We start from the raw sequence: 51,923 nt of genomic DNA on the forward strand, positions 1-51,923 counted from the left end.
TAGTGCAATACAATATTGGATGAGAAAACTTTATGATGTCCTCTCTCCCTGTTTCCCGGAATGCTGAAACGTGATAACGTCAGTACAACGCATGGGCTACGAATGGTTCACTTCTCACTAAAGTATTAATACAACAAAGAAAACGGACGAAAAAATATACTCTGTGGTTTTTGAAAAGCGTTTGTCGTCTTTTTCAAATTAATACCGACAGAATGTCAGTGGATTATCATAATAATTTTACATCATATTCTACATCTTCGTTTTAGATCATATCGAATTTCGATGTATTTATTTATTCATTTATTTATTAATTTACTTGATTGGTGTTTTTCAAGAATATTTCACTTATACGAAGACGACCAACATTATGGTGGGAGAAAAACCGGACAACTCTCAAATACCCAGAAACCTCAAATCCTGGAAATGTATCGATACCTTATGCAAATCTCTGGACACTTAATGTATTCTGCTATTGCAGCGGATTGTTCTGTTAAATATAACACACATAATTTAACATAAAGATTCCTACAGTATAACGGTATCTTCCACCAGTATGGTGTACATTTGTGTACGTCACATGTGGGAAAGTTCATCCGCAGTTTACACGCGACACTCTGGTTCCTTCCGACTACAAAACTATAAGAATTCTTGAGCATGGCGTTAAGCACAGGCGAACAAATAAATAGATTTAATCAGAAAGGATTCCTCATCGACAGTTATGGTAATTCCGCGCTTGGCAGTGAACATACCTGTAATGCAGTAGTTAAAGTAATGGATGGTAATGTGTCTTGATGGAGCATCACACCTGGTGTGATCGACATAGCGTTCCACTGAGGTAGTAGTAGCCGGCTCAAAGTTCCAGTGAGGTAGAAGTAGCCGACTTTGTGTTCCAAGGAGGCAGCCGTAGCCGACATAGTGTTCCAGTAAGACAGAAGTAGCCGGCATAGTCTTCCAATGAGACAGCACTAGCCGGCATAGCCTTCCAGTGAGGCAGCAGTAGCCGACACATCGTTACAATGAAGCAGCAGTAGCCGAAAAAGTGTTCCAATGAGGCAGAGGTAGCCGGCATGGTCTTACAGTGAAGCAGCAGTAGCTGGCATAGCATTCCAGTAAGGCAACAGTAGCCGGCATAGTAGTCCAATGAGGTAGCAGTCGCCGGAGTAGTCTTTCAATGAGACAGCAGTGGCCGGCATGGTGTTCCTGTGAGGCAGCAGTAGCCGGCATATCGTTCCAGTGAGGCAGCAGTAACCGGTATTTTGTTCCAATGAGGAAGCAGTGGCCGGCATAGTGTTTCAATGAGGTAGCAATAGCAGGCATATCATTCCAATGTGGCAGCAGTAGCCGACATCGTGTTCCAGTGAGGCAGCAATGGCCGGCATAGTGTTCCAGTGAGGTAGAAATAGCAGGCATATCATTCAAGTGTGGCAGCACTGGCCAACAAAGTGTTCCAGTGAATCAGCAGTAGCCGGTACAGCATGCCAATGAGGCAGCTGTCGCCGGCATTGTCTTCCGGTGTGGCAGCAGTAGCCGGCAAAGTATTCCAATGTGGCAGCAGTAGCCGATATAGCATCCAGTGAGGCAGCAGAAGTCGGCATAGTGTTCTAATGAGGCAACAGTAACCAGCATAGTGTCCCAATGAGGCATGTCATGGCTGAGTATTCAAAATGTGACCTAATAGACAGAGACAACCGTCAGGTAGGCCAGTGTAGGAAATAGTATTAAACACCACAAAGGAATACCAGCATACATTAAAGTCGCTCACTTCCGTCTACTTTTAACATGTTTACCGCTAGCACCAACCGATGATAAAGGCGGCTCTTGGATATTAAGCAGGATGTATAACCCAGTTACATCTGCATTGCAGTAGACCCTCGAATGGAATTCCCGGCAGTTACCGGCCAGACGGCACAGGTCGATAACATCGATCGTCTCTATGACACGTGTCCCAAAATACACATTGTCTGTCTAACCTATCAATAGACGTAAACACCAGATATGAGTGGTCGGTCTATCCGAGGAGTAAATATATGTATACAGTAGATATGGGCCACACAAATACACAGGGTCGGTGTAACCGTAGAACAAATAGACGTAAACAGTAGGTATGGACGACATAAATACACAGGGTCGGACTAACCGTAGAATGAATAGACGTAAACAGTAGGTCTGGGCCACATAAATACACAGGGTCGGTCTAACCGTAGGACAAATAGACGTAAACAGTAGATATGGACTACATAAATACACAGGGTCGGTCTAACCGTAGAACAAATAGACACAAACAGTAGATATGGACTACATAAATACACAGGGTCGGTCTAACAGTAGAACAAATAGACGTAAACAGTAGGTATGGACCACATAAATACACAGAGTCGGTCTAACCGTAGAACAAATAGACGTAAACAGTACAGATGGGCCTATTCAAGGTTGGACTAACCATAGAAATAGACGTAAACAGCAGATATGGGTGATGGGAATATGCGAGGTTGGTCTAACTGTACAATAAATAGGCCTATACAGTTGATAGGAGCCACACAAATTGACAAGGTCAGTCTAACCGTAAAACTAGGCGTAAACTGTAGATATGGGTGACTGAAATATGCGAAATAGATCTAACAGGAAAAATAGACGTAAACAGTGCCGAAGGGCCACACAGATTCACAGGGTAGGTCTAACAGTAGAAATACGAAATGTTTGGGGCTGAGCTACCGCGCAAAACGTTAACACTGTCGCTTAAGGAAAATTAATGGGGGGTCTGTTGCCAAACAGACGTAACCAGTAGACATGGGATTGTAGCTAACGTAGACCACAGATTGGCACCAGTTTCTGGTCATGCAGTTGGCATCTATATATTCTTTCGACATGGGCATTTTTGTGCACACTGAAGGATGTAATTGCATATGCACATACCAAACATCTGGAATTTTGTATGTGTGCCTAATTCAGGAAATCTAGATGATGCAAACTTATTGTGAAGTCGACTGTATATTGCCCTGAAATCCCCACAGTATGGCTGTAATGTTGACGAAGTCACAATCATTCATTCATAATCAATCACTTAGCCTATAGTCGTAAAATAAGTAAGCCTAAGGTTGTTGACAGAATGTTGTTATTATGTTGTATATCATAATTGAGCTAATACTGCTTTGGAAGAGTTAACAGCTACTATTTGTACCCAGTCCAAATGTGACCATTTTGTGTGGTCTGAGGGCCAGGTATGGCAATGAAATGTGTTACTAATATATTTTATTTTCTCCTCACAGGGTTACTCTCCTTTTCCATTGGTCGAGAGACGGTCACAAGATATTCTGCAAAACATGACTTACAATGATCACGCGCTCAAGGAATGCAACGTCACACTCACAAAGTAATATCCCAGGTTCACGAGGCAATATCCGACGATCTCGTGCTAATATCCAACGATCACGTGCGTTTATTCCACGACAGTTTTCCCCCTTTGTTGTCTGCCCGGCGTCTGTGTGTTTGTACAGTGGCCATTTCCAACGGTTTACAGTTATAGCTCCGTTATCGATGTACAAATCCAGCAATTTAAACACAACCCAAAAAGGTACAATGTTTTTTCGGTATAATAAAACATATGGTACATGATGTGGGATATGATATGAGGAATTGTCAGCTCTCGACACGTGATATTCAACTTGGACTTCGCCCTTACTGAATATCACTTCTTGCTGGCTGACAATTCCTCATATCCCATCCCACAGTACGCACCATTTGTATAATATTGCAACCTTACGTCATGCATGCTAATAGTGTGAACCACACTTGGAGATCTTAAAATACAGAACTTAAAGCGTACATGAAACGCTTGTTTTTTTTTTAATATGGTGTATATTATATGGCTGAAGATATAGAAGTACAAAAATTAATTCTTGGGGCGTAAAAATGCCTCAGCGGTCAGTTCGGAAATTAAGTAGCGTCAACGATGATAGCTGTCAAAACAACTTTGCTGGGGCGGGGGGGGGGGGGTGGGGGGTGGGGGGCGGAGCCTGAAGTGGGGGTACTACACTGGTCACGCGTTCTCAGTATGTTCATCGATGTTGTCATTTCCGACCATTGACGAAAAATATGCATACCTCAAGGTACAGAATGGATTGTTAATTATATGAATAAAATTTGATGAAGGTGTTTTCTGAGCATTATTTTTCATGATTTCATTAAATTAGTTTCATGAGCAACTCGATTCGATTTGTTCGATTTGCTTTTCAGTTGAAAAATGCATGCAACAGATGTGATTTTCCCACATCGGTCAAGAATGGCTACCGTGAGTATTCGTTCCTTTCACGCAAAAAAGTGGTGACCACCCTCACAGCTATGATACACCTTATTGTAATCAACTATATATGTTGTATAATCTCAAAAACGTGTTTGCTGATCATTATTTTGATATTTATTGATTTGTCTGGGATCATTCGCCTTTATTGTCAGCATTTAGCCATTTACTTACACAAAATGTAGAAGAACTCCTCAGTTAAAACCACAGACTCCACACATGTCACATAAATGAGAAACCAAACACTACATCTTTTACTCTGATACAACTAGATGGACTAGTAGAACAATTTATATGTGATATTTATTTGTTTGATTGGTGTTTTACGCCGTACTCAAGAATATTTCACTTATACGACGGCGGCCAATATTATGGTGGACGGAAACCGGGCGGAGCCCGGAAGAAAGGCACGATCATCTGCAGGTTGCTGTAAGACCTTCCTACGAACGGCCGGAGGGGAAGCCAACATGAGCTGGACTTGAACACACAGCGAGCGCATTGGTGAAAGGATCCTGGGCCATAGCGCCGTACTGGCGTGCTATCCCCATCTGCCACGCAGACCTCTTTAGTGTGATGCAGCTGTCTTTCTAACACATTGATGGACTAGTAGAACAATAGAGTCAGGCCAAAAAAAATTTGTGGGGGTAGATTTGCAGGCCACGTACAAGTGTGTACGATACAATGTAAAGCGTGACACGGACAATAAATGTCCAGTGGTCAGTCGAGGGCAGATTACAACAACAAAAATGGATATTGAAGTTATCTACAAACAATCTACAGATAACCGCATTTTAATCCTCCTTTAATCTTTTTTTAAGGTGATGTCTTTGCTTTTAGAACATACACATCGTGGGTCCAACATTGTAGTAGTCGTCTGAACCACTCTACCTCCAGGCGTTTAATCAACGAGGTCGTGAATTCTTTCCCAAATGTTGTCGTTTAGGATTTGTCCTAGTGTTAAGAGGTGTAACCGGTATCTGAAAAAAGGCGATGTATTCCTCCGGTTACCTCCAGCAACACACTTCCCCGCCGTTATGTAAGGAAAGTATCCTTGGGCAGGACGCTATATAAGCCCCAATTAAGTATGTAAATATAAAAAACAATAAGCACTGGAGTCATAGAAGATTGCACCATAGGGAGTAAAACCAGAACAGTGACTACAGTGGCATTGTTGGTAAATGGTCACACGATCCAGTGATTGACATGAACCGTAAGACACACCTTATGTACACAGCCTATTCTTGTGGAAATGGCGAAAGGACATGACTACACAGTTACACAAAAGTTAGGTTTTCTCTAGGTTGTAGGGAATCAAACTTCATCAACATTATTGTTTTCGTAATTTGTAATTAATAGTTTATAAGCATAGCGATAAAAATAGATCCTAGTACCTGTTCATCACTGACTGGGCTCATTTTGATGGATCGCGCTGCAAGCATATTTATTAGATTGATGTTTTACGCCGTGCTCATGAATATTTCACTGATACGACGGCGAACAGCATCATGGTGGGAGGAAACTGTGGACAGAGATCCTGGGAAACCCACGACCATCTGCAGGTATCTGGCAGATTGTTCCACGTACGACCGGACAGGAAGCCATCATAAGCTGGAGTTGAGCTCATAGCAACCGCATTTGTGAGAGGCTTCTCAGCTATTTTGCTGCGCTAGCACGCTAACAACTAGGCCAGGAAAGCGCCCAGGCTTCCATTGAATGGAATGGAATGGCCCTAGGTTGGTGTGCTGGTCGGGATTGGCTTGTTTTCTTTAATTCCGATTCCTTGTCAACAACGTCTCTTGATTTAGTCTTTCTTGATTATCGTCTTTCCATATCATTTCTATACCATTCTAATTTCTTTGATTCAAAGGCCACTCCCAGTTTGAGTCACATGATATGTCTGACTCACGTGGCTAGTATCACGTGACCGCTGATCATCCAGCACCACGGTCGTCTCGATATTTTTCTACTGCGTAAATTGTTCTGATATCCATAAGGGCAGAAAAATAAGCTGTGGTCAACTACGGGTCATCGGTTACCAAGACAACCGCGGGATATTTTTACGCAAAAGCTACGATAAAGATTAATTCACCGTGTATGATGAGGGGTTTGACCATCTCCGTTTAATAAGTTACTGGTCGGGAAAAGAAACCTCTCTAAGCAGTTTGGTATGCTTGCTAGAGCCGACAGATTTAACCATTGTCATGTTGATCACTTGTCTGAAGAGCAAATTCAGTTCAGACAACCATTTATAGGTCTAGTGAAGATTCAGTCATTGAGTTTACTTACATGCAAAACTGCCATTTTCGAAAATGTATTTGCCTGTCATGTTTGGTATATCATTATTGATGTAAAATGTATTTGCCTGTCAGGTTTGGTATAGCATTATTGATGTAAAATGTATTTGCCTGTCATGTTTGTTATAGCATTATTGATGTAAAATGTATTTGCCTGTCATGTTTGTTATAGCATTATTGATGTAAAATGTATTTGCGTGGACATCATGTTTGGTATAGCATTATTGATGTAAAATGTATTTGCCTGTCATGTTTGTTATAGCATTATTGATGTAAAATGTATTTGCCTGTCATGTTTGTTATAGCATTATTGATGTAAAATGTATTTGCCTGTCATGTTTGTTATAGCATTATTGATGTTAAATGTATTTGCGTGGACATCATGTTTGGTATAGCATTATTGATGTAAAATGTATTTGCGTGGACATCATGTTTGGTATAGCATTACTGATGTAAAATGTGACTTCATAAAGAAAAAATCATTCTCAAAATAAAAACTGTTTACTTTGGCAAAAAATTCGTTTTGAAATAAAATTGGGCGCTTTTGAAGTAATCCTGCTAACCACTTTTAGAATAAAAACTGACAATAATCGAGATGTTCCACTCTTGACTATAAGCTATGAAGAAACTGCATTTGTGATTTTCAAAATCGGTCAGAAGTTTTCAAAAGTATACAGTAAAATTAATTCAAAACTGGTGAAATATTTTTGTCACAAAACCAAAAGATTTTTTGGGTTTCCCTACATATGCACCAACTGTACACTCTTCAACTATTTGATATTTATTTATTTTTGGATTGGTGTTTTACGTCGTACTCGAGAATATTTCACTTATACATCTACTACGGCGGCCAGTATTATGGTGGGAGGAAACTGATCAGAGCCCAGGGGAAACCTACGATCATCCGTCGGTGTCAGACAGATCTTCCCACGTACGACCGGAGAGGAAGCCAGCGTAAGCTGAACTTGAACTCACTGCGCCCGTATTGGTGAGTAGCTCATTGCGCCGAGCTGGCACGCTAACCACCTCGGTCAAGGAGGCCCCCGCACTCTTCAACATTTACAGCAGCAGTTCATTTACAAAGAACATCCCCCAAAGAGTTTTTTAATAATAGTATATATTTGGACGTGTTCAAGGGCTAAGTCTTTTTGCTTTAAACGCATATGTTTTAAACTTCAAAACAACATTTTTCCCAACATGAAGTCGTCACTGCCATTGAATGTCGACGTTTGACCTACACCATTATAAGGTGTGTGTGACAGCCTTTGAAAGAACGGAAAATCCCTCTACAGAACTTGCCGAAATTTGTATTTTGTTTACATCGATGTTTCATTCGGCACAGTGATTGATGGCCTACTCAACTCAGTCATCTGTAAAACCTTCTCACGTCACAGGTCACATACATCTTGCTGGACATGTGATGTTCTTCTCATAGTTCGATTTTAATAAATGTGTTTTTGCTTTCAAGTTGTGTTATAAAACAATTCACACATAAAATGAAAATGTTTACACACTTGTTTTGTTTCCGTGTTATATCCGAGACGAATGTATCTAAAGGTATAAGATGTCCAAAAAATTATAAGCTGGAAACTGTGTTTTTGAGAACTGGAGAAAGGTGCGAGAGAGGAGAGGATAGGCGCAAACAGATATGGACATAACAAAGGAAGCATATGGTGCACTTTCAAATTACATTTCGTCTCTCTGAAAAAGTGGCATCATTGTGCTGAATATTACATAAAAACGGATTGCATGATAATGTCGCCTTGACCTGACCGTCGCTAGGTCCTTTATGTGTGTATTATGTAATCGGAAACCCCTTGGCACCCGACATGAGCTGTGTAGCTGCCTCATCAAATCGCGTGCTAATCACAGATAATCGGATGTCAGATTCCTGTTTGTTTCAAACTTTACAGACGCCTCGTCGTTAGGATGACATACATCAGCTGGTCGGCAGAGTGACAGATGCTAGCCTAGCTCATTCTTGACGGGGGTCGAAAGTGTACTGGCACAAAATGTCCAAACACATCGAGTGCCTCAACAGGATGGCCTTTGCATCATATTGTCGGTTTACCCGTCCAAGAATTGGATGTGTAAACTTTACATGAACCGATGGTTTAATCATGATAAGACCTTGACATTAATTACCCAGTAAAGCTATCGAAAGAATCTCTGCGACCGCTCCTTATTGACGTCGACAATATCATAGCCATATCGTAGCGGTGCGATTACAGAATTAATGGCAGCAGGCTATCACGAGCCTGTCTTACACTCTAAAATGTTTTCATATAAGAAAAAACCCAACATATGTCACATAAACCCAACATTTGATATACTACGCAGTTGATTTCCTGCTGGTCTCTTTTTAATGCTTGTTGTTCTGCGATAACGGGAAATGAGTAAGTGTGCTGCACTGCGTCACGTGGTTAATGATCTGTCATTACAACACGAGGTAACATCACGAGTTCATCGTCTCAGTCACATGCCATTTACAATCACGCGCCACAGCTAAAGCGAAAAAAAAAGACAAAAAAATGATACCAGGTATGACTGGACAAAGCGTACCACGTATGTCGCCTCCAACATCAATATTCACGATCTGTTTAAAACATGCTATATAGAACAATCATTTTCTGGTCGTGTACTTTTTTACCCACCGACGAAAGAAAAAAATCCATGGGACATTTTGATCCTTAGACAAAACGCCGGTTGGGAGGTGATAGTGTACAGTCTTGTCTTTTTATGTGGGGGGAGATTTGTGTTTTTATTAGACGTTTAAGCTTTACAACGGATGTCGTACTGGTAAGATGTACAGCAAACAAATATACAAAAATATAACAACATACAACATATAAAATACGCAATAAGTCTAAAATATTTTGCAGGGCCATATAGGCTGCGACCTTTGTGACCCCGAGAAGGTCGAGATCTTGATGTGCCCTTGTGGAACACGTGAATATCACGGAAGGCGTGGGGTTGCGAAGGTCGCTTTGAGAATTGGTCGATATCAGCCACCATAGTTCCTTGATGGTACATCATATGTAACCGTTGTTCTCAGCGTCAGCTGATTCATTACCTGTCCGAAGAGGTCGCGAGCTCGAATCCAATCCAGGACGATTACCTGTAAATTTAACTCATGAGGACTATTACGCAAGTTCCTGATGAAGGCTCCTGCTTTACTCTGAGCACTCCGATTTCCTCCATACCTGTAACATGACCCCTATTCCACAGGGAATAGTAAATTTCTCCTTCTTACTTTCACTGTCGTGTATCTACATGTTTATAGATAACGTCAATGAAAAGACCGACATCTACTGTTCATGCTGTCCAGGTAAGTTCCGAGTTCGAACTCTTCTGTCGTCGAAAGTCAAAAAAATTCATCGATTATCATGTGACTTGTGAAAAGTGTTAGGCAACCATTGTTGACATCAATTTACCCATCCCTTGCCTCACCGTGTTCGAGGGGCACAAATGACAACCTCTTTTCCTTTAGAAACTTACAAAGTTCACAGTTATCTCCATCGCCTTCTTTCTCTAAATCACCTTTTTGCGAAATTTTTTTCAGACGCCCATGTAATAATAAATGTTATCCAGGAATAGTTGCCTAACATTTTTGACAGGTCACATGTTACATCAGGACTTTTTTGACCCTTTAGCGTCCTCCTATGTCACAGTGGTGACCCAAGTGGAAATAAATGAAGTTGAAATTTGACAGGCAAACCGCTCTATAAGTTATTTATTTATTTATTTGATTGGTGTTTTAAGCCGTACTCAAGAATATTTTCACTTATACGACGGCGGCCAGCAATATGGTGGGTGGAAACCGGGCAGAGCCCGGGGGAAACCCACGACCATCCGCAGGTTGCTGAGGGACCTTCCCACGTACGGCCGGGAAGGAAGCCAGCAAGAGCTGGACTTGAACTCACAGCGACCGCATTGGTGCTGTTTAAGTTACTTTGTCTGCCTGTTAGTGTGTCTGTAGATCGGCCGGTCAAATTTTTGACGTTCTATCTTTTTACCTTACTAATAGGCAATTTACTCAGCGAGTACAGGAGAGTGCAAGACGAGACGAAAAACTAAGCAGTGCCCATTTTGTGTAGGTTGCCGTAGCGATTGCGAACTTGTACTTATATTATACCGTGGAGGTGTATATGAATTGATATATGATAATACATAAAGATTACATGATATACAAGTGTTTACAAGTGTTTTACAGCATAATCACAAGAAACTCTATAAGTATCTCACTGAGGACAAGGAGAATAAAATTGTGACATTAAAGGCTGAACGCAAAATAAGACTAAGTGCACGATCATGTATGTGGAAACGTCAACCAGGTCTGCTGGGCGCAGCGATGTGAGGGAAGCGGCCTGACTGGAGCGTATGCATCGGATAGTGCAACTGGGTACCACACAATCTCAGTAAGTCATGCAGCGGTAATGCTAGTTAGAAAAGAACACCTTAAGACACAGTGGCATTCTTCCGATAACTCCTACAGACAAGATTAGCAAAGAATATTCGCCACAAAATGGGCAACAAAAACCCGCCAAAAGAAGTTCACAATCCTGGGCTTCAAAGTTAGAAGGGGCCTCCGTGGCTCAGTCCGGTTAGCGCGCTAGCGCAGCGTAATGACCCAGGAGCCTCTCACCAATGCGGTCGCTGTGAGTTCAAGTCCAGCTCATGCTGGCTTCCTCTCCGGCCGTAAGTGGGAAGGTCTGACAGGCAACCTGCGGATGGTCGTGGGTTTCCCCCCGGGCTGTGCCCGGTTTCCACCCACCATAATGCTGGCCGCAGTCGTATAAGTGAAATATTCTTGAGTACGGCGTAAAACACCAATCAAAAAAAAAAAAAAAATCAAAGGTTAGAATTGCACGTGAAACAAAAGTGAACGATATATCAGCGAAGGAAAAGCAATGTGATTTATAAACAAGTGGTCCCAGCATGGCGGTTCCCAAAAGTTTGACAACGACAACATATCCGATTGTTAAATCACATGATATTTGCACGTGATACAGTGAGATTACCGGTTGACCTTTGAAGGAAGTCCAACAGAGACAGAAAGCGTAGTGTGTAACTTGGAGCGGGTATCTCACCATTGGTCTGACGAAGGAAGTAAGATTAGTTCTATTTTAGACTGCTTTAGAAAGAGAGGAAACGTGATTTGGAGAAAAGCTAAAGTCAAAATTATTATGAACACTCTCAATATTTTTTAAAATTTGTCACCTTTTACTAGTCTGTGTGTTTTCTGGTAATATTTATTTTCTGCAGTTTGTTACAGGCGATGCATTGAATTATTTGAATTAATTCTTTTAAGTAAAATCTATATGCTTGGACGACATGTATCATTTAATTTTTCCATAAGGGCTCCATTTTATATTTATGTATTCCTTTGATTGTTGTTTAACGTAATAACGCCATTTTAATGGAAAGTCCGGTTGACGGATTAAACCACCGAGCTTTGACAACGAATTTATAGATTCATACTGATGGAAGGCAAAACGCCAAAACTTCATGTAAGTCCACACGAGTCCACACGAGTGAGCACCCTTCGACCACGTATGTTCACACCAAGACTCCAAGACCGATATGGTCGTAAGTGCCAAGACCTGGTAACAACCTGTAGATTGTCATGGGTTTCCCTTGGACTCCGCCCAGTTTCGTCCGACCATAATGCTGCTCGCCGTCTTATAAGTGAAATATTCTTGAGTACGGTGTAAAAACAAATCAGACTAAATAAATCCAAGAATTTTCACAGTTCATAAAGAATCAGGATTTCACTATGTTCATTAGAGCAGAAATCTTTCATTGGATAATGAACTGAACTAGTGATAGGGTTAGACTGTCTGCATTACGCGCTGGAGGCACGGCGTTCAATCCTGAGTAATATCACGCCTTGACACCGCAAACACCGGTAGGTCCTGGGTTATACTGAGTGACTGAGTGGCTGAGTAGGGTAGAGTGTCATATCAGATTCTTGGGCGTGACGTTCTATGAGGCAGCACTATAAAGGGTTTGGCACCAGACTGCTGGAAAGCATCACTGTCACGAAACGGTTGAAATAATACAAAAAGCGATGTTCAAGCCCACACGATAGACGAATTAAAGGGAGGGTATTATGGAATACCATCCCCCGGCGAGGTTTTATTAATAATTCGCACAAGCAGATTGCACTCTTGCGCCATGAAAATCTTGTAGTGGAATGTGACCCGGTCGATTTGACCTGATTTTGTTTAGCAAACCGAAAGCTTGGCAGCTGTTCTGCATATTCAAATACATGGAATCCCTGCAGGATTACGCCTTTGACGCCGTGCATGACATCTCGACTGGAATTGTCATAAAGCACTGAGTCTGTTGACGTCTGCACAATCAATATCATTTAATGACAGCTTGGAGAAAAGTCGTAACGCTTCCCAGCAACGGATATGCGAAAAAACAGCTGAGACGTGGTCTAATAACGTATTAAATAGCGACCTTCGGACTAGGCCCCGGAACGTGGATGGGTATATTGGCCGGTATCAGTTCGGACAACATCGATAATTTCCGTAATAAATGAAAGTTTTGCGTCAACATTAACTCGTACATCAATCATATTCAGCTGGCTCGTTGATTTATTGGATGCCATGGATTTTTTAAGGATGGCAATAAATTTCCATGAGACGGGTTGTCTTTGAAACGAGCATACGGGTGATTTTCTGGTGAACTCTAATAAACCAGCTGTAATTAAGCAAACAATATTGTTGACGGCTAAAACCTCGTTTATAATTCTTGAATGAAAATGACCTCATCGTGCATCTGCATGATGTGCACGATCCTGTTTGAGATCGTGCTTGGGATCATGTGCACTATCGTGTTTCTGATCATGTGCACGATCATGTTTGTGATCATGTGCACGAGCATGTTTGTGATCATGTGCACGATCATGTGTATCTGATCATGGGCACGATCATGTGTTTGTTATCATGTGCACGATCATGTTTGTGATCATGTGCACGATCATGTTTGTGATCATGTGCACGAGCATGTGTTTGTTATCATGTGCACGATCATGTGTTTCTGATCAAGGGCATGATCATGTTTGTGATCATGTGTTTGTGATCATGTGCACGATCATGTTTGTGATCATATACACGATAATGTCCACGACTATGTAAACGATCAATCTTGCGATAATGTTTATGATGTGCTTGCTAATGTGTACGACCATGTATACAATCATGTGCGTGTCCTTGTGTACGATTACATGTACGTGTGCCATCATTTTCGTGATCGCACATACGATTATGTGTGCAATTATGTACATAATCATGTGTACCATCATCTGCACGATTATGTGTACCATCATGTGCACGTTCATCTTTATCATCACCTGCACGATCATGTATACCATCAAGTGCACGATCATGTGTACCGTCATGTGCACGTTCATCTTTATCATCACCTGCACGATCATGTATACCATCAAGTGCACGATCATGTGTACCGTCATGTGCACGTTCATCTTTATCATCACCTGCACGATCATGTATACCATCAAGTGCACGATCATGTGTACCGTCATGTGCACGACCACGTGTACACACATGTGTATGATCATGTGTACCATCATGAGCACGATCATGAGCGTGATTATGTGCACGACCATGTGTACCATCATCTGCACGATTATGAGTGCCATCATGTGTACCATCATGTGCACGACCATGTGCGTGTTCATATGCACAACCATGTGTACCATCATTTGCATGAACATGCGTACCATCATCTGCCCCATCATGTGTACCGCCATCTGCTCCATCATGTGTACCATCATGTGTACCGTCATGTGCACCATCATGTGTACCATCATGTGCACGACTATGTGTACCATCATGTGTACAATTATTTGTACATTCATGTGCGTAATCATGTGTACCATCATCTGCACGGTCATATGTACGATTGGACGTATTTGTGCGATCATTTTGGTGATCGCATATACGGCTATGTGCGTAATCATGTGTACCATTATGTGCACGATCACGTGTACCATTATGTGCACGATCAAGTGTACCATCAACTGCACGATGACGTGTACCATCATACGCACGATCGTATGTACCATCATGTGCACGATCAGGTGTACCATTATGTGCACCACCACATGTACCATCATGTTCACGATCACACTTCAGTTATTCTGTTGCTCTCATTCAGATTTAGCCTTTCTAATCATGTGGCTACATTTGACACGTGATTGCCTCTGGACTAAGGGCCGCATTGCCGACATTGCCAACATTGCCAACATTGTTCCCCTTTGTGTTTAAATTAAGACGTTACGGTGGAATTGTTCATTACGTAACACTGTACACCCTGGAGGTTAAACTTCACGCCTGCAAAATTTTTCATTTTTCATTATAATTATTATTATAATTTTTTTTTTGCCCTTCCTCAAATCTGGGCTAGTCAGTTACTTCTCCTCAGCTCAAGAAACCGTGTTACCGTTATTTATTATTTACATGTATATTTTGTGTGTATAGCGCAGGTTCTAGTGCGGAAAACCATTCCGGGTTTCGATCCAGTGAACTCAGCGTCAGGCTTCGAACAGATATCTCGACCTTTCGGTCAACATGCCTCCAACAAAAAATCTAGAAAAATTTAAGAATTTGGAATTTTGCCAAGTGTCGAGGAGAAGTATAAAACGATCCGAGCCTGAATTTTGTGAGGCGGTTTCAGTGTATGGCTTTACTCACACAGCATCCTACCCAACCCAAACAAAACATTCCATTAAGATGAACAATATCTATTTCCAGTCAGGACTGTTAAACACGCTCGCCATCGACTGCTCGTTATCGGCCGCCCGTCATTAGACAACTTAGTGCCGAGTCACGCCTTGACCGGAAGTGAGGGCGATATCAAATGACCAGGCTGGAATTTCGCCATCGAGGTACTTCCACTCAGTCTATTTATAGACCGTGCAGTGTGCAGACAATACACCGTATACATGTCTGGACTTGGCCATTTTTGACATCCAGACTGGTTGGGAGAAACTCTTTGATATGCCTGTTGTTTCGTCTGACAAGCCGAATAGTGATTTGGAGTTTACCTGCAATCAAATATAGTAGCTTCGAGGGACAATCTGATTGCATGATTAACGCCGTGCTCAAGAACATTCCATTTACATGTCGACACTCAGGATGCGTGTAGGGACCTATACAGATCAAATTCTTAGGCCTAACTAACAATTAACACTTTGAAGTCATCTATATAATGCAATTCAACCGCCTGCGACTGACAGATACTGTACATAAAGTCATTTAGCCGCCTACAACTGACAGTTCCTTTACATAATCCAATTTAACCGACTTTAACATACAGCAAAGTTGTTTAGTCGCCTCCATCTGACAGTTCCTGCATACAAAGCAATTGTAACCATTTCCAATTGACAACTCATGTATATAAAGCAATTTAACTGTCTACAGCTGACATCTCCTGTATATAAAAGTCGGCTGCAACCAACAGTTCTTGGACATTAAGCAATTTAGCCGCCTACAACTGACAGTTCCTGTATATACAGCAAATTAGCCGAATACGACTGATAGTTCCTGTATATAAACAAATTCAACCGCCTACGACTGAGAGATATTGTATACAAGGTTGTTTAGTCGGCTCCATCTGACAGTTTCTGTATATACTGCAATTTAACCGTCTACAACTGACAGTTTCTGGATATAAGACAGCTTTGTCGCCTACAACTAACAGTTCTTAGATATAAAGCAATTTAGCCGCCTACAACTGAAAATTTCTCTCTATTAACATCATTTTAGAATCCAGAAAAGTCGTATTTTCCGTTATGACGGAAAGGTACCACTACTTTATTTGAGAAGGAACTGGCTTTTTTTTCAAATAGCTCATTTAGAGCGTAGGTCGTTATTGAATTCGCCGAAATTGCCACTGTGGTTGTAGCGGTGTTTTGCTCCTCTACATGGACGTTATAGTATTAATTTCTTCAAATTCGATTTGTTCGCTGCAACAGTAACATTTTCTCTCGAGTGGAGAGATAGTGGATTGCACGTACAACATTTTTCTTTATAATGTCAAGCAATGAAGGAATTGCCTTCTTCCGTTCTGATCATCTTTACAAGCATGGGGAGGACATTTATTATATCTTTCACTTTTATGTTTGTCAGTTCGTATATGAACCCAAAAAGCAGTCCACACAGCCTCTTGTTTCAAACCAAATTTCAATAGTTTATCAGTGCATAGTTATGCAGCGCATCTTAACAACTCGCAACACATGACAATCCACAAATCGAGTTACATGCTAAGGAGCTTGGCCTATGGCAGACTTCGGCGCTTCAACGAGTTTCCTGCAGATCTGCAGAGAATGTCGTGGAATGTATTCCCCGAAACCTTGCTCTGTCAATCCCTGAGTGCATAACGCAATCCCTGGGCAGCCAAGTCAACCCCTTGGGGCACCACCTCGCAACCAAGTCAATCGATGTTGTTGCGTGGCCCAGATCTGTCGTAACAAGTCACGCCCCGGGGCAGATTATCAGTGTAGCCCTGCTGAGAGTTCTAAGGCATTCTACGCATGGGCATTCCATCCAGTCTTGATTCTGGTCGTCTACAATACAACACGATCCATGCCAAAACTGTGGTTTATCCATGTTGCTTTTGTATGGGTTGGGGTCCAGGCGAGAATATTTCTCTTTATAAGAGAAACCGGAGAGTGTCTGGAGTAAGCCAGCTGCATTGGGCAGTTAACTCACAGACGGATCTGTTCAACTTCCTTACTTGTATGACAGCTTATATGCTAACATGTGTCGGCTTATATGCCAAAAAGTGACAATTTATTTGATTATACGACGGCTTATATAATAACATGTGACGGCTTATATGCTTATACGACAGCTTATATGCTAACATGTGACCGCTTATATACTAACATGAGGGGCCTCCGTGGCTCAGTCGGTTAGCGCGCTAGCGCAGCGTAATGACCCAGGAGTCCCTCACCAATGGGTCGCTGTGAGTTCAAGTCCAGCTCATGCTGGCTTCCTCTCCGGCCGTACGTGGGAATGTCTCCCAGCAACCTGCGGATGGTCGTGGGTTTCCCCCGGGCTCTGCCCGGTTTCCCACCATATCCTTGAGTGCGGCGTAAAACACCAATCAAATAAATAAATATACTAACATGTGACGGCCGATATGCTAACATGTGACGGCTTACATGCTAATGTGACAGCTTATATGCTATCATATGTCGGCTTATATGCTAACATGTGACGACTTACATGCTAACATATGTCGGCTTATATGCTAACATGTGACGACTTATATGCTAACATGTGACGACTTATATGCTAACATGTGACGGTTTATATGCTAACATGTGACGGCTTATATGCTCACTTGTGACGGCATCCATTTTCATGGGTGAAAAAAACTGGACCAGTGCCCGAAGTATAAGCTATTAAAATAACGTTGGAGGACAAGCGTCGTATTAGATATAAGTGATGTTTTTGACGATGCTACAGTTCAGTCGTAGATTCAGATTTCTATATATTGTCAGAAGCTTAACTCCAATTCCACGTTGGCTTACTTGTCACACTCTCTGCAGATATACACATGTCGAATCCAAAGAGTTAATGCATGAGGTTTGCCAGATATCCGGAGAGAGACATGGTGTACCCTTGAGCTTGGTTCCTCAACCCATAAACCATTCCACCGTCGATAAAGCGATAAAAATTATATTAGAGCTCGTGGGTCATCCATCAATCAAATACATAAACCATATATAAAGGACCGGTGTAGCTAAAGCGAGGATTTTGACCATAACTGCTAAACTGCGAACATGATGCAAGTCACTTGTAGGATTGATAAGATTGGTTCATTTATCTATTATTTATTTATATTATTTACTTATTTATTTTGTTTACTTTGTTTATTTTATTTAATTATTTATTTTATTGTTTAACGCCACTCACGATGGCGATCATTTTATGGGTGAAGGAGATCAGAATGCCCCGGATAAACCATTAAGCTCTTGAAATTTACGGATCAACTTTCTCACGTGTGACGTACAGACTTGCGCACTGAATGGATTGATTGGATGCTCGACAGTGCTAACAGCTACAAAAGCAGCGTAGACCGCTTACTGTATCAAAGATCCCACGATTTATGAGGGAACCCTCAAATTCCCTACCAAAGACCGACACCACGAGCCCCATGTGTCAATCAATTACCAAATTATTTCCCCTGTCCAAAAATTCAAGAAAGGATATCACTGATAACGGAACATTTTTGGTTTGATATAACATTCGTTATTAGAGGCACATAATTAGGTCAAACACACATATTGGTGTTTTATCTGGATAAATGCCTTTGTTTAAATGACTTTGGACATAGCCTAGCTACTAGGGGCCTGGACTTTAATTATAACCGTATAATGAGAGAGATATCTGGAAGATTATGAGACATCATTATACGACAGTCCTGACTCAGTGATTTAGGATGTAATGGTTTTGCGATGCAATTACACGAACAATAATTTAAGACCCAGGCCATCTGTCACTAAGATCGATGTGTATTTCATGCCGAGGTTGAGAGTTGCGCCTCCAAAAAGTTCCTCTAATTTTGGCATAGCTTGTTTCGATAACAATCTTTGGTTAATTTTCCAACTCTTTTTTTTTAAAGTTTGTAATTTATATAACTGTCAAAATTGACACTGATTATTGTTTAACGTCGTACTGAAGAATTTTTCACGAGTACCACGGAAAATGACTGTACCATGCAATCAACCACCTGTGACGTCACAGGTCACGCGTACGACGGCAATGACTGTACCATGTAAACAACCACCTGTGACGTCACGGGTCTCAGGGGGATCGCCTTGGGCGAGAGACCTAGGCTTTTGTGGAAAGAACCAGCGAGGTTCCAAATAATGCTTGTCTTTGACCATGTGGGTTCAAATGTCGTCTTCCATTGTTTTTTTATAGCATTGAAAACTTTACATGAATTCGGTCAAATTTCTTAATATATGTACATATTTTTATATTACTTTAAAGTGTTTCTGAGGTTTATGTTGGAGCGATGTTTTGGAAACTGGTCTTGCATTCCTTGACCCGGAGCTTTCATTATGGTTGACGACTGATATACGAATGTCTTTAGTGCAACACTATGATCAAGGAGACTCACAACAATGCGATGCTTGTGAGTTCAAGTCCAGCTCCTGCTGGCTTCCGCTCCAGTCGTACGTGAGATCTTGCAGAAACCTGCATATGGTCGTGGGTTTCCCCCTGGCTCTTCCATGTTTCCTCCCACTGTAACGCTACCCACCGTCGAATAAGTGAACGGTGTAAAACTCCAATCAAATAGAAAATATAAAAAAAATTTGTTTGGATACCCAGAATCGTCATTCACAAGGGCAAAATATCAAATATTTGTACCTCATCGTTGATGAGGGACCTTGCAGAAACATTGTGTAGGCGCCTAATCTCTACGCATGTTGAAAACAAAATAGCCACATTCGCTGTTCTTCTGACCACCCCTTTCGCGATATGCCCCTGCAGCATTTTAAAGCATCTGTCCTTATCAAGCGTGATATGCAATAACAAACGTCATAAAAATACCAATTACTAGGGGGGGGGGGCTATTATTAACGAAAATATTATCTGCAGTCATTTGTCACTATAGCAGCTTTTATACAATGCTTCAGAAAGGGACCCTGATTTTATGTATGGTTTTGATGCCATTCTCCTCATGTCGAGATTCGCCAGTAATGAGATTTTCTTTAAAGTGCTACTCTTATTCACTAAGCAACCATGGCACTCAATGCAGGTCAGTGGATCGAATGTTTACGGCCACTGACCAATGACAAAGGTTAATAACGGCAAGTTTTATTAAACTCTTGAAATGAATAATCGTTCCATTCCATCCGATAATACATGTGCGTCAAACATGACATGTATGCTTTGCATCAGGCTTTCACTATAGACCGAGCTGTTCATCGAGTCCATGCATCAGATCGTCACCGTTTGCTAATACGTGTAGTGCCTGGTTTCATTGCCAATGGTTCAAAACTTTAACAAACCCCAAAAGAGGTTATCGAATTAAATAAAAAACATAAGGTCTGATTCATACCTGAAGCGAAAACCACAAAAAAGCCAAAAAAAGCCTACACACTCTACAAACTATAATTTGCCATATTGACAGAACACTATGTTTACTATACCAGTATGTGTTATGACAAAATAGATTATATTATTGCTACAAATTGTTATGTTATATTTAACATACTTGTTCTGTTAGTATAACAGAATATTTTCGTTGGTGTAATGGGATATCGTGTTGTCCATAACATAATGTTATATGTATTATCTCCGGAAGTGCTACGATCTATAACACTTTCGTTTAGCAATTTAAGGCCAGTGCACAATATTTCCGGTGATGATGGTATCACTCTCCAGCTTTAGTCTGGTAGTACTTGGCCACTTCAAATAGTGGTTCAGGTACAACCAGACTATGTCCAGCCTATCCTTTTGCTGTTTTTGGTAGCCTGATTTTCAAATGATTCTGTTCAAACCGCTAAATCCTTTAACCAGAACTGACTGGTTTCTTCTGATTCGTTCAACACCACAAATCCGTAAAAACCTGGATTTTTTTTTTATCGTGTGATAATATCCTCGATAATAGAAATAAGTATAGAGCCTAAATTTCATGGGAGGTTTGCATCGGGAAAACCATATGATGGAGTAAATGCTACTTTTATGAATGTCCCAACAAGCAGGGTTATTTTGTCATTCTGTTTCCAGTTATTTCTCTGGCAGACAATCCGGCAAAATATCCGGTCAGATTTTGGGCATACATGTATTGCAAGATACGGGAAGCACTTGGTTTTTATTTGTTAATTTCGCGTATACGATGTGGCCTAACCTATAAAAGTACAAAAGCAGCGTCTCAGTTTTCTTCTTGGAGAGTGAAAATGTCCGTGAAGTACAGTTTTCCTGAGGCCACAGGGGTCAATCCGGAAATTAAATAGCCTGCTGTGATGACGTCAGTGGTGATAGCTGTCAAAAGAATTTTGCTGGGGGAAGAGCCCAAATTAGTGCCTAGAAGCTGACGATGTCATTTCCGAATATTTCCGACCACTGAGAGAAAACATGCATAAAATAGAAGGTTTATTAAAAATGTGATTCTTTTGTCTTACATTTCTTCACTTTTCACTTAAAACCATACTCTTCGTTTTATAGAAACTTTACATGTATCCTTTAATACAGAGTAAACTACAGCATTTCAAAACGATGTCGTGGGTGATTTTCGACCAGCTTACTGTTTTCGCACGCGTGAGCTTAATTACAGTGTCCAACAGATAGACATCTGATGAGCGTAGGGAACATGGATGTCACCCAAGGAGTCAGGGAGTCCAGAAGTCATGTTTTCGTTGTCCGTGAATAATGTCCAGATCGAATACAAATGCAGGCGTCTCAGTCACGTGACTGTGCATAAAGGCATAAATAGGATTAGGCAGAATTAGACGGCACGGTTATGCCCACATTTACCAACAGGAGTGTTGTCACCAACTGATAAGGGGCCCTATTTCACCAGTTAAGAGTGATCTTTTTGCCGAGTGTCGAAGCTGTTCTAGTTTTACTCTCTACGCTGTTGTCTTCTATATTATACTCACTGAACAATTCAACAAAGTTTGAGTAAAGACGTGTGATAGAGTAGGCTGTACACGGTAGACTAGTTTTTAAGTCAATATAATTTATATGACGTTTACTCAAATCATCTCATTTTAGACAGTGCTTTACAAATGCTACAATACGCCTTACATTACTGTCCAAATAAATATAATGGTGCCGTCGAGGAATTTGAACCTTTCTCACGTTCAGTAAGGAGCACGTATTGCTGGACTGAAATCGACGCCAACGAGTTCCTCATCAAGGCCCTGGGCAAATAATGCATTCGGGGCGTTTCCAAAACTGTTCGTCTCTCTTTGCAGTGCTCTTGTTCCATGTCCGATAGGTATTTGTTGAATCGATTTCCTATGATGTTGACAGAGTGTGATCAAAGCCGAAATGCCACGGTGACACACTGTCACCTCCTTAATCAACCAAAGGCAAAACATTAACCTAACCTAATGTTTAACGTTGATTAAAGTCCCAGGATCTATAGCTGCACACCCTCGACACATAGGGCTGTCCAATATCACAATTTTATTAACGCCGTATTGAAGAATGTTTCTCTTATGGAAGACCTCGGGAGGAGAAAACCGGAATATTGAAGAATGCTTCACTTATAGAAGACCCCGGGTAGAGAAAACTGGAGTATTGAAGAATCCTTCACTTATAGAAGACCTCGGGAGGAGAAAACTGAAGTATTGCAGAATCCTTCACTTATAGAAGACCTCGGGTAGAGAAAACTGGAGAATTGAAGAATCCTTCACTTATAGAAGAGCTCGGGAGGAGAAAACCGGAGTATTGAAGAATCCTTCACTTATAGAAGAGCTCGGGAGGAGAAAACCGGAGTATTGAAGAATCTTTCACTTATAGAAGACCTCGGGAGGAGAAAACCGGAGTATTGAAGAATCCTTCACTTATAGAAGACCTCGGGAGGAGAAAACCGGAGTATTGAAGAATCCTTCACTTATAGAAGACCTCGAGTAGAGAAAACCGGAATATTGAAGAATCCTTCACTTATAGAAGAACTCAGGTGGAGAAAACCGGAATATTGAAGAATCCTTCACTCACAGAAGAGTGTGTATAAAAACAACTACACAGTATATAAGATTAAACCAGATTTAATCAGATTGCCCGATGCAGTGACGACAGTGTGACAACCGGTGAAATAAGGCCTCTTGTTAATTTACCTCAGTCAGGTCTTTATTCTTGCAGTTCTTGTAAACGCTTAAATAATTGCAAATTACACACATCCTAGCACTCCTATGTGTAAGCCGAGTTACGTGAAAAATGATAATGGCGTTAGTAGTGATAGATTATACATCAATGGTCCATATAACTGATCAAAATGCTGTATTGTCAGAACACTGATACTTTATCATTCACTTAAAAGCAAAGTAAAGGGACCAGAATTTGGGGGTGCTTAAACCCGGAGAAAACCACTGACGAACTCCCCCATGTGTGACGTGCAAATATTCTAACTGTACAGCGAGATCAATATGTACGTTATGTTGTTGGAAGTCAAGTGTAACCTCGAACGCCAGACAACTTAGAGGGCCACTTAAGAGCCGCCAACCACTCAGTCTCACTAGATTAACACCATTACATTACATCGGTAAATTTTGGGGATCTCCTGTGCGAATCTAAACGGAACCAATAGCTCTGACATAGACGTGCCTTAAAGCGATGCCAGTGTCTTCAAGTGAAGACTATATATAGTGGAAGTCTAGCTCGAACTGACATTTGATAACATGCCATAGGCGTGTTCAGGCTGTTCACAGGTATTTCAGTTTGGATAGTGACACAATGTTTGGCATCATACTCAAAAAAACGAACACAACATTATGATGGTTTGGAGACAGCATTGCCTTCAAAGATACAAAATCTTTGTTTGATTAATTATTTTATTCCATTACTGACAAACGCTGCACAAGTATGCTCAAGGGTTTTTCACTTTCACACCGGCGGTTAGGTTTACAAATGGAGGGAACCGGATATCCGCATCCGACGTAACTAGAACTGGATTCGAACCTGCAAACACCATTGACCTGGGGCCGATGGGCAAACGCAGAGAACATCAAGGAGGAAGTCAGTGATAAAATGAAAGTTATGAAAGCCTGCATGTATACACGGGCTTTCTCAGAAGGTCACGAGCAGATTCCTCCGCCAGGCAAATTTATCAATACCACTTAAAGTGCAAGTGAACACATCCTAAAAACTCCATTTCCAAAAAAACTCAACTGTTTCATTTACCCATCTTTCCAGATGAAGAGCATTTCCGTAAACTGATTAAGAAACTCTTGCTTGGCGCCGTCAAGATGGCCATCTGGATGCGAATGTCTAGAAGACGCTATAGATTTATGTGATTCTAATACTAATGGTACAGGAGTGAGAAAAAAAAAACGCTACAAGCAACAATATGCTTGTTTCCTGCGTCATTATCAGGGTCGGGCTGGATATCATTCCCGGGGCATCGGACCATGTGTAAGGTTAATTGATCATTACGTATAACGAATCCGTAATTAGAGTCGTCCTCTGAGTCAGATCCTGCCGGGACATCAAGACGAGAAATCCGTTATAACCCCTATAGTATCCAACCAGCGACGCGAGTCAACCATTCCTTACATCAATTTTACATCAAAAAAAAAAAAACGTTCCCGATTCCAGCCCCTTTCTCCCTCACCCCAACAAAGTCGTTAAATATGTCAACGAAACCTTCATCTCCGTTTTATTACAATCTCAATTTTACATTTGATCGATATTCATTTTAAAAAAGCGGCAAATGCCACTGGTATGATTGTGGATGCATGCACGTATGCCTCGCTGCAGCAAGCACATTGCCTCTCTCCACTCCTGACTTGAGTGGCTTTCGGGTTTGCCAACGCAGCGCGAATATCGAATTCCTGGGGAGCATTACACCGTGTAAGCTCGCAGAACGCATCATGTGTAACCCAACCGGAGCCTGATCATTTCCTAACGGCGAATACTGCCCGGAAAAACTCGGGAACTAACCCCGGTAATTTCAATAATTTAGACAGCAATACAGAGGCTTTCTGTCATTCGGTAAATAACTCAAGGAAACTCGAATCCTGGGCGAAGGAAAGGGCTAATAACCCTCCTTTCGGTGAACACCAGGCGTTGCGTATGTTTATTACCGCATATATTCAGCCATTCGTGGCAAATTGCATTACCTAATAGATCGCTAGTATATTCCCTCCCTCTCACTGCTCATAGAGCCTTAGCGATAAGTGGCTAACGACGCTCATGTGGTCGTTTGAGCATTCTGTAAACCTTCATTGAAGATCACTTGTCTTCCGCCAATGCGGTGGTTATATCTTTACTCATGAAGTATTAGTCACACGAGGGAAATTTCCTCAGTAATTTAACTCAGGTCTCGGCGTTTTAACCAGGGCATATAAGTGGAAGATTAATGAAGATGACGTTACAAAAACCAAATTCAATCTAACAAATACACCGGTGGACAGATATGAATGTGTGTAAACTCTGAACTAAAGCTGTCAGTACTGGCGGTCCATTATTCTTCTGATTAATGGACACATTTTTTAGATACTCCTGGAATATTGTCATTGTACTAACTGTCCAAGTAGAGTGCATTCGTTCTAACCACAAGATATGGATGATATACTTTGCCTGTTTTGTGACCAGGTTACCCAGTGAAAGGTGATTGACCAATGATGCCGCGTGGTTATGGCTTGACGGCCGGACCGTCAGTAAACACGTAACCGGCGAAGTGTGTCTGACCATTCAGGCCACGTGGATGTGGCTTGACTTCCGGTCCGATAATCCCACGTCACCAGGGAAATGTGTCTGGCCAATGTGTCTTGGCTGTGGGTTGACGTACCGGTAGGTTAGTAACACGTAACCGGCAAAATGTGACTGGCCATTGAGGCCGCTTGGCTGTGGCTTGATTTCGGGTCTGTCAGTTACACGTGCTTGGGCGAAATGTGCCTTATCAAGGAGGTGTCGTCGTGTACGTGCAATACTCTATGATATGATTCTATGAGATGGAATGAGTTAATTATTGTACCATAGCAATATCTGTACTTATGTACCTCATACATGTAATTGCCATTTGATTAACAACTGGAAGTGACAGTTTGGGATGTATAACAGCTCATCTCATTGAATGATTGATTGGTTTTCATCGCCGTGCTTAAGAATTTTCCACTTATATGACGGCGGTCCGGTTTATGGCTGTGGAGGAACTGATAGCCTGGAGTAGAGTGATTTGCCTGGCAACTAGTCAACTTCTTGGCGTAAACTCGCAGCTGAAACAGCGAGAACTGGATTCGAGCACGCGACCTCACTGTGATAGTCTATTCAGGCGACTGGGACGTGTACGGAGCTAGGGAAAAAAAAAAACTTTTCTTTATTAAGGTGTGGGGACCTGGCACAGGGTAATGACCCAGGAGTCTCTCACCAATGCAGTTATCAATTTATGACCTATAATTCGTTTGTATAACGTGTGTATGTTTGTTTCTTTGTCCTAAAAATCCAACCCTGGCCAAAATTCACATTTTTGAGACAAACAATTGTAATAATACAATATTTTCCATGCCTAAGTTAACTTCTCCACCAGCAGGTTATCGCCCTACCTTCCTGGCACCAAAAAAAAACCTTTCTCAAAATCAACTGAACTATCATAGTTCTTCAAAAAGGAAAAAAAAACCTGTCATGGACAAAATCTGGGTGCAAATACAGTAGTTGCTATGGTCGTTTTCATCAACCTAAGCTATACAAATGATTTCAAGTGTACATGAAGTTGATAATAATGTGTGGCTCAAAAGGTTACAGGGCTCAGATTAAAACTGATCGTCACACGTTTTCCTATCTGTACATACATGTAATCATAGCTTTCTCATGCTCAAAAAGACTGGAAACTGGACAGAAATCTAACTACCAGGGAAGGAATATATATATATATATATATATATATATATATATCTGTGTGTGTGTGTGTGTGTGTGTGTGTGTGTGTGTGTGTATGCATGTCTGACCTTCAAACCCTTAATCCGATTGACTTCACACTTGCTGAGTGAATTGCTGAAGGATCGAAATGTTGTGCGCAAATTAGGCAAAGGTGACACCACAAATCTTGCCAGCAGCCACTGCCGTTGAAACTCTGGGTCTGTACACAAATTTACTCTGTGACTAACTTAATATGCTATGTGCACTATGTAGCAGATATGAATAGTTTTCTACAGGCACTGAAACAGTCCATACAAAGCAACACATGGGGATCTCCTTGGGATATCATGTATTTTGTAACTCTTCATCCTCATGTTTCTGTTACAAATGTGAGCTACGTGAAATACATGTATTCAGAAACTGGAAAAGAAAACTGACATGTTCATTTACAACAAATAAATAATACTACAATATACAATTCACACAGAAATATTACCAAGGACAACTGGACATGTAGAGGGCGTCGATTTAAATGTAAGGCCATGTACAATATATACAGAAGATACGCCATATACTAACAAAATACAGGGCATATACTTTCTTACTACATTGTGTACTTGAAAGTATATGTACTTGAAAGTATATGTATTTGTAAACTAAAGAATATTCTCACCATGGGCCAATTTCACAAAACTTCTTACATATACATCAAACTTCTAGTAAAATATGGTATTTTGTAAGTAACCGCTGGGTTTTCACAATGCAGTTCAAAAAGGCAATGCAATTAATAAGAAATCCGATTGGTAAAGTGGGTTTAAATTTTGAAAAGAAAAAAAACTTAGCAGAAAAAAAAACAAACAGAACTGTGGAGATACAAGTGTGATGGAAATCATTTGTTCTAGTATGTGGAGAGATTAAAACGTTCAAAACTAAAAATCAACTTACATCATGGACAACATCTAGAAACTTTAATAATATTACAGGTAATGTACATTTTCAGCTCTCTGTAGAAAACATTGCACACCAAAATTATATTTGCATGGCAGATACACTCAGAACTCTGCTGTTTATTGGTTTATTTGATTTGTGTTTAAAGCCGTACTCAAGAAGATTTCACTTATGCGATGGCGGCTAGCATTAAAGTGGGAGGAACCGAGCAGAGCGCGGTGGGAACGCACAACAAATCGCAGGTTGCTGGCAGACTTTCCCACATACAGCTAGAGAGGAAGCCAGCATGCGCTGGACTTGAACTCATAGTGATCACCTCAGCTGTTTACATTGTTTCCTGTACATGTATGTGTACATAGTAAAGCACTAGAAGTGAAGAATTTACCACACACTGGGTACATCCACTAGTTAGCATATGAATACCATGGGTAATGTTCATATACAGTACACCAAAAACTTCAACTAAACGTTTTACATGTACCAGGTACCATGGACAAGGTTAAAATATAGGCGTTAAAGTATGATATAAAATGCTTACAGATAAAATGGGCTGTGGCCCTCCCACACCATAATCATAGGCTATGTAGATGGTAAATACCACAGGCACATAAATGTACATAAAAACAAGTCGGTCACTACCACAGTAGCAACATGCAGAATCAACTTGACCATGTTCAAATCTGTAGCCTATGGTTGTGGAATGGGGGCCCAGCAAAAGGAGCTGCTTTCCAAGACGTATACTGTATATGCAGATGAGATTGTACATGTGCATTTCAAACCCGTTCTCAAAACCACATCTATACCGTTCTTATTTGACATTTATCACTCTGATAATACACTCACAATATAATATACCAGTATTCAGAGATCTTTTTTTTTTTACAGTGTGTTCATGTACATCAGGGTTCCCACTCATGAAAGAAAACATTTTTCAAGGACATAATATCCTTTTCAAGGACATAAGTTACCATTTATCCTCTGATTTCAAGGACTATTCTAAAGTACCTTCAGGATCAACCTTCAGTAGCTTATTTGTTGGTTCATTTCAAATATAATGTAATGTTTTAAAACAATGGAAATTAAAGCAAAAAGTTATACTTTCAAGGACATATCCAAAATAATGCCCTTTTCAATTATTTTCAAGGTCAAATCAATTCAAATACTGTACAGCCAACTGACTGGGAACCCTGAAAGATGTATATATCCAGAAATGCCCAATAATTCACAGGAGTGTATGAGAGTATAACATGTATTGTTTGATGTACATGCAGGAATGGGACATTTCAGGCTGATATATTTATTTACTTCATGGGTGTTTTACGCCATACTCAAAAAATATTTCACTCATACATTGGCAGCCAGCATTGTGGTGAGAAGAAATTGGGCCCAGCCCAGGGGAAACATACATCTATCTGCAGGCTGCTGGCAGACCTTTCCACATACGACAGGAGTAGGCTGATTTAAATAAACATGCTGTAAGTGATGCAAAAAAAAATGCCTTAACCTTGCTTTATAAGTTGATGTATAAATGCAAGCATATTTCCATGTAGATGGCTGTGCATGTGAACGTACTGTTACCTCAGTCATTAGCATCAAAATATCTACAAACACAAATTTAGTTTCATGTGACTCCATTCCTGTAAGTCTGTTTCTCGATGCACAGAAGAAAAAAAAAAAAACAACATCTACTTTGCAGGATATATCCAAGTACATGCAAATCATCAAAAAGTAACAAAAATGTTTTACCGTTCACATCACCATAACTTTAGAACATCAACATCATCAGGATTTCAAATCTGTCTATGGCAATGCTGAGAAACATGTTCACGCGACTGTAACTGAGTTCAGAACTAGTAAGAAATGGACAGTGGAAAAAGCGAGGGAAGTCTAGTATCATTTTCCAGCTTGGACTCTGCACAGTGCTTATGTCGGTCCACATGTATACATGTACAAAAGTCAGGCTTGTCGGGAGCAGAAGACGTCTCTGAAATAATGGCAGGCAAAATGATTGGACACGAAGAAGAAAGTTATCATTGGTCCTCTGTATCGATTGGTCAGAAATAACAGGCTGGGTATTAAAAGTAATATGTATACATGTTCATGGGCTCCCTCCAGAATATCAGTGACCTGCTCCACCGTGTTCTGCTGACAACTTACTCCCATGAAGCTCCATAAGCGCCTGTTACAATCATCTGTGTGCGGGCTCTCACAAGGTTATTGCGATCTCAGTGGTTCCTCCTACATATCAGAACACATGTACTTGTCTTTCATGTACATCATAAAGATGTAGTAATCAACTACTTAGTTTGGAGTCAAGGAACCACACAAAGTTCTGAATATCTTTCCCTGCAAGTCACAGTACCAGACCTTATCTGACCTAAAATTTTGCCCCATAAAGGCAAATAAAGATCCTTCTGTCAGTGAAAATTACATTTTTGCAGTCGGTCACCATGCTGCATTTTAACCAAGAGCCTTTCTGTGATCAATAACACTCTCAGAGAATCAGGCAAAATGAGTTACTTGCTCATGGACAAAATTTCAGGTCAAATGCAGTACTTTTCAGGTCTAATGCAGTACTTTTGTACCTTTTAGTTCAATACCTCACTTTGACTAGTAATAGCAGTACATGTACATGTATAACCAAGGATTGGCAGGTGAGCACGATGATTTACCTTCAGGGCTGGTAGCTCAGTAGAAACGAACAAGCGGAGTACTCTTCAACGGAGCAGATTTATCCTTCTGGAACACACGCGCACACACACACACACACACACTGGGCAGAGGACGCCGCATTATCCCACGTAACAGTGTAGGTGACAATCCATCGCTGTCTACGTAGAGGGTAGAGCATTTCACCTGTCAGTATCACCCATATTAAAGACACCTGAGCCCTGTCCCAGCCCCTCCACAGCTCAGCACACCAGAGTAGTTAAGACTTCTGGGTAAGGATTGCTCCCAACGTTAACACTCCAATCGCTCCCGCCGCATAACCACATATCTGTTTTAATGATGGCCATGGAGACTCATTTATCCTTTCTGGTCCATTTTCGTAAAATTCCACAAACCCATCCTGCGAAGAAGAAGAAAAAGCAAAATTAGCACAATTTTTAACAAAGATTCTCAAGACATCTTAAATCTACATACAACTTGGGGTGTAATGTTTGCTCACAGAGTGCTAAGAGAAGCTTGTATGTGTTGGGTTTGTGTTAAAGACTGCTATGATAAGGGGAGACCCTTGGACGAGCTACACAGACAGTCCAAATGACAGTAGAACGCATCATTTCCTTCTGTCACGTGTGTGTAAGAAAATGACTTACTAACTAAAAAGCTAGTGAAGTGTATGATGAATTAACACTTGGGTTACTAACATAACATCATTCTTGTACTTAAACCATTAATGCCTTTCACTGCCATTTTCAATTTGAGTTGGCTGCACTCGGCATCGTCCGGAAACAGATACTCTCTTGGAATGATCTGAATGTTTTCTGAACCCAACTTGTACATCAACTGAAGGGCGACTGACAAATTGTTTGGGAGTCTTAACTTTAATTTATGTGTTAATAATGAACAAAAATGATGTATAATTGATTCTATTGTGAAAAAAAAAGTTGTTCTTAATATTGGGAAGAGCAGCCAAGTCCACCCTAGCCACTGAGTCATCTGAGTTGAAAATAGCGACTTGCGAAGTTCTGATGTTGTGCGAGTGTGTGCGTTGGTTACATTTGTGTTATTCGGTATATTATGGCCTCTATAGTGTCGGCACTTCCCAGACAGAACAGATGACAGGGCCAAGGTCCAGGTTAGTGAATATAAAGGCTCGGAATGGTTAATGTGGAAGCTAAGCTGGGAACGAGGCTAACCGATCTCAGAGCTACTCATAGGCGAATATGTTGGGAGAATCTAGGTCAAACTTTGGGAAGACATCTTGTCCAAAACACAGGACTTTGAACTGACCAGCAAAGATCCAGCATGGTGTTGGACCCATTAGACTTAAACCGCTGAATCAGTGAGCGGCTAGCCAGAGACTTAAAGACTTTGAACAGTTACAGTAACCTACAAATAGATGTCTTCACTTTTGTCATACAGGCATTTCACCTTGGGAGATCCATTCCAGTGAGTTCTATATACATGTACATTGGTGTATATTCATGCATGGAAGACATCACCGGCTCTGCCCAGTTTCCTCCAACCATAATGTTAGCTGCCGTCCAATAAGTGAAACATTATTCCATATGGCATAAAACACCAATCAAATGAGGAAATAAATGAATAAGGAAGCTACGTGCATGATGAAGATCAAACGTCAAACGAGTTGCCCTCATCATAACATGTACATGTGCTGGACAGGACAGTTAGTTCACTTTGAAAATGGACTTCCTAAACCCATTTGGATTTAGCCATGTTCGCCATTTAAATGCATATGTACATGTGCAGTGTATGAGATGTTGACTCAAAGCTGAGGTGCGTGGGCTCAGCGTGTACAAACAAAAATCCAGAAAAACGACCAGATTGCCAATAATGGGGCGAGTCATCCACGGAATTTATCTGCTGGAACGCTGCCAATCTTGATGGTGCCACTAGCATCATATGGCAGCACAAAATCAATGAGGACTGGTTGGTTTTATCTCACAGGTGGAGTGCTCAGCGCAGACCTGCCTTAACACTGGTTGTGCTCACCAGGTCTTCCCCAGAACCTCGGCTATATGTACACGAGCACAGCCAGTCTGGTGTGTGAATGAGAACAAGTATTTGGCCCTATGGATTGCTCCTAGGTCAATTTTCCAGAATATGACTATCATATGTACCCTAATTCTTCTAATTTTTGGGACACCTGGTCTGCTCTTTTCAGCCACTGCACATGTGCATGTAATTGTAGCAGGAATATTTAGTTTCTTTTCTGCATTATTGTTAGAACATCTAATGAACAAAATACATGTATTCATATATTTTTTGTTTTCAAAACAAAAAAAAAAAAATAACCTGAGAGGGAAATGTAATTCTTTGCTTTCAGCACTGCTCATATGTGTGCTACAAATTAGAGGAATTAGGGTATACACAATTCCGCAGTACAGACATGTGGGTGTACATGTACTTATGAACACGGAATCCAGTGCTAGTGTGGGGCATGACTAGATACTGAGCAAATTACATACAAGAATACTGAAGTCATAGGGTTGTGCCAGATGAGGTCATGTTGACCTACATGTGGTTTTTCCACAAATAGTGGTTAATTATGGACTATGGCTCCAACGTAACTTGTGGTATCAAAAAATTCCATTAGCCATAATTTGACAACAATCTGATACACGTCCATACACACATAGATCAGGCTTCCAACATGTGTTACCAGTGAATTAACAGTAAATTCCAGACAACCAACTGGAGTCTTATGGAAGGTGGGCAAAACCCAGGCCACATATATGTGTAATGTATATCCCTGGGTATTACACAATCAAAGGCAAGCTAATGACAGTCACACACACAGACACACACACACACACACATATATATATATATGTATATATATATATATAGTCATCTGGTGAAGTGACAGACCAGCCATTTCAGTGGCCTACATGTAATGGTCAAAGGGCTAACATCGCAGCTGGGAGATCCCGGGATCAAACCCAGGTCAGGTCATACTTAAGACTTCACAAATGGTACATGGACTTGTTTCTGCCTCGCTTAGCGCTCAGCACTGAGAGGTTAGAGGAAGGAAACAGGACTGGTTGGCGTGATGTCTGTATAATGTGACTGGGTGGGGTGTCATGTCTGGTGTCTTTGGCATGATACTTTAGTGGTGGCAGCACTCTGGCAGCATGGACTGGCCACAAGAATTAGACACAGTAAATATATACACACACAATGACTTCTCGTTGTTAGGCAACTCAAAAATTGTTAAGTACAGTTGTACGTCTTAAAAGTTAACCCCAAGCATGAATACATACATGTGTACACATGCACTGTAGATATAGCTCAGCCAATGACTGGACGGATGTCTGAATATCATTTCCCAAGCAATGGCAGCTCTGTTCCAAGCTGAAATGGCTGTTGTTAATTTGCAATGTCTGAGTTACAGGTTACAAGATTGCCTACGAAAACACCACTGCAATGGCTGGAAGGCACGACAGCACGAAACACCACTGCAATGGCTGGAATGAACGACAGCACGAAACACCACTGCAATGGCTGGAATGAACGACAGCACGAAACACCACTGCAATGGCTGGAATGAACGACAGCATGAAACACCACTGCAATGGCTGGAATGAATGACAGCACGAAACACCACTGCAATGGCTGGAATGAATGACAGACTTCAGGCTGTGGACTAAATTATTACAGGTGGGAAACACAAATCAAAACAAATAAAAAAACAAAAAAAATAAAAAAAAACAAGAACTATTTTCTCTTTTTAAAAACATGTATCAAAATTTAAAGTTTGCACAATTTGAAAACAATGTCATTCAATTTCAACACATGAATATATATTTGTTTATTTGACTGGTGTTTTGTGCTGGAATCAAGAATACTTGACTTATATGACGACAGGCAGCATTATGGTGGGAGGAAAATAGGCAGAGCCCCGGTCTATAACTGTTCATCATTTACAATTTTTCCTTATGTTGGAGACAGAGGTATACTATTTAACATGCACTTGCTCTTTAATATTAAACTGGTTATGTTTGGATAAGTCCTCATAGAGATGTAATATGTCGATGAAGAGACCTTATACATGTGCACGGAGGTGTAACTTGCCTTCCATGACGCCAGCATGTTTGTTTAAGTCAGACTCATTCTTAACTTTAAAACAGCTTATTGATCTAAAATTGTTACTTATCTTAGGAAATTTTGTTTTAATACTCAGAGCAGTCCTAGACTTTCACGATAAATTTGAAAATTAGTGCTTATTTTCAAAAGTAAGCTTAGGGATTATACCACAAGGTACATGTAAGACTAAGCTTGAAGTCTAAGGCAGCTTGGTGATCCTGGGGTCAGACCATTCAGCTATAAACATGTGCTGACAGGTCTCTACTTTTACCTTTATTCAGATGAATCTTTTTGTAAATAGACCAATAAAACCAATGTAGTTTGCTCTCCAAAATCAGATTAAAAACATGTGTAAATGGCACTAAAATTTGCTCTTTCATTTGCGAAAAGGTATGCAGAGATAGCATTGCCAGAGAGAGGCAGAGTCTTCACAGGAGCATACATTACACAGTCAGGCCTGAAAAATCAGGTCTCTCCAAAATCAGATTAAAAACATGTGTAAATGGCACTAAGATTTGCTCTTTCATTTGCAAAAAGGTATTCAGGCACAAAAATTGCTGAACACTATCAGTGAATGCAATTAGGCTGGAAAGTTTACACAAAACAGACCAGTACGTACAGAGCCTGATGGAAAATTTTCATATACACATTTCTTGTTATTAATTAAGAACAAGCATTTGAAACGTGCTAATCAATACTGTTGCAAACAGGTCAATGTCCTACACACTGGTTACAAATGTTCAACCTTTCTGCGATATCATGACATCGCCACATCTTACACCAACACTGAAATCAAAAATGATACTGTCACCAGAACAGGCAGTGCAATGATCCAGCCATTCATATTGCTTTAATTTTCACCAAAAGTTCTCGCCGATAGCAACAGGCTGAATGTATGGAGCCAAACAAGGGCTACATGTACCATCAAAAGGTATTACTTAATATCACAGCTATAAATACACCAGAGAGACTGAATCAATACCTGCTGAGGTTATTCACATCTACACAATGTGTACTATAAGTTTTCCCAGGCTACCTATTATCCTATATACATTGTGCACACAGAGCAGGCTTCATACTTGTACCTGTATAAAGTGTACATGGTCCACTCATGGTTTAAAATACATCTACATATTTATAAATTATTCCAGCCTTCACCTATTAAAAGTAAAGAAGAAAAAAACCAAAAAAAACCAAAAAAAACAAAAACTACATCCAACTGACATTATTTGTTATGTATTTACTTATTTTTTTAAATAAAGAAAATCCAGGTAAATGTTTGAATTTTACAGTATGGTGTTAATGATCATAGGCTTGAGTGTGGCTCTCATCTACTGAACGGAAATTTGAATGGCATTTAACCCGCAATTTGATCTATAATTAATCGTACAACATGAATGACAAAGTGAACATGCACACACGTCATCTAGTATTAAACATCATTTTTCCATTTTAAAAAAAGTGCATGCATAAAGAACTGAGGATTGGAGAGTATTGGGCACAGATACCGTTACCACAGAGAGGCTGAGTCTTCATGGGAGCATACATTACACAGTCAGGCCTGAGGAATAATGGGGGAGTATCGGGCAGAGACAACATTGCCTGAAAGAGGCAGAGTCTTCATGGGAGCATACATTACACGGTCAGGCCTGAGAAATAATGGAGAGTATCGGGCAGAGACAGCATTGCCAGAGAGAGGCAGAGTCATCACAGGAGCATACACTACACAGTCAGGCTTGAGGAATAATGGAGAGTAACGGGCACAGATAGCATTGCCAGATACAGGCAGAGTCTTCATGGGAGCACACATGTACATTACACAGTTAGGCCTGAGGAATAATTGTCATTCATTATTCAGTCCGTCAAATATCCCAAATTCCAGAAAAGCCAAAAAACAACGTTCTGTGCCCAGGTGACTACTAACGCACATGACAAAAGAACTCTCTGCATTAATATTTCATTAAACGTAGTGAAATGCCCAATCATACCGCTCCATCCATGCTTGCAAACTACACTGTACATGTACTGTAAGTTAGACTCTGATGTATCAGCTTATACCGCTCTATTCACACTTGCCAAATACACTGTACATGTACTGTAAGTTAGACTCTGATGTATCAGCTTATACCGCTCTATTCACACTTGCCAAATACACTGTACATGTACTGTAAGTTAGACTGTGATGTATCAGCTTACAGTATGCCACTCCATTCATGCTTGCCAAATACACTGTAGATGTACTGTAAGTTGGACTCTGATGTATCAACTTACAGCATATCACTCCATTCATGCTTGCCAAATGAGCTAAACTAGACAAATTGCTCGGGAATTATTAATTTATCTTAACTCAAAGACAATGAACATGTGTAAAATTATGCATTCTTTTGCCAGAGGAATTCAGCACATTTACAAGTCTAATGATGCCTCATTAAGTTTTAATGTTTTTTGGAGAGTCCTGACACACCAATGCCTTTCAGCAGCCCACCGACCCCCAAGACGATACTTGGGGCTCACATGTTCGTATACACGTACCTGTTCACAAATCAGTGTACAGTAGGTCAGTATCACAATAACCTTCGGCCAATTATGTCACTAGCATGAGATAAATATATGTAATTACCTTATATGATCATGACGAACTTCCTCAGTTTACCTTACGTAAAAAATGTAAGTATCAACACCAAAAATAATACTTTGTGACATTTTTTTACCTATAAAAATGCACTTATGTGGGCGAAATTTTAGGTCAACTAGGGTATACCCTAACCAACAAATTTGCTATGACACACTGAGCATGTATGTCACCGTACCACAACTAGTGAAAGTAAAACCACACAAATCAAGCCTGCCTACATTTTATACACGGAGCATATGAATATGAGAGTAAACCTTCTGACATTTGGCAACTTACTGCCATCTTTCCATCCCAAGTATAACACACATATCACACTGGCAGAAGGAAAACTTGTGGACTCCAGCAAATTTCATGCATGAACTGTTGACCACTTCTAATTATTGTCACAAAGACCTGACGAAGAAAGGCAGCCAAAAATTCTTCTTTCATAGAACCTTTAATGTAAGGTTACCATTATCAGTATCATAGTGAAATATTTTGCCTCATAAAGTCCTTGCTATTTCGTTCACTAAAGCTCGGATAAAATTTGCTACCTCAGTGTAGGACAGGGAAGAGCACCAGTTGGACTGCAACACAAAGCAAACGGCAAATTCACATTAACTGCTCTAAACTGATTCTCATAAATTCTTAAGGGATTTGATCACTAAGGGTGATCTCCACTTCACATGTACACCACAACTCGTACCCTTACTTTGTCCGAGTTAAGTTGGCAAAATTCCGACGGACATTTTATCAATAGTACGTGTACTTCTAACTCTTGGTCAGCCGTTCTCCAAAGCGTAACAGTTAGCATGCGTACTAACTACATGTAACTGTAATGGAGTCGACCAGGACCACCTGCAAATATTTCGAATAATCACATGTCAACGCCATTATTTCAATGGTTAGTTTTCTTGAGTTGTGTTACGCTAGGCCCAAATACAGTTACCGTTACGGCCAATTTAAGGCACTGGTTAGCTTGGGCTCCCAACGGCAGACAATAGTTTGACTAGAGATCAGGGAACCATGGCAACGGCAAATGTGACTAGTGGACTATGCGGTCAGCACTCGATATACAGTGCGGCCGGTAACACAAATCTTTCGATGTTCCACAGACGGAATTTAACAAAATAGTTTGTATTTATTTATCTTCACTTGTACATAATAAATCCTGGGCATTTTTTTTATTTTTTATTGTTTTTTTTGGGGGACACAAAAAGCACCTTGAGGGAAGGCAGCATCCGTTAATCAGATGATGAGAAGAGTTGGATTAGGCCCTGGTGTATTTCTTCTATAATATTAGGGTCTTACTTTGGGTCTTACCTTTATCTTCAAACAGTAGACCTTTGCCACTATAAACCCTCCCCCCACTCCACCCTTTCCCAGACTAACATGTTGTTCCAAAGCCATATACCAATGACAGGCTATCTGTGTGTAAAAATCAGGTCAGGTCAAAAACACATGTTGTAAATATTCTGCACATGTTCGACTGCCTTTGTTGTCAATCCGTCTGTAGATATATTCTGGTACCTGACATCAGTGACTACTGCACTCAACACAGTACAAATACAAACCATATGACAGGGGTACAGGAACCGTGACCGCACCACAGTGCAGGTTATAAGGTACCTCCCTCACGTCCATGTACACATGCATGACCATTATCTTGGTCACATGGGGATTCTTTCACAAAGCCATCATGGGCTTCAAAATATGAAGTTCAAAACTGTAATCTCGCTGATTAAAATTGGCTGACAATGTTGTACCGCAGCAAAGAATAAGCGGCCACACTTTTATCCATTTCATGGTTTGATTTTAATTAAAATTTTAGGCTAATGTTCAAAATCGCTTTGTGAAATGAGCCTAGGCTTGAAGATAATCGTCAGCTGTTACATGAGAACATGTGAGCAAACACATACATGTAAATGTAAAAAAAAATTAAATGAGAGTAAGTAAAGCAAAAAAGTAATATCGCTCACCCACATGTACATGTGATATCCCTCACCTACATGTACATGAGATATCCCTCACCTACATGTACATGTAATAACCCTCACGTACATGTACATGTAATATCCCTCACCTACATGTACATATAATATCCCTCACCCACATGTACATGTTATATCCCTCACCTACATGTACATGTAATAACCCTCACGTACATGTACATGTAATATCCCTCACCTACATGTACATATAATATCCCTCACCCACATGTACATGTAATATCCCTCACCTACATGTACATGTTATATCCCTCACCCACATGTACATGTAATAACCCTCATGTACATGTAATATCCCTCACCCACATGTACATGTAATAACCCTCACGTACATGTACATGTAATCTCACTCACTCACTCACTCACATGTACATGTAATACCACTCACCAACATGTACATGTAATACCCCTCACCAACATGTACATGCAGCTTTTTATACAAGTAAGGCTGCCTTTATACAATTTTATGCATATTGCTCTATTTATACAACAGACACTTTATATTATACACTGCACATGCTGAGATAAATGTCCATGTACATTAGTACTATGCTTGCAAAGTCCTAGAGGACTGCAGGCTGACACAACGGCCTAGGATTTCATTGCAAACAAAATGTTCATGAACAAAGTGAACAAAGCCCTGTGTGCATGTAAAATACATGTAAACAAAGCCTGGATGTGTCCTGCACATTGATCTAATTGTACTGCCGCCCTAGATTCCCATTTAACATGTAATCTACATGCCTTTGAGGTGTCAATTTACACCTTTTCTACTCTCGTTTCCAAGTTAATTACACCACTGCCAGGTGGTCACATTACACTTTATACCTGTAGGTACAAGGTCATACTGGGAATACATGTATGATACTTGCAAAACAGGAGCTGTCGTAAGAAGAGTTATCCAATGTTAACCTTGCTGACCTTGACCTTGTGAATCTGCCACCCTAGATTCCCATTTAACATGTAATCTACATGCCTTTGAGGTGTCAATTTACACCTATTCTACTCTCATTTCCAAGTTAATTACACCAATGCCAGGTGGTCACATTACACTTTATACCTGTAGGTACAAGGTCATACTGGGAATACATGTATGATACTTGCAAAACAGGAGCTGTCGTAAGAAGAGTTATCCAATGTTAACCTTGCTGACCTTGACCTTGTGAATCTGCCACCCTAGATTCCCATTTAACATGTAATCTACATGCCTTTGAGGTGTCAATTTACACCTATTCTACTCTCATTTCCAAGTTAATTACACCAATGCCAGGTGGTCACATTACACTTTATACCTGTAGGTACAAGGTCATACTGGGAATACATGTATGATACTTGCAAAACAGGAGCTGTCGTAAGAAGAGTTATCCAATGTTAACCTAGCTGACCTTGACCTTGTAAATCCGGTTTTGTTTACCTGTCTGTTGGCTGACACCTGGCCACAAGCTAACTGGATCACAAAGCTTAGCCCTGCAGGCTGCAGATCTGTGAAATCCCACAGCGAGATTACATCAGTGGAATTTTAAGAGCAAGAAAACAGACTGTATGCATACACAGTTCATGAACGGAGTTATGTTCAAAATAAAAGAAAATAAGTCAGACGTGACTGATGAAACTGACGAAGTGAATGCTTACTTGCATCATCAACAAAACAGTCTAACAAAGAGAAAAAACACATTTGTACGTCATATATGTACCTCTCAATTTAGTGAGTAACAATTCAGCTTGGTAGCCAGAATTTATCTCCATTTAAGTTAAATGCTACCCTACACTAGTGGGTGTATCGTATGAAAATGTAATTATTTTGTGAATTTGTGCCATTGTCATGGATCGTTTTTGGCTCAGTGTGACTCAGAACAGGTTAGTTGATTATCGGGACCACTCTGTTGACATCTATTTACACTAGGGAAGATTTAATACACATGTGAAGATGGGGTAAATTTGACTTACAGTCAATTTGACTTACTGTTGATCTGACACATTAGAAGCAGTTATTCCTCGTAACTCTCTCAACACTTCATGTTGCTCTATACAGAGAGTTACATTCCGTAACTACATTTTACCATATTTTGACCACTCTTACACGTTTCACTCTACTCTTACATGTATCAGCATGTTAAAAAAAAAAGCACATTTTTTTTCTCACACTTCGAACATTTTCTTGTTTTTTAAAATTCATAACTGACATCAAATTTAAAATCACAAATTTGCCACATACACAAAAAAAAAAAACAAAAAAAAAAACAAAAACGCAACAGTTTTCTTGTAAACTTCCTGACAAGTTTTGCAACACAAGCATTTAAATGATACAATTGCGCACAGGACGTTCATTTTTATTTTATTCTTATCGGATCTGGCAATACCAAGTACAGTTGATACACGTAAACGGAATTTACACAATATGAGGAAGTATTTTACACAATATGAGGAAGTAACAAAAGTACCGATAAGATATAATATGCAGTTCGAAGCATGTCACAAAAATATTGTCGCCGCATATCCTTGAGCAGAGAAAATCACGTCTCTTTTCGGCTCTGCATGAAATCATATCCTTCTTAAAAGGAGTATGAATGTAATGGGAAAGTTCACATGACATTTGTGCAGGATGAAATAATCAATTACGCTGTTCATCTGCGGACAAAGGCCTGCCAGTCAGGAAAATCCCTCTGACATTGAAGGATATAGGCTGTGCCAGGACATTCCTCAAAATGTAACAGGTTTTCTTTGTTGGAGTGCCTGAAGACAGCGATGCATCCTTGTTTTCATGTAGATTTAACAAACAAAGCCACACTTGGAAATCCCATTCACAAGTAGAAAGTTCTAACATGTACATACACTGTATACCAGTACATGTACAAGGCAACATTGCCTGGGCCCTGCACCATGAATTTGTAAAGCATGTGACCTTTGGCCCAAGCCACCTGTCATGGCCATCTGTTTCATTCACAGAGGAGGGAGGGAGGGGTGTGATGAGGGCCTGTGATGAGGGACCTACTGTACATGTGCCGGAGGGGCACCTCGACCTCCCCTCTGACACCAAAGATTCTGTGTTGGCTGCCACAGACCAGATACAACAAAGACACTTTAAAGAGACATGGCTGACGACCTTTTAACTGGCTTTTCATAAAATCCTATGATGAGTTTTTAAACTTTATTAGCTTACGAAAGGTTGTATCTATCTTTTTTCTGAATACTTAGCCCGTTGAAGTTACATCCTGGATTAGCAATTATAACAGGTCAGTCTGAACTTAAACACTTCCCAGCAGTTTAGCCAGTCTTATACTCAATGTCGTCAAGTGGAGACTTTTCCAAGCATATAACAAGTAAATATCTTATGACAAAACCTTTCGAAGAGAAAAAAAAAAAAAACGAGACCAATTAAAACATTAAAAAGAAAGCCTTAACAAGGTATGTCACAACACACAGAATAATAATCAGAAACACTTTTTTGTTTCAATTAATAGAGGTGCAGTCAGAGAGTCTCCTTGCGATCAAGTTTTACTTTGTGACCCCTCTGACAGCCTTGGTGTGTGGGGGTGAAATCTTGCATGCCACAAATTCTGGGTCAGGTTCAAGCCATAAACTCTCTGGGTGAGCCTGTGACAAATTCTCTGTCCCAGCAAAGAGACAACAGCTATTTCTCCTCTTCCAGACAATGACGGCCAATTTACCCATGTCACACGGGTCACAAAAAGTGTATTGTATTTACACAGACCTTGTGCTGACCCTCAAACAAGGCACATGGAATTCTGTAGTCAACACTTCTCCTAGAACAGGGCAGGCCATTTTTTTATGTTACCTCACAAGGTTTCTTGTTGCTTGAACACGTGATTTAGACCACCTCGTACTTCCTTCTTTTTATGCCACACTCCCCCATTCTTGTTTTAACAAGACCCCAATAAATGTTAATGAAATGTTGACACCCTGAAATTTACAACAGAACATAAGCATACTGTTTTGATGTTTAATTTTCTAACAGAACAACACGCAATACATGTATGGGTTTTTTGGTTTTTTTTTTTTTTTTCATTTTCTTTTAAGGGTTGTGTATACACACTTACATGCATGGGCATGTAGTTTTGAACAATTTCCCTGGCCTGATGTGATCATACTTGTATTCCTGGTGTGACACTGAATGAGGTAGTCTTACGGCAACATGTACAGCGCATTAGTATTTTCTCAATTTCGCTGGAGTGGCCTCTAAGGCGTTTTGAACTATGATGTCATCTACACAGGGTATAAATGTGGTCAGACACAGATCATGTATTCTAGGCGCGTGACGCAAAGTCACAACAAAATGAAAGAGAAAGACTCTTTACAATCATCAAAGACTAGCACAGTTGATAGTTCTGGGTACCCTAGAAATTGGTAACTGTATAACTCAGGAAAGTAATACAGATATAACCTCAATTTCTGACCAAATAAACCCATTTTGAAGGCTTCAGAACATACCCGATTAGCCGTTTTATGTCATTAGGACAGTAACAATGTACCATCCTTACTACTGATTATGTATACATATATAAATTTATATTCATTTATTCATTATATACATTTATACTCCTCAAACTTGAAATCAACTTAATACATTAACATATGCACCATGTAAATTACTGAATGAAGTTTTGGATGTATGTGCACACAGGACATGGGGGGCTGTCATTGGAGAAAAGCAGGATGTCTGGACACAAAAAATCAAATCTGGTGTTGCTGGTCACGGAAACGCCTGATAACATCACAACAGCATCAGTAACGTCCTGCTGTGTTAAGCGCCCAAAGTTTCGCCATTATGTGTGTCACATCCTGCTGCTGAAACTGGGTTATAATTCCAGTAGGTCAATTACATTATAGCTAACATGATCTACACTAAGCAGAATGGGACCAGTCACATGGGTTTGCCTGTTAGACATGTTACAAGTAAAACATTCCTTCTTTTCGTTTCAGTTTTGTGAAACATGCACCAGTACCAGTACATGTACATGTATACGGGGTAACAGCTAGATATGACACACCAACTGTGACTTACATCGAAGGAGAAGAAAATTTAAATATCAATCAAATACCATTGAAAAGAGTATGCATTTCCTCACAGCTGGATGCCATAAAAAATTCTAATATGTACCTCAAGTTGATAAATTCTAAATAAAGTCAGCGCCAAAATCTGCTGTGGGCGACTTCATTTTTCCTAAGAACTAGTTCTGAAGTCTTCTGTGTTATGAGGAGAATTGCCATTGGAGGCCACCGAAGTGTAGTTAGTACATTTCCGATAGAACTCTTCTTCCCAGGTAGCGAACACTGCAGTTCGTTTTCCGCTTGACGATCGGGAAACCGGAATGTTGGATGTAGGTTCCAAGTTTACACGAACAAGCCGGCAGTTTTCAGGTTTCACATGTATGGCAAGGAGAAATCGCTAAATTATGCAGCAGGCACCACCAGAGAGACAAAAATGTGCTCTTTCCAGCCTATAGTATCATGTGTTTAAGTTTTCTTCTCCTTTAAACTTCATCTACTTGTAGGGGGGGGGGGGCCTCCGTGGCCAAGTGGTTATCATGTCAGCGTGGCACAGCTCATGCTGGCTTCCTCTTGTGGGAAACTGTGGATGGTTATGGGTTTCCCCAGGGCTCTGTTTGGTTTGCTCCCACCATCATGCTGGCTGCCATATCATTGAAATACTCTTGAGTGTGATGTAAAACACCAATCAAACAAATCACACCACGTACATGTACACCCACACAAATGCATTGTCCATGTACAGTACTCTTCTCTTTACAATATTATCTGGACTTAATCAAAATGGCAATAAATACATAAATAAATAAAAATAGAAAAAAATATTTGATTTGTTTATTTATTTGATTGGTGTTTTATGCCGTACTCAAGAATATTTCACTTAAACGACGGTGGCCAGCATTATGGTGGGAGGAAAACCCTGGGGAAACCCACAACCATCCGTAGGTTGCTGGCAGACCTTCCCACATACGCCTGGAGAGGAAGCTGGCCTGAGCTGGGCTTGAACTCACAGCCACTGCAATAGTGAGAGACTCCTGGGTCATTACACTGCACAAGCATGCTAACCAACTTAGCCATGAAGACCCTATTAAAAAAATAAATGAATAAGTAAATTAATTCAACAGAGAAGATAAAAAATATATCTTCTTGAACCCAGCTAGTACATGTATTTCTGGTTTTAAGAATAAACACATGTACAATATACATATAAAAACTTATAAGCTTTGCATAATGCAAAAGCATAGAAATTAGATACTCTGAAAAATCTATGATGTTGCATATGAATGTTTCAATATGCGACTTCTCATTTTTTTTTTTTTGTTTCTTTCTTTTTTTTCGGAGTATGTGTGCGTTGGGGGAAGTGGTCTATATGTTGTGCTCATGGTGATAAGACTGTGGCCTTCAAGCACATGTTAAGTACTCAGCTAGTTGCCAAGGGCAGCACACATAAACTGGCCTCTCACCTGTTCGCATAAGAAACATTCCTGAGTTCAGTGTTAAACAATAATCCAACAAATAAAGTAAACACATGTACATGTAAACATCACAAGTACGCCGCCAAAACACTCCTTGCTGGACACATGTAATTATTGACAATCATGACGAAACTTGCAGTCTTACAGGAAATTCCGGAACAAATTCATAAGAAGGATGTGATCCATACACGGAGGTCCTGACATCCTCAGCCATATCCAGTAGGTTAATGATGCCTTCAAAGATCATGTTCCCTCAACACACACACACACTAACAGTAAAGACTGTTATCTACATCAAGGACATCCTGGGGGTTTTCTTAGAAAATGTAAAACAAAACAAAACGAAAAAAAAAAAAAAAAAAATGAGGAAACTGATAAAAGCACATGAACTGTACATGTATGTACATGTAGTTACAACCAGGCTTTAGATGAACACCACCATTTTATAGGAAACAAGCAAAATTGCCGATCTAAAAATGTGTCTGACCATTAGAACATTAGCTCCACGAATCATGAGAGAGCAGTCACATTTGACATTAACTACATGTAAGGTGCAGTGACACTTGACATTAAGTAAGGTGTGGTCACGTGCCTGTATGATATAAAGTATTAAGGAGAGGTCACATTTGACCTTACTATATACATGTACAGCACATGTAAGGGGTGGTCACATTGGCATTAAGGAGAGGTCACATCTGACAATACTGATGATATGGGGAGTGGTCACATCTGACATTAAGTAAGGAGAGGTCACATTTACATATAAGGAGCGTTCACATCTGACAATACATATGGGGAGTGGTCACATCTGACATTACGTAAAGAGAGGTCACATTTAACATTAAGTACATCTGAGATGTAGTCACATCAGACATTAAATAAGGGAAAGTCACATCTGACAATCGATACATGTGAGGTGTAGTCACATTTGACATTAAGTAAGGAACGGTTACATTTGACATTAAGTAAAGAGAAGTCACATTTGACATTAAGTAAGGAGAGGTTACATCTGACATTAGGTACATATGAGATGTGGTCACATCTGACACCAAGTAAAGAGAGGTCACATTTGACATTAAGTAAGGAGAGGTTACATCTGACATTAGGTACATATGAGATGTGGTCACATCTGACACCAAGTAAAGAGAGGTCACATTTGACATTACGTAAGGAGAGGTTACATTTGACATTAGGTATGGTGTTGTCACATTGGGTACATATGCACTTGGTGATGGGAGACAGCATCTTCATGTACTCTAAAATGTGGTGGAAGAGTCTTGTATCTGGACACATCAAAAAGTAACCAATGGTACATGTATGCTCAAACCACGGGTGACATTGTCCTAAACAAACTTCTTTGTTGTGTGTAATTTGATCATCAATACAAAAATTAGGGCACATGTTGGCAAGTCATATTTTTTTTTTTCAGTCTGGAAAACGAGAAAGGTATTTTAATGAAATTACCATTTCCAAGAGAGAGAGGCAGATTGATAGTTTACAAGATACATATTCATGCACAACAGATCATGATACCGTATCTCAGGGCATGCACACCCACTACTGTACAGGCACAGGTACCAAATTTATGCATTAAATTAAATTGTCGTCATAGGACTGAAAAAATGCTTAGTATGCCATAAAACCCCAACTTGAGCATATATGATGTCAATCCACCTCGGGCTTACTCTTATCCACCAAAAAAAAAAAAAAATTTTTCCACACTCTTTTCTCCCATGGCTTGAGGCCCTACTATAATGCTACCTGCAGATGCATGTACTGTGTGTTCAGGAATACATACAATGCATCGATCAACACGCCAAGCCATGTACCATAATTAACCACAGGTTTAGAGCAGTCACAGCTGAGCAATCAAGAAAACAAGGTCTACACAGACACACGAGGGACAGGAAAGTAAACATGACTAGATCGTGAGTTGTTATTGAGACTAGGAATTACATGTACAGGAAAGCGTACATGATAACACAAGCATCATGTTTATGTACACAACACCATCATGGTTTTGATCAACATAAAAGTCTACAGGTGTACACCCACATGTACCTGTTCTCTCTTATGATTAACACAAGTCTGTTGTTGATAGATAAATCTGCCTGCGGTTTTGTAAGTAAGGCAAGTATTATGAAGGTTAGTGACCGTAGGATCTGTGACCTACATACCTGTAGTCAGTGTAAGAATAAACAAGAGTGCAGGGCTGTATGTTAACTGTAGACCCTATCAGTGGCTGTACGTACATGTACATGTACTACTATGGGCTTCAATTAACAAAATACCAGACCAAGCCTTTGAGTTCAAACAAGATATGACCTGTCAAAAAATCTGGTCATTGCCATCGCTGAAATGCTTGACAACACCTGCAGCCATTAATATTTATTTAATTGGTGTTTTACGCCGTATGACTGTGGCCAGTGAGTTTTCACTTATACATGTAAGACGGCAGCCAGCATTATGGTGGGAGGAAACTGGACAGAGCGCGGCGGGAACCCCATGACCATCTGCATGTTGCTGGCAGACCTTCCCACAAAAGGCTGGAGAGGAAGTCAACATGAGCTGGACTTGAACTCACGGCGACTACAACGTGAGTGGCTCTTGGGTTATTGCACCATGCTGGCGCCCTAACCCCCTTGGCCATGGAGGCCCAACTGCGGCCCTTACTAGTAGACTTACACGTTCATGTTTACCTGAGCATGTAAGAAGTAAACACGCAATGTATGTGACTGTGTTCCCATACTGTATGTGCATTTCAACTTAGGTGTACTAAATACATGTACACTGGGGTACATGATATACTGAACTTGTAAATGTTAACATGTACAATTCCATGTAAATATATTTCAACTAATTCATGCCTCTACTCCGAATATACATGTAAACAAACATTTCAGTGTGGAGGTTGTACCTGGCATGGTCATACAGTGTAAAGAGGTGTATGTTTACAGTCTGCGATGTTTACTTACACACATCTAGGCCAGGTCAAGACTTGCATTCACAGCTCATTCAGACAAAGTAAACAGACTCGTAAATCATGAAAGTCTCCTATCCAGGTGTCAAATTATAAACACATGTAGATGCTTGCATGGTGGATATAACAGTTGACAATACATGTGTGTACAGTACAAGTAAACATTTTCAAAAGTACATGTACATACTGCTCATGTAATACCTATCAGGTACATGGTCACGAAATCTACTCAGTGCTTCATCCATGCAAATGTGAATACTGTTGGCAAAATTTTTGCACCTAAACGCATGTATGTACATTACATGTATTTCCACCATTAGACCACGTAGTACCAAAATTTGCATCTCCAGTCTATCTGAAGTGCCACATCTCTACCCAGACTTCAAACACGAAATTTTTGCCTTGTTTTGAAAATGATTGTCTTCTATTGAAAACTTTGGTCTGGAGTTGAAAACAGCTTTGTATCAACCTTGGCAGAAATTTACATACATGCTTCCATGCAGTCTGTGATTGTCAATGGGCTTTTTACATATCTGATGAGTGCCTATGACCCTGTGGTCACTAATTCCTCAATGGCAAGGTCACTGACTGACAGATGTCACATGGCAGATTTCCCATGTGCACATGAATTGTTACAACACCTGGCTGCAGTCTATAGCAGCATATATATACATCTATATATATATACATGCATTGTTAGAAGTACAACCATACATGCCCCTGCGGGGATTTTAATAAGATTGGATCTGTGCCAAGTTTATTTGGCAGTAAATGGTTTTATTCATGTGTGTTTAATGAACCCTTTGTACCTATGGCCTGACAAACACGCACGTACATAATATATGTACAATTGGGATAAAAGTGTTAATGGACAACATTGTCATGGGAAATTTTACATCTGTGTTTTACAAAGATACTAAAGTGGATGTTAATAATGTTGAAAATTACAGTTAAGAAAAGTTCATGGTATTGTTGTGTGTTCATACCCTGGTGGGAATGTTGTTGTGTTCACAAATGCATATATTAACATAGGTGCGATCTGAAGTTCCACTCCCCCCTCCCCCTCCCCCCTGGTCCCATGATGTAGGCCTATCAACATAACATATACATATACACAACCCACGCATTTGCAAACGAGTGCAAATTCTGTATACAACATGTGAGTGTCTTACATATTATTAACAATTCCTGAACCTATCTTACTAGTAAATTAAGCATTCTAATATTTATGCCTCCTGCACCGGTAATGGTTGTATGCCGATAACTGAAATACAACCACTATCATACAACAAAATGATGTATTAACTTCTCTCTATAGACATATATGCGCCCAACACACACAAGTGGCAGGCAAAACTCAGACTTCACTTTTCTGATACTACAGTAAGAGTGTCATTCAAAACTATACATTTGTGAATGAAAGCGATTCACTAGCTTATACCGTTTACGGCAAACCACAGATTTGCATAAATTACCATATTAAATGACTCTCCCAGTCGTCCCAGGCACTTACATACTCAGTGGAATCTTCTCGCATTTTTTGTATAAATTCACATGTACCATGAAGTAAAGGTATTTAATTCTGTCAAATTAGAATCTAGCAATCATTGAAAGAGAAAATTACTCACCCATCCCCCATGATTTGCAATCCACTGAGATAAATTATTGTCTAAATACTTGGTTACCCATTCCACAATATTGTCCACCAACTCCGGCATGTCTTTCTCGATGGATCTAACCGCAAGAGCGCCTCCGAACGAAAAGAGAGCCACTATTCTCCCCCATTTGACACCATCCACAAACAGTTCGTTGATAACTCCTAAGAACGTGGGGTAAGCTGTGTTCGGTGTAACATGAAGTTGGTCGCACATATCATCAAAACGATCGTGATATCGCTCTTCAAATTCATCACCAAGAGTCCGCATTGTAAAATGAATCTTACACGGCTCGTCCAAAGGCGGACAGCCTTCCCATGTGTGTCCACTTTTTTCCACCCTGTAGTTGATATAGTCGTTCACGATACTTTTCGAACTAGACGCACTCATTTTGAATCAGTATTTGTCCATCTCCAACGAAAAATAGACTCCCTGAGTTATCCAAACCTTCGAGTCCCTTTGATCGCCATCTATGCCGACAAGGCTGTAAGTAGGCCCCGAAACATGGATAGAAATACTCACAGTGGAGTTGTCAAAAACTGGGATCTGTCCGTTGGCGAACACGGACTTTCAATTAACACCAGTGGAAGGTTTCAGGATTTTTGTATCGGGTCTTGTATTTATAACCCTCGAGACAAACATCTATGACGTGTGCCAATAAGACCGGCTGACAGTATGCATCTAAATGAGGTCACTGCATTCCCGATCGTGTTGACATGGTTTTTAATTCCGGTTAGGCCTATGTGATATTTTCGGCGAGAGAAACTTCATTTGAACGTCTTTGGTTTTTGTCTTTTTGATCTTGAACACACTGTGAATAACAAATACATTTTCATATGTTTAGTGGACGACCAGAAATGGATATTTAGCCTCCCTGTCTTCTTGTAATATAGGCCGATGTACAGTACAAGCATCACGAACATCAAAATATGCAGAGATATATCTCACAATTGGCCTATTTAGCACATAGCCTGTACCATCGTTTTTCTCGTCAGTCATGGGCTATAGCATATACATAAAATAGAAAGTTGTCAGTTTCATAGGATATAAGTAATTTGTAGCTGTCGTCATAGGGCAGTAGGCCTATGATACAATTGGATAATGACGTCGACAACTGCAAAATCTATCAGGCTTTTCGGTATAGGCCCAGATACACATATCTTTAGACAAAGTAAATTTATCAGTTTCACTTTCGCATGAATTTGGCTATTAATGCAAACTTTATATCAGTACAATGCCAACGTTATTGATGCACTATACTGAAAATGTTGTTCGGATTTCCCTGACATAGGCC

At 40.3% G+C, this 51,923-nt stretch overlaps 2 protein-coding genes across 2 annotated transcripts; one reads left to right on the plus strand and one right to left on the minus strand.

Annotated features, from left to right (window-relative positions):
• The first annotated feature begins 13,828 nt into the window (after window positions 1-13,828).
• Window positions 13,829-14,821, plus strand: LOC135477808 (histidine-rich glycoprotein-like). The gene has a single exon (XM_064758012.1). It carries the CDS (start codon window positions 13,829-13,831, stop codon window positions 14,819-14,821), a length of 993 nt encoding a protein of 330 aa, XP_064614082.1.
• A 15,774-nt stretch (window positions 14,822-30,595) lies between these two features.
• On the minus strand, window positions 30,596-51,227 carry LOC135478064 (apoptosis regulator Bcl-2-like). The gene is made up of 2 exons (XM_064758330.1): window positions 50,603-51,227; window positions 30,596-31,188 (listed from the first exon to the last, which is right to left on the minus strand). The coding sequence occupies exons 1-2, from the start codon at window positions 51,017-51,019 to the stop codon at window positions 31,048-31,050; spliced, it is 558 nt and encodes a 185-aa protein (XP_064614400.1). The 5' UTR covers window positions 51,020-51,227; the 3' UTR covers window positions 30,596-31,047.
• Between the last annotated feature and the right edge of the window lie 696 nt (window positions 51,228-51,923).

The sequence above is a fragment of the Liolophura sinensis genome, chromosome 11 (assembly GCF_032854445.1).
Source record: "Liolophura sinensis isolate JHLJ2023 chromosome 11, CUHK_Ljap_v2, whole genome shotgun sequence".
Taxonomy (NCBI): domain Eukaryota; kingdom Metazoa; phylum Mollusca; class Polyplacophora; order Chitonida; family Chitonidae; genus Liolophura; species Liolophura sinensis.

What these genes read in the sequence shown, in the direction of transcription:
- LOC135477808 (XM_064758012.1), top strand. Translation starts at nt 13,829, where the DNA reads ATGTACGTGTGCCATCATTTTCGTGATCGCACATACGATTATGTGTGC.
- LOC135478064 (XM_064758330.1), bottom strand. Translation starts at nt 51,019, where the DNA reads ATGAGTGCGTCTAGTTCGAAAAGTATCGTGAACGACTATATCAACTAC. An exon ending in TTGCAAATCATGGGGGATGG is followed by an intron (nt 31,189 to 50,602) that starts GTGAGTAATTTT and finishes TCTTCTTCGCAG; the next exon opens with GATGGGTTTGTGGAATTTTA.